Here is a 72089-nt window from a genome sequence, read left to right as displayed (position 1 = left end):
GTGTATATACCAATAGTACATACATCTAAAAGCTGTGTATTGTACGAGTACGAATACGGGTGCATACGAGTAGAATTGTTGATGAAACTGAACGAGGATGTAATTGTAAGCATTTTTGTTAAGTAGAAGTATTTTGATAAGTGTATTGAAGTCTTTCAAAAGTGTATAAATACATATTAAAACACTACATGTATATATATTTTAACTGAGTCGTTAACTCATCGTTAGTCGTTACATGTAAATGTTGTTTTGAAACCTTTAGGTTAACGATCTTGTTGAATGTTGGTAACCCATTGTTTATTATAACAAATGAGATGTTAAATTGTTATATTATCATGATATTATGATATATAATATATCTTAGTATGATGTATATACTGTTAAATGTCGTTACAACGATAATCGTTACATATATGTCTCGTTTCGAAATCATTAAGTTAGTAGTCTTATTTTTACATATGTAATTCATTGTTAATACACTTAATAATATATTTACTTATCATTTAACATAATTAACCAAGTGTATCAATATCTTAATATGATTCATATGTACCTAGTAAGACGTTGTTATAACGATAATCGTTATATATATCGTTTTCGAGTTTCTTAAATTAATAGTCTCATTTTTATGTATATAACTCATTGTTAAAATACCTAATGAGATACATACTTATAATAAAATCATGTTAACTATATATATAACCATATATATGTCATCGTATAGTTTTTACATGTTTTAACGTTCGTGAATCACCGGTCAACTTGGGTGGTCAATTGTCTATATGAAACATATTTCAATTAATCAAGTCTTAATAAGTTTGATTGCTTAACATGTTGAAAACATTTAATCATGTAAATATCAATCTCAATTAATATATATAAACATGGAAAAGTTCGGGTCACTACAGTACCTACCCGTTAAATAAATTTTGTCCCGAAATTTTAAGCTGTTGAAGGTGTTGACGAATCTTCTGGAAATAGATGCGGGTATTTCTTCTTCATCTGATCTTCACGCTCCCAGGTGAACTCGGGTCCTCTACGAGCATTCCATCGAACCTTAACAATTGGTATCTTGTTTTGCTTAAGTCTTTTAACCTCACGATCCATTATTTCGACGGGTTCTTCGATGAATTGAAGTTTTTCGTTGATTTGGATTTCATCTACCGGAATAGTGAGATCTTCTTTAGCAAAACATTTCTTCAAATTCGAGACGTGGAAAGTGTTATGTACAGCCGCGAGTTGTTGAGGTAACTCAAGTCGGTAAGCTACTGGTCCGACACGATCAATAATCTTGAATGGTCCAATATACCTTGGATTTAATTTCCCTCGTTTACCAAATCGAACAACGCCTTTCCAAGGTGCAACTTTAAGCATGACCATCTCTCCAATTTCAAATTCTATATCTTTTCTTTTAATGTCAGCGTAGCTCTTTTGTCGACTTTGGGCGGTTTTCAACCGTTGTTGAATTTGGATGATCTTCTCGGTAGTTTCTTGTATAATCTCTGGACCCGTAATCTGTCTATCCCCCACTTCACTCCAACAAATTGGAGACCTGCACTTTCTACCATAAAGTGCTTCAAACGGCGCCATCTCAATGCTTGAATGGTAGCTGTTGTTGTAGGAAAATTCTGCTAATGGTAGATGTCGATCCCAACTGTTTCCGAAATCAATAACACATGCTCGTAGCATGTCTTCAAGCGTTTGTATCATCCTTTCACTCTGCCCATCAGTTTGTGGATGATAGGCAGTACTCATGTCTAGACGAGTTCCTAATGCTTGCTGTAATGTCTGCCAGAGTCTTGAAATAAATCTGCCATCCCTATCAGAGATAATAGAGATTGGTATTCCATGTCTGGAGATGACTTCCTTCAAATACAGTCGTGCTAACTTCTCCATCTTGTCATCTTCTCTTATTGGCAGGAAGTGTGCTGATTTGGTGAGACGATCAACTATTACCCAAATAGTATCAAAACCACTTGCAGTCCTTGGCAATTTAGTGATGAAATCCATGGTAATGTTTTCCCATTTCCATTCCGGGATTTCGGGTTGTTGAAGTAGACCTGATGGTTTCTGATGCTCAGCTTTGACCTTAGAACACGTCAAACATTCTCCTACGTATTTAGCAACATTGGCTTTCATACCCGGCCACCAAAAATGTTTCTTGAGATCCTTGTACATCTTCCCTGTTCCAGGATGTATTGAGTATCTGGTTTTATGAGCTTCTCTAAGTACCATTTCTCTCATATCTCCAAATTTTGGTACCCAAATCCTTTCAGCCCTATACCGGGTTCCGTCTTCCCGAATATTAAGATGCTTCTCCGATCCTTTGGGTATTTCATCCTTTAAATTTCCCTCTTTTAAAACTCCTTGTTGCGCCTCCTTTATTTGAGTAGTAAGGTTATTGTGAATCATTATATTCATAGATTTTACTCGAATGGGTTCTCTGTCCTTCCTGCTCAAGGCGTCGGCTACCACATTTGCCTTCCCCGGGTGGTAACGAATCTCAAAGTCGTAATCATTCAACAATTCAATCCACCTACGCTGCCTCATATTCAGTTGTTTCTGATTAAATATGTGTTGAAGACTTTTGTGGTCGGTATATATAATACTTTTGACCCCATATAAGTAGTGCCTCCAAGTCTTTAATGCAAAAACAACCGCGCCTAATTCCAAATCATGCGTCGTATAATTTTGCTCGTGAATCTTCAATTGTCTAGACGCATAAGCAATCACCTTCGTTCGTTGCATTAATACACAACCGAGACCTTGCTTTGATGCATCACAATAAATCACAAAATCGTCATTCCCTTCAGGCAATGACAATATAGGTGCCGTAGTTAGCTTTTTCTTCAATAACTGAAACGCTTTCTCTTGTTCATCATTCCATTCAAATTTCTTCCCTTTATGCGTTAATGCAGTCAAGGGTTTTGCTATTCTGGAAAAGTCTTGGATGAACCTTCTGTAGTAACCAGCTAGTCCTAAAAACTGGCGTATGTGTTTCGGAGTTTTCGGGGTTTCCCACTTTTCAACAGTTTCTATCTTTGCCGGATCCACCTTAATACCTTCTTTGTTCACTATGTGACCGAGGAATTGAACTTCTTCCAACCAAAATGCACACTTTGAAAATTTAGCGTACAATTCTTCCTTCCTCAATACTTCTAACACCTTTCTCAAATGTTCACCGTGTTCTTGGTCATTCTTTGAGTAAATAAGTATGTCATCAATGAAAACAATGACAAACTTGTCAAGGTATGGTCCACACACTCGGTTCATAAGGTCCATGAACACAGCTGGTGCATTAGTTAAACCAAACGGCATGACCATAAACTCGTAATGACCGTAACGTGTTCTGAAAGCAGTCTTTGGAATATCATCTTCTTTCACCCGCATTTGATGATACCCGGAACGTAAGTCAATCTTTGAATAAACAGACGAGCCTTGTAGTTGATCAAATAAGTCGTCGATTCTCGGTAGTGGGTAGCGGTTCTTGATGGTAAGTTTGTTCAACTCTCGGTAGTCGATACACAACCTGAATGTACCATCTTTCTTCTTGACAAACAAAACAGGAGCTCCCCACGGTGATGTGCTTGGTCGAATGAAACCACGCTCTAAAAGTTCTTGTAATTGGCTTTGTAGTTCTTTCATCTCGCTGGGTGCGAGTCTGTAAGGAGCACGAGCTATTGGTGCAGCTCCTGGTACAAGATCTATTTGAAATTCAACGGATCGATGTGGGGGTAATCCCGGTAATTCTTTCGGAAATACATCGGGAAATTCTTTTACAATGGGAACATCATTGATGCTCTTTTCTTCAGTTTGTACTTTCTCGACGTGTGCTAGAACAGCATAGCAACCTTTTCTTATTAGTTTTTGTGCCTTCAAATTACTAATAATATGTAGCTTCGTGTTGCCCTTTTCTCCGTACACCATTAAGGGTTTTCCTTTTTCTCGTATAATGCGAATTGCATTTTTGTAACAAACGATCTCTGCTTTCACTTTTTTCAACCAGTCCATACCAATTATCACATCAAAACTCCCTAACTCTACTGGTATCAAATCAATCTTAAATGTTTCGCTAACCAGTTTAATTTCTCGATTCCGACATATATTATCTGCTGAAATTAATTTACCATTTGCTAATTCGAGTAAAAATTTACTATCCAAAGGCGTCAATGGACAACTTAATTTAGCACAAAAATCTCAACTCATATAGCTTCTATCCGCACCCGAATCAAATAAAACGTAAGCAGATTTATTGTCAATAAGAAACGTACCCGTAACAAGCTCCGGGTCTTCCTGTGCCTCTGCCGCATTAATATAGAAAACTCTTCCGCGGCCTTGTCCATTCGTGTTCTCCTGGTTCGGGCAATTTCTAATAATGTGGCCCGATTTTCCACATTTATAACAAACTACATTGGCATAACTTGCTCCGACACTACTTGCTCTGCCATTACTCGTTCCAACACCATTTGTTCCTTTCGTTCTATTAACCCCTGGTCCGTAGACCTCACACTTCGCCGCGCTATGACCATTTCTTTTACACTTGTTGCAAAATTTGGTGCAGAACCCCGAGTGATACTTTTCACACCTTTGGCATAGCTGCTTCTGATTGTTGTTGTTGTTGCGGTTATTATTGTTGTTGGGATGATTGTTGTAGTTGCTGTTGTTGTTGTTGTTGTTGTTGTTGGGCCGTTTGTTGTAGTTGCGATTGATGTTGCGATTGTTGGGATAATTGTTGCGATTATTGTTGTAATTGCTGTTGTTGTTGTATTGGTGATTCTTATCACCGTTTTCCTCCCACTTTCTTTTGACTTGCTTCACATTGGCCTCTTCAGCAGTCTGTTCTTTAATTCTTTCTTCAATCTGGTTCACTAGTTTGTGAGCCATTCTACATGCCTGTTGTATGGAGGCGGGCTCATGTGAACTTATATCTTCTTGGATTCTTTCCGGTAATCCTTTCACAAACGCGTCGATCTTCTCTTCCTCATCTTCGAATGCTCCCGGACACAATAGGCACAATTCTGTGAATCGTCTTTCGTACGTGGTAATATCAAATCCTTGGGTTCGTAACCCTCTAAGTTCTGTCTTGAGCTTATTGACCTCGGTTCTGGGACGGTACTTCTCGTTCATCAAGTGCTTGAATGCTGACCACGGTAGTGCGTACGCATCATCTTGTCCCACTTGCTCTAGATAGGTATTCCACCATGTTAACGCAGAACCTGTGAAGGTATGCGTAGCGTACTTCACTTTGTCCTCTTCAGTACACTTACTTATGGCAAACACCGATTCGACCTTCTCGGTCCACCGTTTCAATCCGATCGGTCCTTCGGTTCCATCAAATTCCAAAGGTTTGCAGGCAGTGAATTCTTTGTAGGTGCATCCTACACGATTTCTTGTACTGCTAGATCCAAGGTTATTGTTGGTATGTAGCGCAGCCTGTACTGCGGCTATGTGTGAAGCTAGAAAAGTACGGAATTCCTCTTCATTCATATTCACGGTGTGTCGAGTAGTCGGTGTCATTTCCTTCAAAATAATCAAATGGAACAAGTTAATCATACAGAATATTAAGAGTAGTTAATAGTATTTCGTAGCATAATATGAACTCATTTATAAAAGCTTTTTCTTCATATTAGCGTTTTATAAGTTTAAATTCGGGTAGTACCTACCCGTTAAGTTCATACTTAGTAGCTAATATACAATTCAACTACTACAATTCTATATGAAAAACTAATTATAATAATATTTCGCGTTCAAACTTTTATACAATATTTTACAAACTTACAATACCGCTTATTTTACATAAAGCATGAAATATAGCACACAATAACTTTGATACAATATAGTTGTGAAGATAATTCTAGCTAGTACACAAGTCGTTCAGCAAAGGCAATAAAGACACGTAATTCATACGTCCAGAAACAAGTCATGCATTCTGGTTTTACTAGGACTACTTCCCATCCTAGGTCTTGTGGAACATAATCGTTATGGCCGTTGATAAGACAGCGTGTTGTAACGTCGTCAAAGGGACGAGGGTTACGTAATGTCCAACAGTCCCGTAACAATCTAAAAACCTCATTTCTTACCCCAATTACCGACTCCGTCACTTGTGGGAACGTTTTGTTTAATAGTTGTAGCCCGATGTTCTTGTTCTCACTTTGGTGAGAAGCGAACATTACTAATCCGTAAGCATAACATGCTTCTTTATGTTGCATGTTAGCCGCTTTTTCTAAATCACAAAGTCCTATATTCGGATATAGTGAGTCAAAATAATTTCTTAACCCGTTGCGTAAAATAGCATTTGGGTTCCCCGCAATATATGCGTCAAAGTAAACACATCGTAACTTATGGATTTCCCAATGTGATATTCCCCATCTTCCGAACGAAAGCCTTTTATAAACCAAGGCATTCTTGGAACGTTCTTCGAATGTCTTACAAACTGATCTCGCCTTAAATAGTTGTGCCGAAGAATTCTGACCGACTCTAGACAAGATTTCATCAATCATGTCTCCGGGTAGGTCTCTTAAAATATTGGGTTGTCTATCCATTTTGTGTTTTTATACTGTAAAATAGACAAGAGTTAGATTCATAAAAAAAATAAATACTTATTAATACAAGCAATTTTTACATATATCATAAAGCATAAGCACACTATATTACATATATTACACCACACGAATACAACTATCTTATTCCGACTCGCTCGTTTCTTCTTGTTCGGTTTTGGTTCGTTTTGCCAAGTTTCTAGGGATATATGATGTTCCCCTAATACGAGCCATCGTTATCCACATTGGTTTAGAAAAACCTGGTGGTTTAGAGGTTCCCGGGTCATTGTTACAACTTAAGGACTTCGGGGGTTGACGATACATATAAAGTTCATCGGGGTTGGAATTAGATTTCTCTATTTTTATGCCCTTTCCCTTATTATTTTCTTTTGCCTTTTTAAATTCAGTTGGGGTAATTTCTATAACATCATCGGAATTCTCGTCGGAATCCGATTCATCGGAGAATTGGTAATCCTCCCAATATTTTGCTTCCTTGGCGGAAACACCATTGACCATAATTAACCTTGGTCGGTTGGTTGAGGATTCTCTTTTACTTAACCGTTTTATTATTTCCCCCACCGGTTCTATTTCTTCTTCCGGTTCCGATTCTTCTTCCGGTTCCGATTCTTCTTCCGGTTCCGACTCTTCTTCCGGTTCCTCTTCGGGAACTTGTGAATCAGTCCACGAATCATTCCAATTTACATTTGACTCTTCATTATTATTAGGTGAATCAATGGGACTTGTTCTAGAGGTAGACATCTATCACATAATATCAAACGCGTTAAGAGATTAATATATCACATAATATTCACATGTTAAAAATATATAGTTTCCAACAAAATTTGTTAAGCTATCATTTTTCAAGTAAACACGGTCGAAGTCCAGACTCACTAATGCATCCTAACAAACTCGATAAGACACACTAATGCAAATTTTCTGGTTCTCTAAGACCAACGCTCTGATACCAACTGAAATGTCTCGTTCTTATTGATTAAAAACGTTCCATATTAATTGATTTCGTTGCGAGGTTTTGACCTCTATATGAGACGTTTTTCAAAGAATGCATTCATTTTTAAAACAAACCATAACCTTTATTTCATAGATAAAGGTTTTAAAAAGCTTTACGTAGATTATCAAATAATGATAATCTAAAATATCCTGTTTACACACGACCATTACATAATGGTTTACAATACAAATATGTTACAACAAAATAAGTTTCTTGAATGCAGTTTTTACACAATATCATACAAGCATGGACTCCAAATCTCGTCCTTATTTAAGTATGCGACAGCGGAAGCTCTTAATAATCACCTGAGAATAAACATGCTTAAAACGTCAACAAAAATGTTGGTGAGTTATAGGTTTAACCTATATATATCAAATCATAATAATAGACCACAAGATTTCATATTTCAATACACATCCCATACATAGAGATAAAAATCATTCATATGGTGAACACCTGGTAACCGACATTAACAAGATGCATATATAAGAATATCCCCATCATTCCGGGACACCCTTCGGATATGATATAAATTTCGAAGTACTAAAGCATCCGGTACTTTGGATGGGGCTTGTTGGGCCCGATAGATCTATCTTTAGGATTCGCGTCAATTAGGGTGTCTGTTCCCTAATTCTTAGATTACCAGACTTAATAAAAAGGGGCATATTCGATTTTGATAATTCAACCATAGAATGTAGTTTCACGTACTTGTGTCTATTTTGTAAATCATTTATAAAACCTGCATATATTCTCATCCCAAAAATATTAGATTTTAAAAGTGGGACTATAACTCACTTTCACATATTTTTACTTCGTCGGGAAGTAAGACTTGGTCACTGGTTGATTCACGAACCTATAACAATATATACATATATATATCAAAGTATGTTCAAAATATATTTACAACACTTTTAATATATTTTGATATTTTAAGTTTATTAAGTCAGCTGTCCTCGTTAGTAACCTACAACTAGTTGTCCACAGTTAGATGTACAGAAATAAATCGATAAATATTATCTTGAATCAATCCATGACCCAGTGTATACGTATCTCAGTATTGATCACAACTCAAACTATATATATTTTGGAATCAACCTCAACCCTGTATAGCTAACTCCAACATTCACATATAGAGTGTCTATGGTTGTTCCGAAATATATATAGATGTGTCGACATGATAGGTCGAAACATTGTATACGTGTCTATGGTATCTCAAGATTATATAATATACAATACAAGTTGATTAAGTTATGGTTGGAATAGATTTGTTACCAATTTTCACGTAGCTAAAATGAGAAATATTATCCAATCTTGTTTTACCCATAACTTCTTCATTTTAAATCCGTTTTGAGTGAATCAAATTGCTATGGTTTCATATTGAACTCTATTTTATGAATCTAAACAGAAAAAGTATAGGTTTATAGTCGGAAAAATAAGTTACAAGTCGTTTTTGTAAAGGTAGTCATTTCAGTCGAAAGAACGACGTCTAGATGACCATTTTAGAAAACATACTTCCACTTTGAGTTTAACCATAATTTTTGGATATATTTTCATGTTCATAATAAAAATCATTTTCTCAGAATAACAACTTTTAAATCAAAGTTTATCATAGTTTTTAATTAACTAACCCAAAACATCCCGCGATGTTACTACGACGGCGTAAATCCGATTTTACGGTGTTTTTCGTGTCTCCAGGTTTTAAATCATTAAGTTAGCATATCATATAGATATAGAACATGTGTTTAGTTGATTTTAAAAGTCAAGTTAGAAGGATTAACTTTTGTTTGCGAACAAGTTTAGAATTAACTAAACTATGTTCTAGTGATTACAAGTTTAAACCTTCGAATAAGATAGCTTTATATGTATGAATTGAATAATGTTATGAACATCATTACTACCTTAAGTTCCTTGGATAAACCTACTGGAAAAGTGAAAAATGGATCTAGCTTCAACGGATCCTTGGATGGCTCGAAGTTCTTGAAGCAGAATCATGACACGAAAACAAGTTCAAGTAAGATCATCACTTGAAATAAGATTGTTATAGTTATAGAAATTGAACCAAAGTTTGAATATGATTATTACCTTGTATTAGAATGATAACCTACTGTAAGAAACAAAGATTTCTTGAGGTTGGATGATCACCTTACAAGATTGGAAGTGAGCTAGCAAACTTGAAAGTATTCTTGATTTTATGAAACTAGAACTTTTGGAATTTATGAAGAACACTTAGAACTTGAAGATAGAACTTGAGAGAGATCAATTAGATGAAGAAAATTGAAGAATGAAAGTGTTTATAGGTGGTTTTGGTCGTTGGTGTATGGATTAGATATAAAGGATATGTTATTTTGTTTTCATGTAAATAAGTCATGAATGATTACTCATATTTTTGTAATTTTATGAGATATTTCATGCTAGTTGCCAAATGATGGTTCCCACATGTGTTAGGTGACTCACATGGGCTGCTAAGAGCTGATCATTGGAGTGTATATACCAATAGTACATACATCTAAAAGCTGTGTATTGTACGAGTACGAATACGGGTGCATACGAGTAGAATTGTTGATGAAACTGAACGAGGATGTAATTGTAAGCATTTTTGTTAAGTAGAAGTATTTTGATAAGTGTATTGAAGTCTTTCAAAAGTGTATAAATACATATTAAAACACTACATGTATATATATTTTAACTGAGTCGTTAACTCATCGTTAGTCGTTACATGTAAATGTTGTTTTGAAACCTTTAGGTTAACGATCTTGTTGAATGTTGTTAACCCATTGTTTATTATAACAAATGAGATGTTAAATTGTTATATTATCATGATATTATGATATATAATATATCTTAGTATGATGTATATACTGTTAAATGTCGTTACAACGATAATCGTTACATATATGTCTCGTTTCGAAATCATTAAGTTAGTAGTCTTATTTTTACATATGTAATTCATTGTTAATACACTTAATAATATATTTACTTATCATTTAACATAATTAACCAAGTGTATCAATATCTTAATATGATTCATATGTACCTAGTAAGACGTTGTTATAACGATAATCGTTATATATATCGTTTTCGAGTTTCTTAAATTAATAGTCTCATTTTTATGTATATAACTCATTGTTAAAATACCTAATGAGATACATACTTATAATAAAATCATGTTAACTATATATATAACCATATATATGTCATCGTATAGTTTTTACATGTTTTAACGTTCGTGAATCACCGGTCAACTTGGGTGGTCAATTGTCTATATGAAACATATTTCAATTAATCAAGTCTTAATAAGTTTGATTGCTTAACATGTTGGAAACATTTAATCATGTAAATATCAATCTCAATTAATATATATAAACATGGAAAAGTTCGGGTCACTACAGTCAGCCCGATAGATCTATCAACAGGATTCGCGTTTACGCTCCTCACGTAATTAGCAGTTACCAAGTATAAAGAGATATGCCATGGTACAACTCAACGTAGAATTTAGTTTGATCACTTGTGTCCATAACGTAAAACATTTATAAAAACAGCGCATGTATTCTCAGCCCAAAATATTTAGAGTTTAAAAGGGATCTATATACTCACCATACTGTATTTTGTAGTAAAAATACATATAACATCATTGAACAAGTACAGGGTTGGCCTCGAATTCACGAACCTATATCAAGTATATGTATATATATATTAACACATAATCACATAATTCCTTCTATATAATAATCATGTATGTTAAGTGTTGTAGCTATATATATACTTTATTTATGTTTTATGTCTTCAGTTATATTTTATATATGGTTATTTTGTAAAATAATCAATATTCATACATATAGTTATATTAAAAAATATATATATATATATATATATATATATATATATATATATTTGTAATTGGTATTATATCAAAAATAAATAATTTGTTATAAAAACAATACTATTAATAATAATAATGATAATGATTCTTGTAACAATAAAAATGATAATAATAATAATAATAATAATAATAATAATAATAATGATAATAATTTTAATAATACTTATAATAATAATAATAATAATAATAATAATAATAATAATAATAATAATGATAAATAGATAAATAACTACCTCAAGGGAGTAGTCCTAAAAATAGTGCCCAAGCCCGAGTTAGAACCCGCGACGTCCCGCTAACCCGATAACATCCTTAATCATCTAACCATTTCTGTTTTTCTGAAACCTAATGTATTTAACCCGTAATGAGTTTGATTCCCTTTTCTTCTTAATTATTCGAACATATTCCATTAACATCATCATCCCTTACATCATTTATCATGATTATCTAAATCGAACTATATTCTCGTCATCACCAATATCATTTCATCGTAATCGACCTCAAATTATTTCATTAGTAAATCACTTATCATCACCTTGCGTATCATCAGTGTACCATAAATATTCTCCTAATCTAAATTGCATTTAGGTCCAACTCATCATGAACATACTCACTAGCCCACTTAACAAGATGCAAATTTTTAATGAAACCCATTACTCTCAAGCATTAAAATATTATGGTCCATCACCCACTTTAAAGACCCACGTCCGCCATCATTGTAATACATCAACCAAATCCTTAATTGTTTGCAATTTAGATATTGAATTCGGTATACAATTAGAAAGGAACCATTTGTGGTCCACTTGATTTGAATACTAGCTAGTGGAGGGTATATTAAATGAAATGTATTCGTGGATGTGTATAGTTTCGGGTTTGGCCAGACAACAACACGTCACCCCTTATCTTTAACATCTAATTGTCAATCACATTTATATATTAAGACAAATGGATTGGGTGGTCTGCCATTAGAAAAAGAATAGTCATGTGCAAGTATATTAATACAATAGCATCAACTTTTCATTCTTCAATCATTATATTATCATCATTTTCACTCTTGTCTTCTCAATATCTCCCTTGTTTATTGTATTAGAAACAGGAAACGTAAGTGAGAGAAAGAAGAAGAGAGGAGATATTGAAGAAAGGTGGCGGTGAAGGTGGGTTTTAGATGGTGTAGTTTGTGAAGGTTTAGAGGGTGATATTCTGGGTATCGACCGAATAGAAAACTGGAACATAGCAGTAATTTTTTTGTGATGGGTTTGGGATGGTTCACGAATGTAAACAAAAGAAAAAAAATAGCGATGCAGTAGTTGCATCTTCATGGATGTTTGAAAGTAATGGTTGTGGACGGTTGTACAAAACAGAAAATAGTAAGTTTCAGCAGACAGGAGCAATCAACCGTGATCAGAAACATAAGAAAAAGAGCATCGGTTTAAGCAGCGAAAACAGAAAGCTTGTGACAGTTTTGGTCGATCATAAAAATAAAGGAAAAGAGGAGAGTGAGATAGAAAAAGAGGTGGTGGAAGTTCGATGGTTTGGTCAACGGTTGTGGGTTTTATTTGATGGGAGTGATGTTGGTGTTCAACGAATCAGAAAACAGAATTTAGATGATAGCAGCTTGTGAGAGTTTAGTAGAGATGTTTGATTTGTATTCGGTAAAACAGAAAAGGAAAATAGCGAGATAGTTTGATGGTATTTGGGTCTTGACGGAGAAGTAATAGTGAAACAACAATAGGCAAAACGAATTTGAAGAGGTTGATTTAGCTTCGATGGTAGTTACAATTTACAGGTGGGTTGGACGGTTGTAATTAATAACGGATGGTGATGTATGTTTTTATTAAGAAAGGTGGTGAAGTGGCGGTTTGTGGATGGGTGGTGGTATGGAAATGAGAGGCGGAGGTAAACGGTGGTGGTGAGTGCCGGAGCTCATGGGTGGTGATGGGTGTCCTGGTATTCGATTGTGGTATTGGAGGTTAATGGTGTTCCATTTTCTCTATGTGTGTTTATATATGTAAAAGCATATCTTAGATATGAAATGGAATAGATGGATTATATAGACTAGTAAATTTAGAAACGTGCCCACTGAGAATATAATAAATAAATAATTAGTATCCTAAAGTTGATCACTCTGCCGACACTTTCTAATCACAGTAATATTATTGTTCACGGATCAATTTCTTATGTGGTGTAATTCAAAAGTGGGAAAGCGACAATATACAAGTTTAATATAATATATTATATATTTATAAAATTTTAAAATGTGTTTAAGCAACCGTAATCTATAAATATCTTCAAACAATTTCATTAAGGTATTTATTATTATTATTTTTTTTTATATACATATACACATATCTAATTACAATTAATTATTCGTGAATCGTCGGGAGTAGTCAAAAGGTATCTAGTTATCCGAATATAGATTTCAAACTTTTCTAGACTCAATATTAGGGTTTTTGCTTATCGTGTCGGAGACATATAGAAGATAAGGTTTAAATTTGGTCGGAAATTTCCGTGTCGTTACATAATCCACATGCGACGAATGCGTCATTCACATATATATACACCACGGTTGTCTAGGCTACCACAGAGGAACCCAACCCGCAGGTTGATCTCTCCTACCGAGGCTACCACACAATAGGGACGCACTGGGCTCCAGCAGACAAGCATCAACTAACATGAAGTCATCACAAAGTACTAACTAACCACAACAATAAGTATATCTAACATGCATGGCAATCATAATATAACATGCTTCTATATACTATATTCTCCAGTTAGTCCCACTCACCAAATACCAGCAACCAGCTCAGATAATCTACTACTGAGCGGCTTCCTTATCTTTTTCACCTGAACATAAGGCAAATCAAGTTAGTTATTGTCTATTAACACCAAATAACACAATATATAAATTTTTGTCAGAAAAAGTATCCGCTAAAATTTTTTTGCTTAACACTTGTGCACTTTCAAAATTTACATCAATATCATCAAAATACAAACGGGCAGCATAACGGCTAAAACTCAACACTTAGTAAAAATTTCTACTGCATAGACCATCGGTCGATCGTCAGAGACGACCGACCGATCGTCACTACACCATCGGCCGATCGACCACACTATCGACCGATCGGTAAAATTACAACCGTTGGTCGAAGGACTTCCAGCATCGATCGATAGTCTAGTCCATCGACCGATCGTCACACACCATCGGTCGGTGATCAGAGACCATCGGTCGATTGTGACGATCGCTCCAAATCCATATGGACGAACACGTCATTCATCGATTTCATGGCGATGTATTTGACCTCTATATGATACGTTTTGTAAACATTGCATTCTTTTGAAAAGGCACACCATAAATGAATATTTAAATCAAAGGTTTTCGATATCTGATGATTTCTACATATAGACAATCACCATAAATGATAGTTTACAATAGTACTTCCGTTGACAATGCAGTCAAAATAAGATACATGGTGATGATTTGGTGAATGCAACGTTTCCTTGAAAAAATATGCCATGTAAGACTCCATGCACATAGCTTTTGTAACATATAATCAAACAGCGGAAGACTTCTAGGGAACCTGAGAATAAACATGCTAATAAGTGTCAACACAAAGGTTGGTGAGTTCATAGTTTTAATGTTTCGTATAATCTGTATATAAAGGTGGATCACAAGATTTCAGTTGTTTCATCCAGAAACGTTTATCAAAATATTCTACGAAATTGAGCACTCTGGTAACTAAACTTTAACGTATATATAATTTGTACCCTTTGTATAATCATCTTAATAATACACGCAAACCAACGTGTAAGCTTCTCAAATAGCATACATCCGTTAAAAGGCTAGTGCTCTAGCTCGGACGGGGATATCAAGCCCTATGGATCCATATATAACTACTCGCGCCCACCAGTTCTTATAACCGGCAGTTACTAGTTACCAAAGCTAAGGGATTTTCGGTTCAAACTCGGTGTAGAATTTAGTATGTACTTGTATCCATTGCGTTTAAAATAAAGTGCATGTATTCTCAGCCCAAAAATGTATATTGCAAAAGCAATTAAAAAGGGAGCAAATGAAACTCACGCATATAAATCTAGTATTTTCAGTATTTATAAACAGTCGCATGTATTCTCAGCCCAAAAATATATTGAGCAAAAGGGATCATATGAAACTCACCTTAGCAGCATATAAAGTCGTTCACCAAAATGTGATCGAAACTCGGATTACCAAATAATCGTAGATCTCAACCTAGAGAACATATGTTGGTCAATAAACATCTATCAAGCTAGGTCAGGTCATAGTGTATCACAATCCTAATGCTCGAGATTGACATACAAAAGTTATCCAATGTCGTTTCAAAAAGTCAATTTTGACAGTTGTTTAACAAAACGAGACGTACCTTATATAAGGATTCATTTACTCGGTTGGTAATATTCAAAAATCCAAATTATCAATCTCGTAAACGAGTTGTTTAAATCTTAATTGTAGATTCAAAAGCAATTTCAATTAACGTCAATCATAATTCAGTTGATCATATCTTTTAATCCGTTCATCGAAATTATTCGATATCTAAATGAAAAGTTATTGATTTTTCGCCAGCTTTCCAAAAACATGTATATCATATACTTTTTACCAGTAATATATGTATTTAATTCGTGATTCATTATAACTGTTTAACGACGAAATTTAGCATACAAGCATATATAAATATATATATATACTCGAGCGCTAGACATGGATACACAATTAATATATAAAAGTTAAAATATGAGTGCTTACGTATAAATATTGAGATTCAATATTGTAGGAAAGTACGTAGACGTAACGGAAATGATAAACACTAGATTTGATTCACAAATATACCTCCGAACATTACCCATAACCTCCTTGGCAATAACCCATAATTTCCTTAGCTCTATCCCGCTCAAAAACCCATTTTGAAGGTGACACGCTCATAACCTCGTCGTAGTATTTTAGGTATATATACTACTAATAATAATATTATAATAAGATTAATAATAATAATAATATTAATCTTAATAATAATAATAATAATAATAATAATAATAATAATAATAATAATAATAATAATAATATAAAAAATAATAATTCGGAGGAATGAACCGAGCTTTTATAGTATGTGGCCTGCTACAGTACCTCATGCGATCGCATGAGTTTTCAGTGTTTTTGCCATGCGATCGCATGGCCGCCTTATCCGTTTTTGTTTGCTAGTTCGTCGACATCAAATAGTGTTTTACTGTAGCAAATAATGTTTCACTGTAGCAAATAGTGTTTTACTGTAGCAAATAGTGTTTACTGTAGCAAAGTCATTTTACTGTAACAAATAGTGTTTTACTGTAGGAAAGTCGTTTTTACTTGTACATATATATATATATATATATATATATATATATATATATATATATATACATACATATAATTGTTCATGAATCGTCGAGAGCAGTCAAATGTAATGAAACAGTTCTAAAATTTTGAGATTCAACTTCATAGACTTTGCTTATCGTGTCGGAAACGTTAAATCATTTAAAGATAAAGTTTAAATTTGGTCAAAAATTTTCGGGTTGTCACATCGGTGGTCAGAGACCATCGGTCGATGGTAGTTTATCTGCAGCAGCAGCTACCGAAGTGACGGGTTTCTCACCAAACTCACCAATTCTCGATCTAGAGCTCGTTTTTAACCTCAAAACTTACCAAATCGAAGACACTAAACATGTAGGAACATAAACCCACAAGATTTGGACTCAAACAACATCAAATCTAACTCTTTTGACCCAAAATACACACTTTGTAAAAATTAACACAAAAACTCCATTTTCTCAAAGATTAAAGCATGAAAACTTGTGATTCTTACCTTGATAGAATCAGTAAAACACAAGGAACAAGATAATGTGAATGATTTGAGCTCTAAAACAAGAATTAAAGATTAAGGTTAATTAGGTGAAAGAGATGAAGGTACGGGAGTGTGTGGAAGAGTCTGGAAAATAAGAAGAACACAGCTCACTAGTCATCTAAAGTGGGTTAAAATCCTACACTGTGCAACATACGGGTATTTATCAGTTATCTGATATCTTTCGTACATCATTTGGCAACCCAAACGAAGTCCAAATTAAATAAACAAGCATGTTCTGTGACCCTTGTCACAAACTAGTCCTAACCACATCATTATTTAATAATAAATATTAAATAAAAATAAAAGTATATAGTAACACAATACTAACTTAAGGGCAAATTAGTAATCTTACATCTAGGCCCAGTAGAGGATGTTACATATATATATCACCATCATCATTTCGTGAATCTTAAACTGAATTGAACTCAGGAAATGTTATCATGATCTCGATCCTAAACTTCATCATGTTTCCATTGTGATTTACAACCACAATTTCATCTCTGATTATATGTTCTTCATGAGGTCAACTCCAAAGTTAATCGAAATCTCTCTGGTTCGATCCATCCATTTGCATGTTAGTTCATTTATAAATTCATGTTCATAAATGTTTGTTTCAGCTATTTGAAACTTCGAACAGGTTCACAACATCAAATATTTCATGAATTTTTTTGGATCTTGGGTTTATGACCGTCTTTGTTCATCTTAATAAAAAAAAATACTGTTGTTGTTTTGCTTGATGATTCTTCACAAACAGGTTAATCGTTCCATTTAGATGATTATGAAATCGTTTTGGAGTTCAATTTCATTAAATTCGAATTTATGAATATTTGGTGCTCGTTGTTCTTGATTCAATTCACAGTTATACTTCATATTAGGTTATTGATTCGGTTGGTAATGGTTATGGTGTTGTGGTTTGATGGTGAAATGTTTTGCAGTTTAATCAGGAGCGAATAACGACTGTATTAGCTCAACAACAGCAGTTAGCATCGAATAGCAGTAGCAGAAGCTCTTGCACAGAAAAGAAATAATATAGAGGCTGTAGTGGTCTGAACAGGAAAGAAATAGACGTAAGTTTTTGTTTGGTTTGATGGAACTTATGGTGGTTGTTTTCGTTTGACAAAAACCGAAAGAAGCAGGAAGAGATAAGCAGCGAGTTTGAACAACAGTATTTTTGTAATATGAGACTGAACAGAAGACATAAAAGTGACAGGTTTTGGTGGATCAATAGAACATAAACTGAAAAGAAACCTGTGATAGTCGAGGTGTTGTAGTGGTGGTGACTCGCTGGTTTCACGATGGTGGTGATCAAGGTGGAAGTTCACGGTTTCCAAGTTTGAAGATGGTGAGAGTGTTGATAACTTAAAGAGATGATTCTCCGGTGATGGAATTTAGTGAAGGTTTTTAGTGGTTAAATGGAGATGGTGGATCGATGTTGGAGTGGCCGGATAAGGTGATTGTGGTGGCGGTATGGGTTATCGAAGAAGGAGAAGAAAGTTGATTTGTTTAAGTTTCTAACTATCTCCATATGTAATGTATGCATGCCTATATTTGCATCGTGTATATGTGCGTTTATTTGATTGTCAAATGATAACAAAAACAGTAAGATTTAGTGGCCAACAAGTGAAAGCTATATTTATATATTTAAATTGTAATGATGGTGATGTAGATATTAATAATGCATGATCATATATATATATATATATATATATATATATATATATATATATATATATATATATATATATATATATATATATATATATATATATATATATATATTATAAGATCATGAAGGATAAAACGTGCATAAACCTTTGCCGTCACCCATTATTGTTTTCGTTGTTTATATCCGTGATAAGTTGATGGGTGTGAGGTTCACTGACAAAACAAAAGGCAGAAATAGATAGATGGTGGGATGTGATATGATGATGTATATATAAAAGTAATACTAGTGAATGTCTTTGTTTTTGCATTACCAAATGCAAAGTTAAAGTTAAAAGGGGTTTGTTGTTGATTCACCTTCGAATATAGTGATGAATGATTTTCAATGAAGATGGCAGCGGTTGAGTTTTGAGCAAGAAGCAATAAACAAAACATGAAACTAAAGACATAAATATAATGTAATTGTGTGGTGGTTTTGTGGAGTTTCTTTGGTTCATTGAACAAGGAAAAAGTAAAAGAGAAAAAGAAAACTCATTGACATCGACATGCATATATGCTTGTATCTATATGTAATCAATCAGTATCATTCATTTATATTATATTTATAATAGTAAAGTAATAATAAACAATTCAAAGGATTTATATCATGGGAAAAATAGATGACAAGTAGTCATAAGTTTGTGATTATATAAGTTTGGTCTAGTAGCAGTTCAACGAAGGAAGTATCAAGAATTAGAAAACAGATATGCCTTGATGCATGTAAGTAAGTACATATAATAATAAGGATTATGAGGTTGATGATGGAAAAAAAATGGCGATGATCAACTAACAAGAAAGAAGAAAAGAAAATTTTTAAAGGTGATGGTGAAATGTTTTTGGTTATACACAGAAAATAAAAGAAGAATATAAAGGAGATAGTGATATGATTGCACAAGGAACGAAATCAGTGTACTAGTTAAAATGTCCATATGCATGTATGGAATTTATATGTGTAAAGATGATATATAAAGTTAAGATGTTAAGATCAAACCAGAAACACAGTAACATTTAAATAATTCTTCATTTTCAAAAGTAATAATATTTATATAAAGAGAAAAAAAAATGTGTAAGTTTCTTTCTATCGACATTTTTTTTATCGTATTTTATCTTAATAATTAGTTCTAACACCCAAATCATATAATATTTTATTTACGTATTTCAAGTTATTATATATATACATATATTTATATATACATATCTATTTACAAACAGTTGTTCGGGAATCAGTCAAAGGTTAAATGAATATATGAAACAGTTCAAAAATTCTAAGATTCAACTTTATAGACTTTGCTTGTCGTGTCAAAAATATTAAATCGTATCGAGAGTTTGGTTTAAAATTAGTCAAAATTTTCCGGGTCGTCACATTGATCTATTTTGTAAAAAAAATTATTTTTCGACATCTTTTGGTAGCATTGAAGGGTTGTTCCTTTTATAAAGTTGTTTCCTTTTTCGTTGAGGAAGGGAAAAAAAAAAGTTAGTTGATTTTTTTTTGTAAAAAAGAATTTTTTTCGACATTTTTTTCTAACATTAAAGGGTTGGTTCTTTTACGAAAGTTACTTCTTTTATCGTTGGGACAAAAAAAAATACTATAGCGCATATAGTACTATTCAATCTGTGAAAAAAAAAAACTGTAGCGCGAATAATACTATTGATAACAGAAAAGACAAATTTTGTCTATTAATTACTAGTAATATGTAAATTAGTAAAATTGGATACGATTTTCAATTTCGGATTAGGGAGTTGATCCGTACACCACTTGTTTTTTTGCCATACACCACCAAACTACAATCTTTGACTATTTTACCCTTTCTAACTCAAGGCTCTTTTCCCTAAATTAATTATGAGAAAGGGTAAAATGGTCCAAAATTAAATTTTGGTGGTGTATGACAAAAAGCAAGTGGTGTACGTATGAGCTCCCTTTGGATTATTTGTAGCCAAGGACTAAAGATGTTAATTTTCAAAGTTTGAGGGTAGCTGACGTGTCCGTAACTTCGTAATTGCAATAGATAGGATTTCGGATGATGATAACCAACGAGACCCGCCAAAACCTGCAACAATTTGTCCATGGCGTTCTCGTCGTCATTTTCTGCAATAATCTCCCCTAAGTTCTCAACTAATGTCTCAATTAGTCCCTCTGTTTCCAGACGTTATTGTATATCAACACGCTCCCTGTTCCTGCTCAACAGAAGTCCACCCAAATCTCTTCAACCTAAGCTTATTAGCTGCATTTTTTCGAAATCGAACCAATCGGCGGTTAGTATCAGCTATATTATTTCACCTATGTTTATATATCCGTTACAGCTGCATATAATAACATGCATTTATTAGTATATGAATATGAATTTGAGTTTCATTTTAGTGATTTGGATCAGTAATTGGGGAAAATTTAGTTTCAGTTTTGCAAATTCGATCAGCAATTAGGGAAAATATTGTTAGTCATAATCCTATTGTGATTTAATAGTAAATGTTTTCTTCAGTAGTAAATGTATGCAACTGTATGCATAATTTGCCCCTCTGTAGTCATAATCCTATTTTGAAGTGGATTCACTCCACCATACAGATACTTGTCTCTTGTTGTGCTTAGGTGTTTGAGTCCGTTACAAGGAGGGTTCGATGAGTTGAGTGAAGTATATCAAGGGATGTTTGTTGCATTGGTGCTAAAGGCTGATTTTAATTTCTCTGGGGTTATCTTTGATTTGATGATGGACAATGTCACGAGCAAGTTGTTTCTAGTTTATCCATGATTCTTGCAGATAATGATCAACCGTCAAACCATGGACTTGCCTAGAGTGAAAAAGGATATTATTGAGCTGAAGCATATGACAGATCTTACCTTCAATAGGCTAAACCAAAAGAAGTGTGCAAGTGACGACAAGCTTGTGTGTCATCTTGCGAGAGAAGATTATTAGTGTCCTACAGGGAAAAAGTGGAGAAATGAGAACAGTGCTTCTGATAGAGAACCTGATTTTGAAGTGGCTAACAGTGATGACGAAGTTGATCAACCGGTAAATCCTCAAGCTGCTGGTGGATCCGGTACTGGTGTTTTAGTTGATGAGTTAGGAGGTGTTCATCCAGATGTTGGTGATGATGATGCTTCTAGAGGTTTGAAGAGGCAAATGGTTGAAGATGAGAGTTCTCAAGTGTCAACAAAGTTTAAGCCAAAAAGGAGGTTCCGACTTGTTTATAAAGATGGCGGTGGTTCATCTGCTGGAACTCCACGGGGAACACAACCACCACCAACTCAAGGACAACAATCACAACAACAACCGCAATCAACACATCAATCTCCGACTGTGGTTCAACAAGTTTCTCAGGAGACTGTGTCTACTCCTACTCCTGAAGCTCCTCCACATGCCGGAACTGAGGGAGGTGTTGGATCTTCAACTCTCCGTACGTTAAATGATTTGTATGTGCAAGCTATGGCTGATAATCTGAGGATGCGAAAGGAGATGGATGAGAAGTATGAGAAGCTGCAAGAGGAGAACAAGGTTAAGTCTGAAGATGTTGAACGGTTAACTATGCAGGTTGACCTGTTACAGAAAAAGGTTGGTGATCAATCCTTTCTGCTGACAGATGCTAAGAGAGAGGCAGCAGAGGCTAAAGAGTTGGCTACATCAGCTATTAAGAGGCTGAATGCTTGGGATGAAAAATTTGAGCTTATTGAGATGACAGAGGACGAGCCTGATAACAGAGTGGTGGAGGCTCCTGGTTCTTCACACGCTACTGCACTGTCAGTAATTCCTCTAAATATTGATTACAATTTTAGTGAATTCTTTTCTAAACAGGATGAGCTCAAGCATTCTGTTGTTTATGATGATCTAGAAGAGGGAGAAATCCCTCATAACCTCTCTAGAGAAGAGCTGGACGAACTGGTGCGTCTAGAGCAAGAAGAGGCTAAAGCAGCTGACGCACAGTCCGACGATCCTTCATCTGAGGATGATTCTTTTGGCCCAGAGATTACCGAGAATTTTTGTGATAAGGATGTGGATGATCTAGTTGAGGATGTGACTCATGAAGAGTTTCCTACGTATCAAAATGATAAGAATGAAGATCTTCCTGGTTTTGATGAGTTATTTAGAACTGATGATGAGATTTTGGATCGAAGGTGTAAAGAGAAAGAACGAACTGAAGTTTTGCCTGAAGGTTTCTTGCCGGTTAAGTATAATAAAGAAAAGGTTGAAAAGTTGGAAGCTGATTGGAGGGATATTTTGAGAATTCGGAAATATTGTGAAAAGCCGAAGCTTGAGCCAAAGTATTTGAAGATGATAAATTTGAGAAAGAATGCGAAGGGAAGAATTCTAGCCTGGGCTTATATTGAAGAATTCAACATGTACGTAGTTAAAAGAGAATTTGGTGTTGATTATTTCAAACATGGTCATGAATTCAAGTCATTACCGTACTTTGAGCTAATGCAAATTGCCCGGTTGAGAATGTTATATTGTGGTATGAATGATTTATCTTCGCTGTTAGTAAAGAAGATTCGAAATGCCTTCAGATCACCAAATTGGAAGGGGTTTCGATCGCAGTTTCCTAGGATTAGCTACAGAGTTGATCCGCGAACCGGTGAATCTAAGAAGATTGTAAAGTACAAGCGCGCAAAGACAATGAAGAAAGTACCTTTGAGAAAATTGCCGCATAATTGGATTCAAAGATTCAGATTGTGGTTCTATATGATCGTTCAGAGGAAGTTGTGATTGTTTTGGATAAGAAGAACGAGAATGACATAGATTGCATTCGTGTGTTGGATCCAATTTGGCTGAGAAACTGTACCGAAGCTGATATTTTTACGTTGTACTACAATCGTATGCTCTATCGATGAGAGAATAAGGTGCAGGTTGAACAGTATGTGAAGGTGGCTAAGCTGTGTTATTTGAACAACATGGTGATTGATCCATACGAATGAATCTGATGCCGACTGAAGACTTTTGATATAGAACTAGGTCTTAGGGGGAGTTTGTTGGTGCATAATCCCGAGTTCTATATTGTAATAAGTTCTATTTGTATTGACGTTTACATTTCAGTCGTGTATGAACATTGTCATTGATAATTTGTGTTTGATATTGATTAAGCAATGACGTTAAATGGTTTAGAGCTGATTGGTTGGCAGCTCAGACCATCGACCGATGGTAGGGACCATCGGTCGAGGGACAAACACCATCGGCCGAAGGTCAGAGACCATCGACCGATGGACACTGTAAGTATATATAAATAGGGAAGTCGGGTTTCATTCATAGGTTACAAACCCTACACCCTTTAGCCGACGTTTTTCGTTCTTGCAGTTGTCCTAGACCAAACCCCAACCGAATACACATTCCTAGGCGTCGATTCCATCAACATTAGTTGGTATTATTGATCCCAAAGAGTCTAAGTATTCGTTAACATTATAGATCAGTGATTTCCGCCTCTAATCTTGTTAGTACGATTAATCTAAGATCCTATTACGTCTACACCCTTTATGCAAAATGGCCATTTATACGAAATTGTGGTTAAATTGATACTGCATCAGAGTCTACTTGTTTAATTAATTTGTCAATTTTATACGCTTGAAAAGTATATAATCATCTCGAAGGTGATCGTTAAAATGTTAAAAATTTGGTGTGAAAGTGTTGAGCTAGGTAATTATCCCTCTCTTGCTTGATAGTTTATTCATATATTTTTTCATGTTTTAGGGAATTATATGCAGTTTTAATAAAATATGCATTTGTTTGCTTCTGGTAGTCCAAGTTTTACAAATGGAGTTTGTCGTGTAGGGATGTTCAGACCACCTAAAAACTGTCACAGAAGTATACATCCCAGTTTTGGAGCGTGCAATTATGAGAGTTGGGGCTACATTATCTGTTATTCTTGTTATCATTCAACTCACATCTCCACCTGCAGAAGCAGTTCTATACTCACCAGACACAAAGGTTCCTAGAACCGGAGAATTAGCCTTGCGAAAAGCCATCCCTGCAAATACAAACATGAAAAGTATACAGGTCCATCAAACACTTCATCATTTATCTATTTTCGCCCTTTTTATATATATTTTACGTTGACATTTCTTTTTATGTTTTGTAGAATTCGTTGGAGGAACTGTCGTATCTACTAAGGATTCCTCAGAGAAAACCTTATGGAACTATGGAGAGTAATGTAAAGAAAGCCCTAAAGGTAAATAATCACGTTTAGTCACCTTGTTGGTGCATAAATGTTAATCCCAAGTTCTATATGTTTCGTTCGTTTATTTCAGTCATTGGTTATCAAACGTTGTTGTAATTGTAACGTACTGTGATGTTTGTTTATTGGTGTTTTTTCGTTAACGTTTATTCAATAAGTTGGCGGACCATCAGCTGAATGGTTGGACCATCATCCGATGGTGGAAGACCATCGATCGAGGGTCCAAGACCATCGACCAATGGTCACTGCAGTTTACTATACATATGGGTTACGGGTTTCTTTGTGAGGTTACACCCTACACATACCCTAGCCGTGTTTTGTCGTTCAGAAGTCGACCAAAACCATACCCAACCAAATAACAACTCTAGGTGTCGATCTAATCTCTTAGAGGTTTGATTCATCGATCCCGAAAGTCTAGGTTTATTCGATTAAGCTTGTTCTAGTGATTTCCGCCTCTAGATCGAGTTATACGTTTGTTCTAAGATCCGTTCTAGCATCTACACACCTCAATTGTTAAAGTGCATTACGTATTTTACCTCACTAGTTAACGTACCTTGGTCAGATTGCAGTGGATGAAAAGGAATCTATTTTGGAAAGCCTACCAGCAGATCAGAAGGAAAAAGGGTTGGAACTTTATGCATCTCTTACTGATGACAAGGTACTTTGCAAGAGTGTTATAAACTTCATCTAATGTATTGCAGACTTTACATATAGGGTGATACTATTCCTGTTTGTCAATCTATACACGAGTAAGATAAAATCTTACCTTTTTGAACGTATTGCTTATAGAAGTAAAATTAGTCTGGTAGATGGGTTAATGTTGCCACAGATTCAAAAATGCTTTTTTTGGGCTTGTAGGGGGGATTGCAGAAACTTCTTGGATATATAAAGGACAAGGATCCAGATAGAGTGTCAATAGCTCTTGCATCTTCACTGGATTCTATAGCTCAGTTAGAGCTGCTACAGGTATATCGTGACGTATACAAACTGTATTGTATACCAAAGCATTAAAAAAGTGCAAGAGTTGGGTCTACTAATTTCTTGTACTTTGAATGTCTATTAAACTTAGAATTTGGAGATGCATATATAGCTAATTATTTCTTTGCTATGAACCACGTGTAAGTATAATTCTTTTACACGATAGAAATTTTTTTTTTTTATTTATTTATTTATTTATTTATGGTGAGCATGCCAGATTGCCAGTGCATACCCACTGGACCGCATGTTGTGCTGTGTTGAAACTTTAAAATAATGATGAAAGTGTCTTAGTAGATCAAATTAAAGTTTGTGTATATAATTGAAGTCCTTTGTTTTTGACAGGCTCCTGGGCTATCTTTCTTGCTGCCTGCGCAATATACAAACTATCCTAAGTAAGCTTTCACCTAGATCTTTGAATTTTGTGAATATGTGTGCTTTAACTGGAATTAATATATCTTGGCTCTATAAGAAAATCCATATCAGAAAACATTGTCATACAATTAATTAAAAATAAAAACGTTCAGATTATTCTGGATGATGACGGTGGTTTTTCTGAATTTGTAGGCTCGCAGGGAGAGCAGTTGTTGAATTAGTGATTGAAAAAGGAGATGGTTCAATGTTTACACCACAAGCTGGCGGTGTACCAAGAAAAGCTGCTACAATTCAGGTATGCTAAGTCTTGGTATGTGTATGATGCATGCCAAACATAAATATAAAATTATAATAATGATAATTAATATATTAATTATTACTATTACTATTGATCTTTGATTCTGAATATATACTCTCAACCATGTGTCATAAACATATACACAGGTTGTGCTGGACGGATATTCGGCACCACTGACAGCAGGAAATGTTGCAAAACTGGTAAGGTAGTGAGTTTTATATCATACTTGGATCAAAAGAACATTTTAATATGGACAAAAATCATTATTCAGAATTTCAGAACAAAAGGGTAAATGAACTGCCAGGTAGTTGACGGGGCGTATGATGGGATGACACTCAAATGCACTGACCAAGCAATTCTCTCGGACTCTGGGATTAACAAAAGCGTAGGCAATAAAGTTCCTCTAGAGATAATGCCATCGGGACAGTTTGAGCCACTCTATAAAACAACTTTAAGCATACAGGTTGGTTCATTTGTGGCCAATTGTTCAATGCTTCTTTTTGTACATGTTTTTCTATGAATACTAGCATCCGAACAGTTTGAGCCACTTTATAAACAACTTTTTGTACTTGTTTTTCTAGGACGGAGAGCTACCTGTGCTCCCGTTATCTGTTTATGGTGCAGTTGCTATGGCTCATGATGATGTCTCTGAGGAATACTCCTCCCCAAATCAGTTCTTCTTCTATCTTTATGATAAAAGCTATGTGAGTAGTATCTATCACACTTTCTTTAGTGACCATTATTTTGGAACATTGTAGATAATCGTTGAGACGAAAGAGTGTCAGTTTTGTGCTTACATTATATCATTTTGCTACCGGGAAAGAAAAAAAGTAATATTGATCAAGCATATTTTCACGGGTTAGGGTAAAGACATACTTGAATGCAATAACTAGGGTTGAAGGACAAAACTGGATTCGAACCTCTGACTGAGTCGTGGATAACCCACACCAGAATCGTAAAGATTCAGGCACGGTGGCCGATTGTTAAGTCCACCAACGATCTAACACACAGGATCTAGTGGCCCGGGGGCATGAAGGATTCGTAGTTCATGGAACATGCCTGAAAGCCTTGAAGATTGCAAATGTCGAGAAAATGCTTATTTGTTCGACGTGTGTGCTTGTTACGTATCAACGTATCCTGTTTAGGGTTTTTAGGTACTTGTATTTATAAGCTATCAATTGGAATTGTACTAGGATACAAACTCTAGATAGTTGCAATGATTATTATAACTAACTTACGTTAATTAAGGAAACCAAATCGGGATTGATCTTATCCTTGAGCTGCAAGTAAAACACAAGACCTGTTTAGAGATCCCATCCAATTGTATAGGCACACCCCTAAGTGCGCGACTATACCCTTGTTCTTAGTTAGATACGTGGTGGGGACGCTGATATGCGACTTGATATATTCATATTGTGCGCTGATTCAGGGTTTCATGCACATAATATGTGGATGCGTAACTATGCGCATGATTAAATATAAGTTTATGTACACAACTACAAGTAGACTAATACATGGTTATGTATCAACAGTCTGGCTTAGGAGGATTATCATTTGACGAGGGCCAATTTTCTGTATTTGGGTATGTCTTCTAAACCTTTTGCACTGTTTTGTATATAGTTAAACTTTTGAAGATGGTACTTTCAACATATATTTTTGGATGGTTTGATTCTGGGTATGTTTTTATCTCTAAGCTCGAGCAGATATGAAAATAGGTTCAACGAAAATGGGTCAAACAGGTGGAAAGTCAGGGTGTATCTAAATGCAGAAAATGTCCAAAATCATTTTAGTCCTGAATATGTAATATTACTTGGACAATATGATTTTGCTAATCATATATGGCACGCTAGCTTCTTTATTTTATTTTAATATAAATTTTCTGGAAATATAGTGTATAAAATAGCTTGAACCGAAATGGGTCAAACATGTGGAAAGTCGAGGTGTGTTTTGAATGCAGAAAATCTCCTAAATCATTTTATTCCCAAAGTTTTAGTATTAATTTGAACTAGATAGTTTTGGGAATCATTTATGGCACACTATATGTAATATAGATTATCTGGACGTGAAATGCTTTGGGTCAAACAATAAAGATTACCTCTGAATCTGCTATATATTCGTGGATTGATATAATGAAACGTATTGACCCCCTCCCCGAAAAATGCATAGATACACAACTGTCGGAAGAGATATTCTCCCTCAGATCAAGACTGGCGATCTGGTCCGTTCTGCAAAGCTCGTGGAAGGTCAAGATAACCTTGTTTTACCGGCTGAAAAGTAATGTACTTTTTTCTAATACGCCTAATCATTTTTACCCCTTTCATTTATATTCAAGTTTTTTTACTCGATCTTTATTTATGCAGGTTATAAGTTCAAGTTTCAAGACCGTTGCATGCAAAATTTATTGGAACTTAGTCACACCGTGTAAATTTGATCTGAGTTATAAATCCAACCAATTGACAAAAGAATTTTTTTACATGGATTATAGAGTTAATGTTCAATTATTCGTGTATGTATTATTTTCAGTGGTCGCCATGGGGCAACAACAGTTTTTACAACTTTTAATGACTTTCTGTTTTATGGTACGTAAATTATCAAGCTTGTATTATGGGTATGTTATATCCGTATACACTGTTGTAAACGGCGTCCGTTGCGTCCGTTGCGACGCCCGTTGCGGCGTTTTGGTGACTAAACCGTTTCGACCCCGTCCCGTTTTCTTATAAGTGAGTCAACGGTCAAAAGTCAGGTCAAATGCAGGAAAAATTGGGTCAACGCCGGTCAAAAGTCAGAAATTCTGTTAAAATCAATCATAAGTCGGTCAAATCAATCAAAATTGACTTAATTTAGTATTCCATTTTGTATTATATTAAGGCTAATAGCAAATATAGGTACAAATTTGTCAACAAAGGTTTTTTAGCTCTAAAATATGTGTAAATATATATTTATATATATAAAAGTCAACATTAGTCAACGTCCGTTTCGACCCCGTCTCCGCCCCGTTTTTTCCGTTGCGACGTTTTGAGGTCGCTACCGTTTCGGCCCCGTCTCGTGTCTTTTTCAACCTTGCATATACATGTACTTCTACTGATATTGATATATTCTGAAAGAAAAGATGCTGTAGGAAAGCATAAGAAAGTCAAAAAATTGATATTAAGGGTATGTCAATGAAAGTACTCACCTCAAAACATGTCGTTAGAAAAAAAGTACTTATAAAAAATTGAGTTTTTTTAGCGACAACCTCAGAGGACTATCGTTAACACGTTTAGATGATTTATACATAACGGTTAATTTGTGAGGCTGCCGGAATTCATACGTTTGTTTTTTAGATCTCATCAGTGACCTTGGGTTCAAGGTGTTTGGTTGGTGTGGTTCAATGGTTGTTCAATGACTTGGTTCAATTTTGTTTTGGTCCAAAGGCTATTCGCTAGTTTTCAGTTGGGTTGTATGTTAGTATTGGTGAAATGTTATTAGGATTTAGATTCAATTGTATGTGTTGGGGTATTATATTGTTGCAAGCTGACCTTTTGAGGCTGCATCTATAGCAGGGTTACAAACGGCGTCCGCTAAGTTCGTTGCGACGGCCGTTGCGACGTATTGGTGAATAGCTCTTCTCGACCCTGTTTCAGCGTCTAATAAGTCAGTCAACGGTCAAAAGTTGGTTCAAAGCCGGGAAAGGTTGAGTCAACGCCGGTCAAATTTCAAAAAATCGGTTATAATCGATCAAAATTGAAGTAGTTTAATGTTAGTTTTAGTTTTTTGTATTACATTAGCAGGAATAGCGATTATAGGTACAAACTGGTCAACGAAAGTTTTTTGACTTATAAATATGTGTGTGTATACATATATAATATAATATATATGTATTTAAAAGTGAACGTCAATCAACGTCCGTCTCGACTTCCGTCTCGACCTTTTAAGATCTTGACCATTTCGACCTCGTCTCGCATCTTTTACAACCTTGACCAATAGTAAGCTTTTGATTTTGAAATCTACTTAATTAGTTTATACCGGAAGAAAAACTTATTATATTTAGTTGTGAGCTCTAGTTTGGATGTTTGGTAGTTCTTTTAGTTGAGCTTGGTGGTTCGAGTGTTTGTAAGTTTATTTGGGTTCATTCTTCTGATGAATTTATATTCGTATTTTTCGTTGAAAAAAAAAAAACTTATTATATCAAAAATATTATACTCCACATACGCGTGGCCAAACGATAACCTTAAAATAATCTAATTATTGGTTGCGGGCTTGCGGCTTGCATTTTAATCCATTGCACCACACTCATCAAACACCTAAAGTCAAACATTTCCACATAATTCTCGTAAACACATTAAACACTTCGCCGGAATTATCATTTTTCGTCGGGAAATCAAGAATCACTTATCTCCGACCGGCCATGGCTGCCGGTTCAGTTAACCCCACCTTTATTTCTCAGTGTACACCGGTTAAAAATGTTAAATTTCTAATACCCATATCACATGCACCTCAAATTTTCACCAAAAGAAACCATGTCGCCGGTACTGTTAGGGCGGTGGCTAAGGAGCAGAATGTGATGCCCATAAAGAACAATGATTGTACGGATCATGAAAGTGGTGTTTTTGTTAGTGAAATTGAGAGGGACGTTGCAGGAGGGCAAAAAGGTCATTTGATTGGTGGTAATGATGATGGAAGGTTGTTGTCATTTGATAAGCTGATTGATAGAGGTATTAATGCATCTATTGTTCTTGCTGCTGGTACTTTTGCTATCACCAAATTGCTCACAATTGATCATGATTATTGGCATGTAAGTTTCATCAATTTCTATGATTCTTTTTATATGTATATAGTTGTAATTATAGTGATAGTTATATAGTACTCCGTATTTGAACATATAATCAAATATATATATATATATATATATATATATATATATATATATATATATATATATATATATATATATATATATATATATATATATTTTTTTTTTTTTTTTTGACATTCAATTTCATGAAAATTGCTAAAGGGTTTCTTTTGATTGAGGTCAGAATTAGTATAGACTTTGGAAATGTGTTTTCTTGCTTGTGTGTATTGATATATCTCTAATTGCTATTTTGCTATTAAGATTAGGGACTTCATCTTTCTAAAAAGTTGTTGCATTTTTTTTTCATTTCCTATGTACAGAGCTTTAAAACAGGTCAGTTTATATGCCTCCTTGATAACTTATAATTTTTTAAAAGCAAAAGACTTCAAGAAAAATGCAAGTTAACTATTTTTTTAAAAGGTAAAGGAGTTTTATTAAACTAAAAGCAAAAATACAATCAAATGAAACAAAAGCCTAAACCTTCAGCAACAACCAGAGGCTAAAACAGAGAATTTTAAGCAAGAACTAAACCAGCAACCCAAACAGCAGGGCATTCAAACACCAATCAAAAGAAGTTGAGATGCGTAGTCCCATCTTTCCTGAATCGCCACATTCGAGCTTCAAATAATTATATTGAAGTTGCATATTGACCCATTTAAAATTCAATATCTCAGCAGCTTTTAAAACTGCTTTTGATCTTTTGACTCTTAAGCTAGCCAGTTTAAGCTTCTCATTCTCCATTGATGAAGTTAGGCCATTACCAAGAACATAAAAAACATCAGGTTTTACTTTATTTCTAAGCTCTAAAAGCTTCTTCCAACCCCTTACAAGCATCAATCTCCCAGATGCTTCCGACCTTTAGATTGACTGCATTGACCCATTTGATCCATAGGGTGTCTTTTTGGGCAATTATCTTCCATGACTATTTTATAAGTAGCACTTCATTTCAGATTTTATTGGGTTTAATACCTAACCCACTTTGATCCTTAGGCTAACAAAAATGTTTCCATGAGATCTTAGCCATACCTTTTGATTTCTTACCTTGACTCCATAGGAATCCTTTAAACAACTTTTCAATTTCACCTTAACCATGTAATGCAAATTAAATTTCCAAATATGAAATAATGTAATTATATTTAGGGTTCTTTTTCTTGCGTGTCTACCAGAAGATCCCTTTTAGTTTCATGATAAAGTTATAGTTTTTGGTTTTTTGTAGCCTATTCTCTTAAATAGTTTGAAATTGAAGGATCATTATAAATATTGAAGTTGAAGGATCATTAGTAGACCAAAATCGGTTTTAAAATACACTCTTCTACTCGTTTTGATAATAGTTTGAAAGACCCAATAGTTAACATAATCGTTGATGAATGCAACTATATTGGTATTCGAGTTCTAGTAGATCTTACCAAAAAGTTTGGTGCAACTATTCACAGAAGAAGGATATATAAAAGATGGTAACTGTTATTAGTGTAGCATTTGTTATGTTGTTACAAGTTTTGTGGCTTTCTTTTATAGGGTTGGACGATATACGAGATACTGAAATATGCACCCCTACATAATTGGAGTGCATATGAAGAAGCTCTAAAAGAAAACCCTGTTTTGGCAAAAATGATGATAAGTGGTGTTGTATATTCAATAGGTGATTGGATTGCACAGGTTAGTCGATTTCAAACTTTTGACGAACAATTCATATCTTATATACATGGAAATGGTTTGTATTATAATAGCAACATTTACATAATTGATTTTAAAAAATGAACCCCCTAAGTCATATGATACGTTTTGTAACTCACTAATTCGATATATTTCTCTTTTGACTACTTCGGAATTACATTAGTGCTGTGAAGGAAAACCGCTCTTGGAGTTTGACCGAACACGCATGTTTAGGTCTGGTCTAGTTGGCTTTGCTCTACACGGATCACTGTCTCATTACTATTACTACATATGCGAGGTGATTATCGACATGTTTTAATTGATAGTTACTTTTTTAATTAATATGTAGAAATTGAATTCAAATTGTTGTCCGATCAGGCCCTTTTCCCATTCGAAGACTGGTGGGCTGTTCCTGTGAAAGTCGCCTTTGATCAAACAGTATGGGCTGCAGTGTGGAATAGCATTTACTATGTCGTTTTGGGACTTATGCGTTTTGAATCCCCAATTACTATTTTTAGTGAACTGAAGACCACGTTTTGGCCTATGTTAATGGTATATAAACTTTCTTTTTATTAACTGTGCATAGATCCCAAAATAGATTGTATATTTTTAAAGTCTTGTTTATTTTAACTTTAATGACTTATTTGAAAGTATGAATGTTCGTTGATTATTTTATGTATCATGTTGGCATGTATTAAAGTTTATAGACTTATGTTTGTTTAAACTTGTTATTAGGCGGGTTGGAAGCTTTGGCCATTTGCTCATGTTATTACATATGGTGTGATACCTGTTGAACAAAGGCTTTTATGGGTTGATTGCATAGAGCTGATATGGGTCACAATACTCTCAACGTACGTATCTCCTCTTCTACATAAATTATAATGAATGGGTCGGTTTAGGTTATGCTTTATTGGTATTATATGTCAAATAATTAGTAAAAAATTGGCTAAAAGGAATTTGGTCAGATACTCAGACTTGTAAACAGGTCAAATGGTAATGCTATGTAGTGAGATACTATTGTCATCCTATGATATATTTTTTTCAGAAGCTGTTATTGTGAGATTTAGATGAAATTCGTAATATATTTTATGTAGTTTGTCGAACGAGAAATCAGAAGCAAGGATTTTCGAGACACCTACAAACCCGGATTTGAGTTCATCACTAGGCCCACCCAAGGTATGCTATAATTTTCAAGTAGCTTCAATTTGTGCCATGTTGTGATGTCGAATCTTATAAACAATATTTTCTTGTTTTTCAGGAGTGAATAATTAAGCATAAACGAAGTAGAGAATTCCAGGACCAGATTGATCTAAATCGCGAGTCTATAACTAAATATGAAAAGAGGTTGTAATACTACACAGGAAAACTTAACTGATGTAAGCTAGGCCTTTCATATGTATCTAATGTAGTGGTGAACATACGTGATTTAGGGAGGGCAAATACTTTTGTGGGCCTTGTGGCTAAGAACCAGTCGCAAGGTAAACCGCGAATATATTATATAAGCAACTATTTATAGTATTTCAACAGTAATTATTAAAACGTAAACAGATAAGGTTTTCTTTGTTAATGTTAATCGGAGATGGATGATACTTTTTACCTAAATGTACGTGGCTTAACTGGATTATTTAGTGGGCATTTGAGCTTAAACCCTTAAATATAACTCTTATTATAAACAGATAGATATATATGCAAAAAGACCATATATATATTCATTCAAACTACACCTAGTAGAAAGAATAATAGTAGTAAACGCCCCTTAGTTACGGTTGTGTCCCGTGGCTCGCCTTTAGGTTAGTTTGTTCTTTGCGGTAGATTTGTTTTGTCTGCTTTTAGTTGCGAGACGGTCATGGGGATGTTGTTTGTTTCTTGAAAGGCTCTTTCGCTTTTGGTGAAAGACTAGGTTCAATATAAGTTTTTCCATTTTTTGTAAAAGAAAAAAAAAAAAGGGAAATTGTTCAAAATACAATTTTTTTTATGGCTTCAAACAAAATACACTTTTTAAAAAAAAATTGTCTTTTTACACCATTCGGTAGACGGAATTTCTGTCTACCACCTTTATCTGTCGTCTACTACCATTTTTACAAAGTTTTAGACAGTAACAACAAGGTAGTAGACAGTGAGAACAAAGCAGTAGACAGCCAATTACAAGGTAGCTGACCGTCTAATGCCTTGTTATTATTGTCTACTACTTTGTTGTAGGTGTCGACACCAATAATACATATCAGTCGACACCTACAACAAGGTAGTAGACAGTAATAACAAGGCACTAGACGGTCAGCTACCTTGTAATTGGCTGTCTACTGCTTTGTTCTCACTGTCTACTACCTTGTTGTTACTGTCTACTACTTTATAAAAATGGTAGTAGACGACAGATAAAGGTGGTAGACAGAAATCCCGTCTACCGAATGGTGTAAAAAGGCAATTTAAAAAAAAAATGTATTTTGTTTGAAGCCTTAATAAAAAAGTGTATTTTCATCAATTTCCAAAAAAAAAAAAAAAAAAAAGGTGTATAGTCATTATCAGTTCATAAAATGGGCTCTTCATAATGGGCTGCATTATGCGTGTTTGGGCTTTGGGCCCTTTGCTACGTTACTCCGAACTATGGTACCTTTTCTATTATCTTGCAAAAGTTATCATAAACATGTGCGTGATTCAAATTTTGATATGCAAACTCATAGTTTCTAAAACTACCCCATATATGTATTTACGTGTATGTTCATGCTTGCATTAAACGCGTACATAAGTAAGCACTTATATCTCTTCTATACGACTTTATTTATATATACGTATAATGCAATATACACGCTTGCACATACATAAATATACACATACCATATACATGAACACACTCAAATGCCACTCCAAACCATAAATATATGCATGTTACGTATTCATTTTGTACAGAAATGCTTCAACTTTATATTAAGATTATTCTTTTGATCCGTAGATTCGGGCAAAAAGAGAGACATTATGCATAATTGCCTGAATTATGCCAGTGATCCCGGACCAAAAGTATCGAAAAGAAATTGTACATGACCATCCATGTTAATACTTATTGACTTATCGTTTTGAAACGAATAATACTTTTAATTTATCGGATTCATTTCTCCTATACAACTTAATTCCATGTTCGCAAACCAGATTAGTTTTCATATTCCAAAGTAATTACAAGACCATCATCTTGAATTCTTGATAGACTTCAGCCCTAAAAAAGATTAAACACAATAAATAAGCTTTAAACCTTTTTTAAGAAATATAGAGTAGTCATTTTCTCTTTTACAGTAGTTTTTAGTAGCTTTTAATTAGAGCATCTTAATCACATTCCATAAAAGGAATGAGGTGAATGGTCACGTTTTGTTAATTATTGATCATTTATATATTATGATAACGATAACGATAATTATATTAATTAGTGCGTATTTACTTAGTTTTAAGTACTTATATACGTATACGTGTGTAATATTTGGATTTTCGAACACGTATTATACCAAAATATACACTCATATTTATAACTGATTATGAAAATTTCTTATTCACGAGAAAAATGAAAATAAGATAATGCATGTAAGAGCTGTCTCTATAATATTTCTAAATCAAGTAATTAATTATTTCAAAGATTAGTAAAGTCGATTTGAACCCATACTTAAAATGGAATTACATACAACGAATGTGTATTAATTTGTGTGGTTATAAGATATTGATTCCATCGTTTGGATGACAACCCATGGTCCCAGAAGTCACTCAATTGATTAGCATAAACAAACACAAATTAATTTGAATTTAATTAAAATTAATTTTATTAGACACTTATATTATGTATGAATATTTACTTGTATATCTACATTATCCCTTTTTTAAAAACTACGGAGTATATAAAAATAAATCAAGATATATGTACTTTTATAATTAATATAACGAAAATCAAAATACGATCATTTAAGTAAATCTAATTTAACTTTGAATGATAGATTATCTGATTTACATACATACATACATACATACATACATACATACATGCTCATTATAAGAAATATTTTAATAATCGTATAAAACATCTTTATATAAAGATGCTATACAAAATGAGTGTGACAATTCAAGTTGTGAAAATATGTAAGATAAAAAACTATAAGTTGATTGAACCAACTAAAATATCACACTACAACAAATGAGCCTTTCCAGACGACATTTTGCGACGACATGTCGTCTGGAAAGCCCTATCCCGACGACATGTCGTCGCTTATGTGTCGTCCCTAAAGCCTCGTCGCGAAAAGATTTTCCCGACGCCTATTTTACGTCTATCCCGACGACGATGGGACCCACTTTGACTGACATAGTCAAAGATCAAGTGGCTCCTTTCGCGACGACATGTCGTCATACATGAAAAAGTCAATTGTTGACTGATTTTGACATTTTTGGTCAAAATCACCTTTCGCGACGACGCTTTTGCGACGACATGTCGTCTGGAAAGCCTGTATTAATTTTTTTTACAGCAGCTTCAAAAAAGCTGCTGTCCAGCCGAATTCGTCACACAAAATACAATTTCTGCCCAGATGTTCAAAACAAAAAACATACCATATATAATAAATATAAATAAATGTAAATGATAAACATTTAAAATAAAATCACAAATTTTCTGCGATTACCACGATGGCTATTCATTACACACATAATTTACATGATCATCATCATGTTTGGGAGTTACAAAATACGATAGCGGCAGAATTAGCAAAAGCTATACACAAAAACTATACTCAAAAACTATAAGGTTGTTATAATTGAGTGCCTTTAACTACATAGCAAAAAATATACACTCAACCGGTTGTAAGTTGCTAGCAGCTATAGCTAACCTCGCTTCCTCTTTGTTCATGTACCTCCTTTGGCGGAATCCTGGGGAAGTGGTCAAAGTACAATATGTATGTTCAATAATATAACATAAGAATAAAATATATTGTTGTACAAAACGAAAACATAACCAAATTCAATGATTTCATAAGATAAGGAAATTGTTACAAATGAAATAAGGATGAACTCATTACCATATCTGCCTCCTATGCTCGAATGTCTTTTTATCAGTTAACAAAGCTACACAATGAGGCACAAAAAAAGAAACTACTAATCGTACACAACGAATGAATATGAAGAAATCACACAATCAGCTGTAAAAAAATTGATTAACAACTTTGTGCTTCTCAACGTTATCAGTTAAACGCTTTAAAGGGCTGCAATTATTTTATCATAAAAATAAAACAAAATGTTTCAGTTTGAAGCAAGGTTGCAAAAGAAGTGAGACGGGGCCGAGACGGTCGGGTCCTAAAAAGGTCGAGACGTTCGAGAAGGGGTCGAGACGGGAGTCGAGACGGACGTTGACCAAAGTTGACTTTTAAATATATAAGTATATAAATGCATATATGTATACATATTTTAAAGCTAAAAACATCAATTGATTAATTTGTTGCTATCATTGTTAATTTAATACAAAAAATTCAAACTAAAATACAATATATTTCACCGATTCTACCGATTTTCTGGCTTTTCTGAATCTTGACCGACTTTGACCCGATTTTTTTCATATTTGACCCGAATTTTGACCTTTGACTGTCATATTAGACGGTTTTCTTCGAGACGGGACAGGCTAGTCACAAAACTGTCGAGACGGGCGTCGAGACGGCTCGAGACGGGGTGTTTTGCAACAGAGGTTTGAAGTAAAAACTTACTTTGAATGGTAGCAGGCCGAAGATAGTCTGTTTTATCGTCATCTTTATCATAAAAATAAAATCTATCCATTAAACCAATAAACAAAATGAATCTTAAAATCTGAAACAACAATCTTCAACAAAAAAAAGGTGGACAATATATCATAAGTAAAATCTTTGTAAAATATCAAAATTACCTTTTCTTTCAATGGCATGCTTCCGTTCATTACATTACACCGTTACATTCCACTGTTATATTACACCGTCATATTCCACTATTACATTCCACCGTTATACTACACCATAACTTCTACCGTTACATTACACCGTAACATTCTACCATTACATTACACCATTACATTACACAGTCACATTGTACCATTACGTTACACATTCACATTCTACCATTACATTACATTGTTACATTCTACCATTACATTACACCGTTAATTTAATAACCATTACATTACACATTATACCGTAATATTATACCATTATATTACACTCCTACATTGATACTCTATCATTACATTACATTGGGTTTAAGATTAGGGTTCATTGTTACATTACACCATCACATACCACCATTACATTACAATGTGAAGATTTTGACCATTACATTACACCGCAACTTCCTACCATTGCATTACACCTTCATTTTCTACCATTACATTACACCCTTACATTCCACTGTTATATTGCACTGTCACATTGTACCATTACAATACGCTGTCATATTCTACCATTACATTACAGTGTTACATTACATCGTTAAATTCCACATGTAACTTCTATCATTACATTACACGATTACATTTTGTCATTACCTTTCGTCGAGATTAGTATCCTTTTGGCGGGTAACTTTTCGTTGAAAATCTTTGGTTGAATATTCTTGGCGCGAATATTTTTGGAGGGAAACAAATGGCTAGATTTTTTGGTGCCAAAATCCAACAAATTCGATCTATTTATACAACTGCAACCCTCACCATTTACATTTACTCAATTTGTAATGGTAGGATGAAAAATAATTTTCCTTTTCTTAATTCATAATGATGAACTACTGTGGATGTGGCGAACATGCAATTATCCGAACATCTTGTGTCCCGTAACCAAATTTCTTTTTTCTAAATGTTGTTTTAAATTAATTTATCTTCATTAAAAAGGAAAAAAAAATGAATTGGATCAATGCCGACGACATGTCGTCGGTAAGTTGGGCGGGAATTATTTTCCTGGTAAGCGCCAAAACATAAAAAGGAAAAATAAAAAATGGTTGGCATTCCCGACGACATGTCGTCTGGAATGGTTGGCGGGAATTTTTTTTTTATGTTTGCCGCCAAGACATAAAATTGAAAAAGAAATCGGTATATTAATAGCGACGACTTTTCGACGACATGTCGTCGGAATAGGTCGGTCAACAAAAAACTACGAAAAGTCTGACAAAGAAGTGAATTTTTTGTCGTTTTGCGGTATTAATCCCGACGACACATGTCGTCGGGAAAAGTGTCGTCGGGAATGTTCACTTTTCTTGTAGTGTCAGTGCACGTTATTTTTAAAACTTTGGTGTAACAACTTACACACTTAATGATAACAATAATTACGTTTAATGACAACTTACACAAGAATCAGGCTAGGTTTACCAGTTATATGTCTAGTTTTTGCATGTTACTTTTAGTTTCAAGTATATGCATGGAGTATATTAGTATACGGTAATTGTGATCGTTAGGATCATAAAGGCACATGTGATCACCTACACATTGAGAAAATAGGTTTTAAATTTTTTGGTTTTTAAGGTGTGGTAATAATTCACTATCTATTTTGATAAATATATATATTTTTATTTATTTCTACGAGTTTTTAACTATTTTTATGAGCTGACTAATTCTAAGATGATTAGTTACTTTGCGAGCAGTTCAAAATTATCGTGGATAAATATGTATGGTCATGGGGAATTTTTTTGTTACTTAGCATGTCCAACTACTCCCATTGTTGATTAATATACTTGCTGTATGAATCAATAGATTATGTAATATGATTACATTTAATGACTCTACACTAATAATTAGTCATATGAAAACAAATAAGAGAAATGCATTAAGAAAACCATGTAAATAAAGCTAACATCAGTTTCATGTTTTGCAGCTATAATAGAATGTATATATGACTAAATTAACCTCTATTTTGAATACCAAATGAAAAGGTAAATAATTATTTCAAATAAAAATGATAGATTCATACATCATTAATTTTTTTTAATCATACATTACTAAATGTAATTTAAAGTATTATCATGTACAAATTTAATGTAAAGTAAGGTTGATGATGTAACTATGCACGTATGCTTACATTCATGGACGGTTTTATGAAGGACAAGCGGGGGCAGCCGCTCCCAGTGGATTTGTAATTTTCAGTGTAAAAATTTTAGATTTTTCGACTTTGTCCCCCGGTGGATTTTTTTTTTTGCTCAAAACATATATATTTTGCCCCAAAACCTTCAAATTTTGCCAAAAAATCTCCAAATTTTGCCTCAAAACCTTCAAATTTTGCTGCAAACCTTCAAATTTTGTCCCAAAACCTCCATAATTTGACTAAAAACTTCCATTTTTTGCCCAAAAAATTGCTACGGTTTTAATTTTTTTTTTTTGTCCCCGGTGAAAAAAATTCTGGTACCGCCACTGCTTACATTCATAATAAAAATGTAACAAACTTATGATTTTAATAATTTTAACACACAAATCTTATCTAGTATAGAGAATGCAATACATGCAGCATTAATACGATATGTACAACCATTTATATGTCGTTGAAAAAAAGCCATTTATACAATTGTCACTAAAAGGTTTCATATCTAGCTAGTTTAGCAATATATGTCAACAAGAACCTTTTTGTATAACTAATGTATCCCATATAGTCCATAGTCCATATAATAAAAATATTATATAAAATCTATAAGATAAATATATAGAGTATAAATGTAAACCAAAAAAAGTTATAGTACGTTTTTCACTTAATAATTATTTGCCTCTCTCAACATAGTTATCTTCTATATGTAGACTAGCTAAATTAATCAATGTTTAAGCAAATATATCATCATCCATGGCTTCTTACCTAAATTTGGTACCAAACCGGCTACACTTCACACCAACTGTAGACCAATTTGTCTTACCAAAGTTAACAAAAATTTCAACTTATCATATGTAACTTCAACTTCAAATTCCATTCATAACCACTCCCCAAATTAATTTAATCTAGGAGTACCAATTCATGTCGGGCAATTGGTACGACTGCCTGAACATGTTTTCTCCAGGAGCCACCATCATTGTTTGTTGTTGCAGTTGCGGCATCCCACTCAATAAACTACCCATCGACGCGTTGTTTTCCTCTTTGGTGGCCACCGTATGTTGTGCAGCCATTGGACTTCCATCGCCGTTGTTGTTGTTGTTACTATCTGTTATAAACATCTTTGTGTACCCTGTGGACGACGATGAAGTCCCCATCGTAGCATCATCGTTCCAGAGTAAACCTAATACAGTTCACAAATTGTACATTATAAATCACATGTCACATATAGTATTTTAAAATTGATAACAATGATAACCCTAAAGAATCTATTAAAATGTGAATTTTATGAACACCTATAATTATTGCACTACATATGGTTAAAGACTTCTATACTTTAATTAAATTTTGCATGTATCAAAAACAATTTAACTATAGACTTAAAAGATAGACGACACTTAAAGTTTTCCCGAAAATAGTATTTTCAACTCAGATGTACGCCGCCTATTCAAGTACCACGTGACCATTTCCCGACCCTTTTCCCTAGTCCCCTAAGATATGATGATATATAATTTTTTTTTTTTTTTTTTTTTTTTTTTACAAGGAACCCCACTATGGGCCAGAGCACATTGGCCCCCCCACCGCAGGTAAACCCCGGGTAAACGGCAAGCCAGCCCTCCACCGCTACCAGGTAAGGCATTCTCCAGTTTGGTCATTAAATGCGGGCACCCCTTAGGATTGAACCCGAGACCTCCCCTTCACTGAAAGTGCTGGTGGCCACCCAGGCTAGGCCTGGATGGTTAAAGATGATATATAATTTATGATAATGTATACCGTATTTAATTTGTTGATTACCTGGTAAAGCTGAGCGTTTCGATGGAAAGAGATTCGAGGTGGAAACGATGTTGCTATGGTTGTGATCATCAGTGTTGGAATTGAACATGTTGTCAAACAAGATACTATGGTTATTGTTGTGGCTGTGTTCATTATCTTCCATCATAGTATTATTATTATACCCTGTGCAGCCTCTCATACCAATTCCATGGTTAAATAGCGACCTAGACACGGGCGGTGAAGATCCTAGAATTCTGTTCATCGTCAGATCACCACCACCATCACTACCACCACCACCACCGTCACCATCATTGTCCATTGGTCTCTGCATATTAGTCTTTTTATAGATTCGACATAGAACCCAATCATCTAACTGCAAATTCAACCACATCAGATAGTACACAGTACGATTGTTATAGTACCAAAACTATATAATGAATTAATTTATACTATACAAATGGTTGATCCCGCCCTAGCTATAGAAAAAAAGATACACTTTTAATGATATATCCAATTTCAATTCAATATTATTTTATGTATTAATATGTATGTACACATATATAACAGAAATGTTAATTTAAAACTATTAACTTAACTAAGATTCTTTTAATATGGCCAACTAATATATGTATCAAGCACACACGTGCAAACACACAAGTAAACTTATGTATTATATTTAAAAATATAATACATATTGTTGATCAGTTATACCGAGTGTTACATATAGATAATATTTAAAAATCGAATAAATAAAGATAAACGTACATATCATGATTATTACGTACCCTCAAAGATCCTTTATTTTTGGAAGGATCAAAACCATGAGGCTTGTAGATATTATTATCAGTGAGTCGATACTCATGCATGATCCAATTTGTCTTGATACCTTTTGGTGGTTTACCTCCATAGAATACTAAAGCTTTTTTAACACCAACTTTTTGTGTACCACCCGCCGTTAACACCGGTTTATCGGTTCCGGTCGCTTTCCAGTACCCTGATGTCGCTGCCCTGTTAGGCCTAGCTCCGTTAGGATACTTCCTGTCTCTTGGACTAAAAAAATACCACTCTTGTTCACCAAACGCCGCCTTAGCTACATAAACAATTTAAAAAATACTAATAAAAAAAATTAGAAAACTTAATATTCATATTGAACTATAAAACAATTCTATAACCGCCAGTTTAAATTAAATAAATAACCATTACGTACAATACCTTTTTACACTTTAACGCGGCTGTTGTTAGAAAAATCTTATATTAATGTCTAAATTATTATGAGATGTACCTGGGAGCTCCCATGGATCAAACTTATAGAGATCGACTTCAGCGATGATCGAGACGGGTAAAGGGACGGAAGCAGTTTTTTTCTTGAGGTAGTGAACGACGAGTTCTTCATCGGTAGGATGAAACCGGAAACCAGGAGGAAGTTGCGGATGTTGTGATGACGTGGACGAATCAGTACTCTCCATGCTTAAATTATACATACGGTGATTATATATGTTACTAATCGGTAAATATTGCCCACCGGCGCCGGAGAATTTAGAGAGAGAAATGTAAGAATTATATTACGGTGATTGTGTAATTACGGAGTATGGTATTTAAGATGGGGTGAAATGTATACGATCGAGTGTATTAAAGCGTTGATACATTTGTGTTATGGGTTTAGCAATAAAATTATGCCACGTAATATAAGAGGGGGGTAGATTAGTCATTTAGTAACGGGGATGTAGAGTTTAGAAAGGGGTTACGGATGTAGAGATTTTGATGACGAATGTAAGAATTTTGGGAGTGGAAGATAGCGAATGGTGTGTTGACACGAGTAGGATGGATGGCACGTGGCAAATTGAAAAGGGTTGACAGCGTGTAACGGTGTGGGACCAGGGGATAAGATCTTTTTATCTGTGGGCGAGATATTTTGAACGGAGTTTAGGACCATTTTTAACCCTCCATGTACGTTTTAATGACGATGTGATAATGCGAAGAAGTGAAGTTTTTTAATAGAAAATGTTAAATTTGAGTTTTAAATTTGTGATTGATGATGTGATAAAATATTATTGATAATTGAGTATAAAATATATTAATTAATAATATATAAATATAAATGCTGAAATCTGATTGGTCCATACATATGTGACACCTACCTGTCAATTTTTTAACTGACGCTCCCAAAGGCGTCAAACCACATGACACATCAGTTTTTTTGGGCGTCAGGTTTTAATTTTGACGCTGCGTAAGAATTGGTCTTAAAAAGGTTTACGTCAATGTTGAGATATTTTGATGCAAATGGGAACTTTAAGTGGAAAAGATTCTTATTGTTAATTCGATGATGAAAATATGAAATAACTCGGTATTTTAATTTAATGTTTTTTATTGAGTAGCAACGCACACAAACTAATAAAATAAGCTTTTTAAATAATACCGTAATAATAATAATAATAATAATAATAATAATAATAATAATAATAATAATAATAATAACTAGAAAAAGTAGCCCGCGCGATGCCGCGGGGTTTTTTGGATTGAATATTTATATTTAACGTCGTTATGTATTTACATAATTAGAAACGTATTACTACGAGTATATTTTGATAAGCGTGGTTAGTACCTAGTGTACATAATGGTCTGCGCGTTTTTGACGGCAGGAAGATTGCCTAAAAAAAGGAACGGAATAGTCGATATGATGTAGCTAGTTTGATTTGTTTATTTTACGTGTACGTATATGTAAGAAAATTAGCCCGAAATATTTAACTTTTTTTAAGTACGTCCGTTTCGCGTATAGTTAGTTGCGTTGTGTTTGTAAAATTATTTCGAGTTGAACAGTGATGTCGAATAAATTTAACGTATAGGGAGCGAGAAGATAATTCTTGTTAAACATTTAGGTGGAGTTTGTTTAAGATTTTCTATTAAAATTATAAATTTACATTTTACCCCTTATTTGGGGGGTTAAAAGTGTAAGTTGGGAAAACTTTGGTGTTTTTTTTTTTTTTTTTTTTTTTTTTTTTTGGTGTCGTTTTTCTTTGAGGGGTACGACCATTTTTTGCATCCCCATTAGTGTATAGGCCCTTATTTGGGGGGTTAAAAGTGTAAGTTGGGAAAACTTTGGTTTTTTTTTTTTTTTTTTTTTTTTTTTTTTTTTTTGGTGTCGTTTTTCTTTGAGGGGTGCGACCATTTTTTGCATCCCCATTAGTATGTAGGATTAGTAATTAATTTTAATAACAATAATAATAATAATAATAATAATAATAATAATAATAATAATAATAATAACTTTTTCAATATGGTGAAAATTCAAGGATCATTTCTAACTGTGTCTGTAATATTACAGGTAGCGGGTGCACTTTTTAAATGATGTGACAAAGTTATAGAGTGAAGAGAGATAAAGAGGTGTCACTTTTTTAGTTTTAAATTTATGGTGGGTCATGTGACAAAATGTGACTGTAAGTTGGGAATAAAATAAATAAATTAATGATATATAAAATAATTTAGTGAAATCTGAATGGTCAAACAAATACTGACCTTTTTTTCGTCAGTCCCTCGATTAACGCTCCATTTCCGTTACAACTTAAACCTCATTAACGGCGTCAGGGGGCGTCAGTTTGTGCCAACTCGACTAATGCCCCATTTCTGACGCCCCGTTAGAATTGGTCTCAAAGTAACAAATAGTGATATTAGACCACTCCATATCGTAACATCCTTTAACAGAACTTCTCTCTTTTACACTAGCGACACATCAGTACAAAAACCTTTAACAGCCACTTACTAATCCCTCCGTATCTTACACTCTACCATCTAATTTTAACCCATTTAAATTATTATCTAAATACAAAATAAAAATAAAAATAAAAATAACATTTTACATAATAAAAATAACATTTTACTAAATAAAAATCAAACATTACATTAATAGAATGCGTTTTGATTTTGGTTCGTTTTAGTGAAATCTAGTTTGACTTGGAGAAGAATTACTAGCTTGATTCAATGACGAATTGTTTGGTGACGAGATTGGATTATTGATCATATGGTTGAAAAAAACGTTAGTGTTTGGTTGTGACATTTTTTGAATGAAATGAAAGAAGAGATTGTATGAAATAGTTGTGATTATATGAAACGGTAGAATAATTTGAGCGACAAAAATGATTATAACAGTATGTATATTTATTAGATAAAATAAATGATTTAAAAATAAAAAATAAAAATTCAAACGGCTCAATTTATATATGTTACTCATTCAATTTAGCTACAAAACAAAACATTTAAAAGACTTTCCATAAATGCGGGACCCACAAAAATTCGTGAAGGGTCAGTTGCGAACCAACTGGCGAGATCAGTGGCGATTTGTTGCTTATTGATGTCACTCGCTGGCGACCTTTGAAGGGTAAATGATCCTTCAAGGGTGCAAGTGGGGGACCATATGTTATGGTCTTAAATACTCCCCAATCCTTACGTCCCATAATTCTCCCGTTGAACACTGGCCATTTTTTTTATATATAACACAGCAGAAGACAACAATTAACATAAATATCCATATTAACATTTCCAAAAGGACACAGTTCAACATTAATCCATAATTATTACAAAACTATTATCAACTCAAACATTACACAAAACTGTGTTACTTGACACTAGTAACTGACTCTGATCACAGTCAGTTTTAAAACGAAGTAATAAAACATCAGAGTTGGGTCTTGTCAAACATGTCTTCAAAACCACCCGTGTCACCCATCCAGCTAGCAGTATCTAGACCTGCAAGGGGAGTAAATGTGGGGGGTTAGCGCACCGGTAAGTGAATGGATACTATCTGACAGACATAGTTTAAGCATCACACAAGCTATACATTATACATCATACACATGCTAACCACCAACTAGCATACATATAAAGACAGTACAAGGATGGACGGCTTGTACGAGCACACGACTCCTAGCTGATCGGGCTAGAGTCTACCGATAGTCCTTGCTACACGATTCACAACATAGTTATCCGGACGTAAGGGATGCGTCATTCAAAACTATACTCCACAATCAGTAGCCCCTGGACCCAACCTCCTCAGGCTCGATTGAACTCATACGAACTCTGACCTCTACAGGCCCGATTATGAGTCCCTAGCCTCCTCAGGCCCGACTGGTGCCAAATATAGTGCACACCTAATACCACATAGTGACAGTAAACATGCAATAAACTCACTAGCATGACAACCATTATATAAACATGGCAATAACACTGTATCAAAGTGTGGCAAAAGAGTTAATCACAGTAGCATGTCATGCTACTTAAACTCTATCCGAAGATAGACTCACTTACCAATCACCAGCTTCAGCTCAGTTATCTAACTTTGAGCTTCCTCCTTGTTCTTATCTCCTGAACACAATATAAACCAAGTCAGTAAGTGTTTTAATCAAAATTAGACACATGGACATCATAACAGCTAGTATACAACACTTAGTAAAAATTTCACTGCCAAAGTCCATCGGCTGACTAAGAAAGACAATCGTCCGACCGTTGTCACACCATCAGACGATGGTCTCACCCACCGGCCGAACGTCTAATTTAAAACTCACTATCCGAAGGACTTCCACCATCGGTCGATGGTCATCGACCATCGTCCGGTTATCAGTTACCATCAGTCGATGGTCAACGACCATCGACTGAAGGTAGTTCATCAGCTGCAACAGCAGCAAAGTGACGGGTTTCGAGCAAAAATCGCCAAATCTCGATCTTAGACCTATTTTTGACCTCAAAACCGACTAGATCTTATACAAAAACATTTAGGGACATAAACCCACAACATTTTCACTCAAACAACATCAAATTGAACACTTTTGACACCAAAATCACTTCTAACAAAAACCTAACTTCAAACCTAAATAAAATACTGATTTGGACATGATATTCAACAAATCTTACATTGATAGATTCACAATGACACAAGGAATCGATTTCTTATCACAATTCAAGATCAAATCGAGATTCAATGATTTAGGGATTAAGAGAGAAAAGAGTTAGGTGCATGACTGAAGAAATGAAGTTTCTGGAAAATGAGAAAGGAAAGAAGCTGGTATACACTTATTTGTGCATTCACACAATACCGCACGACACACAGGTATTTACCAGTTGTCTGATATCTTTTGTACCTCGTCATACGGTCATAACGGAGTCCAAATTAAATAAACGAACATGTTATATGACCCTTGTCACAAACTGGTCTTAAAAAAATTATAAAAATAACACTAAACATATAATTAAATGAAAGCATACATAACCACACAATTATGCCTAAGCGCAAAAAAGGTCATCTTACATCTAGCCCTGATTTCTGTATGTTACAAATCCACTCCCTTAAAGAGATTCTATCTTAAGAATCTGGTATAGGTTAAACAAATGAGGGTAACGAGTCTTTATCAACTATTTGGCCTCCCATGTAAGGTCTGATCCCAAATTATGCTTCCACTCTATCAACACCATTGGAATCCGTTTCTTTCTCAACTTAGTTATTTTACAATCAACTATACGAATCGGCTCTTCCACTAACTTCTTATTCAAATCAACCCCTAAATATTTCAACGGTAAAAGTTATGTCTCATCCTCTACTTTACACTTATGTAGCTAACATACATTAAAAGTGTTATGAAGACCGGCTAATTCTGGTGGAAGATCCAAAACCATTGTCTGATCATTCAAAATCTCACTGATTGGAAACGGCCCAATAAACCTCGGTGCAAGCTTGCCCATTTACCGAATCTGGTACTCCTTTCCACGATGAAACTTTCAGATGCACATGATTACCTACATTAAAGGTTATCGAACGTCTATGCGGATCATCATACATTTTCTGCCTATCTCTAGCGGCTTTCAACTTTTCTCGCGCAATAACAACTTTTGCGACTGTTATTTGAACAATTTCAGGACCTGCAGAGTCTTTCTCCCCGACTTCTAACCAACAAGTCAGAGTTCTGCAATGACGACCGTACAACATTTCATAAGGCGACATCCCTATACTCAAATGATATGAATTGTTATACACGTATTCAACCAATGGAAGATGTGAATCCCACGACCCACCTTATTTTAGCACGCAAGCCCTTAACATATCTTATAAGGTTTGTATCTTTCTCACACTCTAACCGTCTGTCTGGGGATGATAAATTGTACTCAAATTCACACGTGTACTCAAATTCTGTTGTAGACCATTCCAGAAGTTTGACACAAATCTAGAATCTCTGTCTGACACAATCGATAACGGCAAACCATTTCGGCTGATTATTTATTTCACATACAACTCGGCGAGTTCACTTAATGATGTTGTTTCACGAGTAGCTCGAAAATGAGCACTTTTAGTCAAACGGTCAACTATTACCCAAATCATGTCGTGTCTTTTCTGAGTTTTAGGTAGTTTGGTCACAAAATTCATCGTGATGTGCTCCCATTTCCACTCAAAAATTTCTAACTAACGTAACAAACCATACGGTTTCTGATGTTCTGCTTTGTAAAGACCTGACTTTTACGACTTGCTTTTGTGCTTTGTGTTTTCATGAAACTGCGTATTTGTGCGTACTGTGCTATATTATACTCTGGGATCTTACTACGTGTGGATTACTTTCGTTTATATGTTAAACGTGCCTGTAAGTACGTAGGTTACTTAACTTGAACCCCGGAAGCCTTTATGACCATTAGTGTCACTTGACGTTTAGAACGAACTGCGTACTGTGTACACGTTTAACTTTTGTCGTAATCGGAATATTATGACTACGAAATACTAATTGTTATTTTATAATAACAATTACTTGGGTTTTTGGATGCTTAATTACGCTTAGTAATTTACTAGAGCACTCGCCAGGTGTACTTTTAGGGGGTATTATTATTACGTTAAGTTAGTTACAGGGTGCCCACGGATAAGCATATACTTTTCATACTATTTTGAATACGATAACTCGTGGTCTACATTACATTACTGTTAACAAACAAACTATAGCTTACCAACATTCGTGTTGACCTTTTTAAGCGTGTATTTCTCAGGTGCTTAGATGTTGTTGCTTCTGCTGTTAGACTTGCTGTCTTGGTGTTATAGACTTGCTGTTATGGACCTGCTATGTTAGATTTCCGCTGCATTACTTAGAGATGTCTCAATCATGGAACTTTTATTTTGCATTCATAACTTATGTTATTTTCAAACTATGGCTTTGTAATGACTTTTGGGTCACACACTTATGTTAATGCTTCTATTCATAGGAAGCATGTTATCTTTTGTAAAACGCTATCTTTTTATGAATGCAAAACTGTTTTTCAAACAGCATATAGTGTTTGACCTTGTAATGATCCTGTTGTTGATGAACCGTACATGATGGTTTTGTACGGGGCGTCACATTTGGTATCAGAGCATTGATTGTAGGGAATTAGGTTGCATTAGTGAGTCTAGACCAGGCCAAGTAGGATTCACTAATAGGACTAATCTACAACTTGCTCGTTTACTTGCTACTACTTACTACTGCTGCATGTTACTGCTTACTTATACTGCCGTATGATCTTGCTGCATGCTACTGCTTACCCTTACTGCTATGTGAACTTACTGTATGCTATTGCTTATCATCATTACTGCATGCTATTATCTGCTTTCGATTGCATGTTACAATTGCCATGCTATCTAGGATGCTGTTGTGCCTGATTACGTGCTTGCTATATGTCTTACTGACATGGAAAAAGTTATTTTTCCTTGTTCAGATGTCGAACATGTCGCCCATGACCTTTGACTTCGAGAGTGACTCAGATACGTCTGCTACCTTACCTACGATTGTTGCTGATTCACCGCTACCCTCCGACGACTCTGGCGATTCTTCATCCGGAGATAGTGGACACGCGCTTGACCTGATGGACATCTCAGACGGAGACGAGGATCCAGAGAAGATTCCAGCTCCACCCAGCCCTGGACTCCCGGGAGCACAGCACCATTCCGGTGATGCTGTGATTCCTGGGGGAAATGGGGATGGTCCTTTCCGTAATGAGCGTGGACATTGGGTTAGACGCACCGCTGATGGACGTGTCGTGCCGATTCTACCTTTCAGATATTGACTTATGACCACCGGCCAGGCACATCCACCCAAAGACGAAGAACCTGCATTACCTTCCGACGATTCAGACGATTCATCATTCGACGACTCCAGCGAGGAGGATCCTGAGGAGGATTCTGAGGAGGACCCTGAGAAGGAGCCCGTGCAGCCACCCTCTACCCCACCGAAGAAGCGGTACTGTTTCTATGGTACTGTTATTCCATGGATTAACGGAGGAAGACCGTTCGTGGACGCGCATGGACAGTTGGTTAGGGTCACAGCCCGTAAGCGGGTGGTACCGTTTCTTGCCGATCCATTCGTGCGTAAGACCACCCGCACTATGCCGCCTACGTCCGCATTATCTGGACCATCTGCACCACCTGCCCCACCAGCATTCCCCGTCGTCGAGGAACTGACGAGGGAAGTGCATGCCCTCCATGCTCGGGTAACTGAGCTCGAGGATCAGATGTCCCACCTTATGGACATCATTTACCTACCTTCGCCCTAGGACTATTGTATTAGATTTCTTTATGTATTCCGTTTGTAGTTTCCTGTTTTTCATTAATGTAATGTACGAACTTCATGCCATTGTACGTAACTTTCTTATTATGAATGGAATTACCGTTGCTTAATTGCTGTACGGCATTTACTTTAAGTTATCACATGTTGACTTTTGTGCTACCTGCTGCTGTTCGCCATGTTTAGTTATTGTGTACTGTGTTGCTTCTATGTTGTTCACCTTGTGCTATGATGTTACCGATTATTGGATTTTGACTTAAGTCAAAATTTTGTTTGGAAGATCGATGGCTAACGGAAGAGGTCCGTGAAAAATCCCCACCGCAGCTCAGATCGAGGAGATGATAGCTACGCGAGTAGCCGCGGCTATGGCGAATGCCAACCCTGCTCCTGCTCCAGCTCCACCGGCTAACCCAGCTGTTCAAAAAGGGTGTACTTTCAAGGAGTTCCAGAGCTACAAGCCCCACAATCTCAGTGGTACTGAAGGACCAGTTGGGCTGACGAGATGGTTCGAGAAGTTGGAATCCGTGTTCCATGTGAGTAACTACTCCGAAGGAAATAAGACTAAGTTCGCATCCTGCACTTTGTCGGATGACGCTTTGACTTGGTGGAATACGCCCGCCCAGGCGCAAGGTATTGATGAAGCTTACGCTACGCCATGGGAGGAGTTTAAGAAGGTTATGATCGAGGAATACTGCCCCCGAATCAAAATTCAGAAGATGGAAGCGGAGTTCTGGGAACTGAAGGTTGTCAGAACTGATCTTGATGGCTATAACCAAAGGTACTTGGAGTTAGCATTGATGTGCCCCACAATGGTTACGCCTGAGTTCAAGCGGATGGAGAGGTATCTGTGGGGACTCCCCAAGGACATTCAAGGAAATGTCACTTCATCGAAACCAGCAAATGTCCTGGAAGCTATGCGCATGGCGTACACCCTGATGAATCAAATTACCCGCCAAGAGCCAGAGAAGGCGAAATCAGAATCGGGAGCTAGTAATGGGAAACGTAAGTGGGACGGAAATAAGGAAAAATGTTTTGACCAGAACCCAGCTAAGAGGTATGAGAATTTCAAAGGGAACAACTACTGGAGGAACCCGAACCCGAACCCTAGCTCCAACCCTAACTACAAAGGCACCTTTCCTCAGTGTAAGAGATGCTACAAGCATCACACTGGATACTGTAATGTAGTGTGTGAGAAGTCCAAAAGGACTGGACATGTCGGCAGAGACTGTAAGAGCACCGCCCCAGCTGTGAGGACAAACCCGAATAGGCCGAGGAAGTGTTTTGAATGTGGCCAGCAGGGCCACTTCAAGAATGAATGTCCAAACAAGAAGAAGGATGGTGGGCCAGCACGTGTAAGAGTCTTCAACGTGAATGCCAGAGATGCCCGTGAAAATCCTGACTTGGTCACATGTACATTCACTATCAACAATCTACTAGCTTCTATCTTGTTTGATACTGGTGCCGATAGAAGTTATGTAGATAGATACTTTTGCTCTAAGATATATTGGTTGTTAGTTCCTTTGGACTAGAGTATTCTTGTCGAGGTCGTCAATGGAAAACTTGAGAAGGTTGACCAGATTGCCCGAGGAGGTATTATTAACCTAACTGGAGTGGATTTTGAGATTGATTTGATACCCATCAAGTTGGGAAGCTTTGATGTGATTGTCGGTATGGACTGGTTATCCAAGGTAAGAGCCGAAGTAATATGCGGAGAGAAGATTCTTCGGATACCTCACGAAGGAGGAAAGCCACTGATTGTTTACGGAGAAAGATGTAGCCCGAAGCTAAACCTTATTAATTGCATGAAGGCACAAAATGTTATGAAGAAGGGGCGTTTTGCTATTTTAGCACACGTGAAGAAGCTAGAAACTGAGGAGAAGAGCGTGGATGATGTGCGAATTGTGAACGAATTTCCCGACGTCTTTCCAGAAGAGTTACCTGGATTACCGCCACCGAGAGCAGTGGAGTTCCAGATCGATTTAGTGCTGGGAGCTGCCCCCCAGCTCACGCAGCTTATCGACTAGCACCTTCCGAACTGCAAGAGTTACAGAGTCAATTGCAGGAATTGCTAGACCGTGGATTTATCCAACCGAGTTCATCGCCTCGGGGCGCACCTGTTTTGTTTGTGAAGAAGAAGGACGGATCTTTCCGCATGTGTATCGATTATCGTGAACTGAACAAGTTGACGATTAAGAATCGGTATCCCCTTCCCAGGATCGACGATCTTCTCGATCCAGCGTTTACTCCAAGATTGATTTACGATCAGGTTATCACCAGTTGAGGGTGAAGGAAAGCGATGTGATGAACACTGCGTTCAGAACCCGTTATGGTCACTATGAGTTTTTGGTGATACCATTCGGTTTAACCAACGCACCTATCGTGTCTATGGATGTCATGAATCGTGTATGCAAGCCATACCTAGACAAGTGCATTATCCTCTTCATAGATGATATCCTCATCTATTCCAGAAGTGAAGAAGAACATGAGCAACATCTTCGACTCATGCTTGAACTTTTGAGACAAGAGCTACTCTATGCCAAATTCACCAAGTACGAATTTTGGTTGAAGGAAGTTCAATTTCTTGTTCATATCGTGAGCTATCAGGGTATCAAAGTCGATCCCGCGAAGATCTAAGCTATCAGCAAGTGGGAAACCCCACTACTCCTACTCATATCCGCCAATTTTTAGGCCTCGCTGGTTATTACTAAAGATTCATCAAAGGTTTCTCTTTGATTGCGCGTCCTTTGACTGCGTTAACTCACAAGGGAAAGAAGTTCATTTGGGAAACCGAGCAAGAGTCGGCATTCCAAACCCGGAAGCAGAAGTTAACCACCGCTCCTATCCTGTCCCTTCCCGAAGGCAACAATGACTTCGTTGTGTATTGCGATGCCCCCCGACAAGGCTTTGGGTGTGTATTGATGCAACAGAAGAAGGTTATTGCTTACGCCTCCCGACAACTGAAGATACACGAGCGAAACTACACTACACACGATCTCGAGCTTAGAGCTATCGTCTTTGCACTCAAACTGTGGAGACACTATCTGTATAGAACTAAGAGTACTATCTTCACCGACCACAAAAGCCTCCAACACATATTCGACCAGAAGCAGTTGAACATGAGACAGCGTCGATGGATTGAGATGTTGAACGACTATGATTGTGAACTTCGTTACCGTCCTGGCAAGGCAAATGTAGTAGCTGATGCCTTGAGCCGAAAGGAGAGAATGGTACATCTTCATGTTCGCTCCTTGAACATCACCATTCAGACGAATCTCAATAGTCAAATCCGCGTAGTTCAAGATGAGGCTCTCAAGGAGGAGAATATTTCTCATGAGCACTTGAACATTCTCGTTTCTCGATTTGAGGTTAAGGAGACTGGACTTTGATACTTTGCCAGGAGAATTTGGGTACCTAAATATGGAGATTTACGGAGCCTAATTCTAGACGAAGCCCATAAGTCAAGGTATTCGATTCATCCAGGAGCTGGTAAGATGTACCACGACCTTAAGGTTCAGTATTGGTGGTCGAAACTTAAGAAGGATGTTGCGACTTACGTTGAAAAGTATTTAACTTGTTCCAAGATCAAAGCCGAACATCAGAAGCCTTCCGGATTACTTCAGCAACCTGAAATCCCGTAATGGAAGTGGGAAGGAATAACTATGGACTTCATCACGAAGCTACCGAAGACAGTAGGAGGTTATGATACCATCTGGGTTATCGTTGATCATCTTACCAAATCTGCACACTTCTTAGCTAAGAAGGAAACTGATACGATGGAGAAACTGGCGCATCTATACATAAAGGAAGTTGTATCTTGCCACGGTGTACCCATGATGATTATTTCAGACCGAGACGCTCGTTTCGCTTCAAGATTTTGGCGTTCCTTGCAAGAAGCGTTGGGAACACGTTTAGATATGAGTACGACGTATCACCCGCAAACCGACGGACAAAGCGAGTACACGATTCAAACCCTGGAGGACATGTTGCGTGCTTGTGTAATTGATTTCAGAAAGGCTTGGGAGAAGCACTTGCCGTTAGCTGAATTCTCTTACAACAACAGCTATCACGCAAGCATTAAGGCCGCACCATTTGAAGCATTGTATGGCCGTAAATGTCGTTCTCCTATCTGTTGGTCCTAAGTAGGTGAAAAGCAACTCACCGGTCCCGAACTCGTCCATGAAACAACCGAGAAGATTGTCCAAATTCAAGCAAGGCTCAAGACAGCCCGTGATCGTCAAAAGAGTTATGCCGACCTTAAACGTGGAGATAGTGAATTCCAAATCGGCGACCGCTTTATGTTGAAAGTCACACCTTGGAAAGGTGTAATCCGTTTCAGAAAGCGTGGGAAGCTCAAACCGCGATATATTAGTCCTTTTGAAGTTTTAGAGCGTGTTGGACCCGTTGTTTACTGTTTGGATCTCCTGACTCAGTTGAGCGCAGTTCACCCCACTTTCCACGTGTCAAATCTGAAGAAATGTCTTGCTGAACCGGAACTCATCATACCTCTCGAGGAGCTTACGATTGATGACAAACTTCATTTCTTGGAAGAACCTATCGAAATTATGGACCGTGAGGTCAAGACCTTAAAACGCACCAAGATTCTGATCGTCCGAGTCCGATGGAATGCCAAACGAGGACCTGAGTTTACTTGGGAGTGAGAGGATCAGATGAAACAGAAGTATCCTCACCTCTTCACAACTCTACCGCCTACCTCAGCTTAAAATTTCGGGACAAAATTTTCATTAACAGGTGGGTAATGTAACGACCCGACTTTTACGACTTGCTTTTGTTCTTTGTGTTTTCACGAAACTGCGTATTTATGCGTACTGTGCTATATTATAATCTGGGATCTTACTACGTGTGGATTACTTTCATTTATATGTTAAAACGTGCCTTTAAGTACGTAGGTTACTTAACTTGAACCCCGGAAGCCTTTATGACCGTTAGTGTAACTTGACGTTTAGAACGAACTGCGTACTGTGTACACGTTTAACTTTTGTCATAATCGGAATATTATGACTGCGAAATAGTAATTCTTATTTTATAATAACAATTACTTGGGTGTTTGGATGCTTAATTACGCTTAGTAATTTACTAGAGCACACTAGTTAGTCTTGTTGGACTTTCTACCTTGTTGGACTTTAGCCCACCCTACACTAGCTAGTGGAATATTTAATTAGCCCAATTTTAATAAGTTAGTGACCCAATAATAAGTAAGACAAATGCCCATTTATTAGAGGGAACATACTAGCATTTTTGTTTACCATTATCCTTAATGTTGCATGAGATCCTAACATAAGCACCAACTTTAGACAACCATTAACCAAAAATCAAAAAGGTGTCCCCCCTTGTCCCCCACCAAAACCCACGGCCAACACCACCCTCTCATCACCTCACCACCTATAAATACAAGCCTTATTTCACCCATTTTACACTTGATCTCATTTGCAATTTACACAAACTTACTCTCTTATCTTCTCTCTAGTCTTTCTCACTCTAAAAAGTGTAAGTTTTTGATTTTTCTTCTTCTTCTTCCTTCATCATTCACGACTTCATCATCATCATCAAAAGGATCAAGCTTTTTAGCTTTTGATCTTGATTACATCTTGTAGATTCAAACATAGATTTGAATCCTTCAAGAACATGGAAGATTCAAGCTTTCTAGCTTTGAATCTTCACTTATTTTGTAGATCTAAATCTTTTTAGCTTTAATCTTGTTATTTTGTTGTAAAGATTCAAACTTGTGTTTGTAATCTTCATGTAACTTAAAGATCCAAGCTTTATGCTTCAAGATCTTCAAGAACAACCAAGATTCAAGCTTTCTAGCTTTGAATCTTCATTTCTTTTGTTGGATCTAAGTTCTCTAACTTATGATCTCATTATTTTGTTATAAAGATCAAAACTTGTGTTTGTGGTCTTCATGTAACTTGAAGATCTAAGCTTTATACTTCAAGATCTTCAAGAACACCAAAGATTCAAGCTTTCTAGCTTTATAATCTCATAACTTGTGTAAAAAGGATCCAAGCTCTCTAGCTTAGGGTTCCATTACTTTTTTTGATCAAGTTTGTGTTCATACTTGTTTGATTGAATGAAAGTTTGTAGCTTTAGTTGTAAATATGACTTGTATTTGTGTTAAGACTAAGAATATGATGTAACCTTGGTTCATCATCCTTCCAAAACTCTTAAGTGAGTTGTATTCTTACTTGGTCTTAACATATTGTGTGTTGATGGTTGAATCTTGGTCAAAGTGATGCTAACACATCAAAGAGTTGTACACTTGAAGCTTACAAGCATCAAGGATGAGAACCGTGATGAGCATCAAGCACCAAGAACCCCACCGGAACACTTGTTTACTGTTTTTCGGGATATGATCAGATTCCTGGACTTCTGTAAAATTGATTTTCAGTTAGTTCGTTTCAATTAGATGACTTTTCGTTTAGGCCTTTCCTAAATCCAATATACGATTTAGGATTTATAGCCTTCCGAAAGTCACTACGCCTTTGTAACATTGTGCTGAAATTTTTGACCTACTCGCACTTAAACCATCGCCACGGTCAAAAGAAGACAAGTTAGGTTCCGAAAACTGGTCAGAGGTTAGAGGACTCACATACGGAGCCATAGCCACTGACTATGCGTCTTTTTGATTTGTATAGAGGTAGTAGCAGCTGACCAAAGTCAGCGTATTGTTTCGAGCTCTACTTTTATCAAACTTACTTTATCTTTTACGAACGATGATTATGACGATGATGACACTTAAACTTAATTTTTGCACTTTTAAACCTTTTGGGACAACATACTGACTTAGTGACCTTTGACTTAGGTTGACGATCTTTCGGACCGACTTACTACTTGCATACTTTCATTATCGACTTTACCGCATTTATCACTGTGAGTTATAGGATCTCTTTTTACTTTTACTATTTTTGGGACTGAGAATACATGTGCTTTTTATGTTTTACTTACTTGACACGAGTACTTAAACTTTACATATGTGTAGGTTATACAACGACATAAACTTTCCCCTTAGCACGGTAACGTTTAACTATTGGTTTTTGAACCGGTAGACGCGAATCTTAGATATGGATCCATAGGGTTTGACATCCCTACTCGGGCTAGTCGCGCTAGCATTTAATGGGTGTTTAATACTTCGAGAACATACGCACTCGCCAAGTGTACTTTTAGGGGGTATTATTATTACGTTAAGTTAGTTACCGGGTGGCAATGGATAAACATATACTTTTCATACTGTTTTGAATACGATAACTCGTGGTCTACATTACATTACTGTTAACAAACAAACTATAGCTCACCAACATTCGTGTTGACCTTTTTAAGCGTGTATTTCTCAGGTGCTTAGACGTTGTTGCTTCTACTGTTAGACTTGCTGTCTTGGTGTTATAGACTTGATGTTATGTGTAATGACCCGGAAATTTCCGTCCAAATTTAAACTTAATCTCTATATGATTCCGACGCAATAAGCAGAGTCTGTAATGTTGAGTCTCGGAAAATTTTAAACTATCATCATATACTCAAATACCCTTAGACTGTGCTCGACGATTCACGAACAATTGTTTGTAAATAAATATATATATACAACTAAATGTAAGTATATATAATAATTGGAAATAATATAAATTAAACAGTAGAATTAAATATGTAAACGAAATACGAAATAATTATGTTAAGATAAATCTATGTATAAATAGATATGATTCTATGTGTAATGGAATGTATATCATAATATATAATGTATAAATATTCAATTATATATATAAGTAGTAAATATTGCATAAATAATAAATCGTAATATTAATATATTAAATGTAATTACAAGTTAATTATAGTTGTTATATTACATTCATTATCATTAATATCACTAGTATTATTAGTATTATTAATAAGGTAATATGAAAATTTGTTATATATAATTTGTTATATTAATATTATTAGGATTAATATAACTATCAATATTGTTATTAACAACATTATCAAATCATTAATAATATTCTCAATATTTTTATCATTATTATCTTTATTAAAATGATTAAATAAAAAAATTTATCATTTTTATTATTATCATTGTCACTTTTAATGTTAATATTAGTATTATCAATTATTATTTTTATTCTATGATATTCCTATTATTAAAAATCTGTATTTTTATTATTATTGATACCAGTTTTATTATTATGTGTATTATTATTAATTAATTATTATTATTAATATAATTATTATTACTAATATATTTATTAGTTATCAATGTTAAATATATGAAATATAAAATCAAGAAAATGGTACGATCTTGTTACCAGTAGCAATCAACTGTTTTAAATTATAGATTCTATCTACCAATTGATTTACCTAGCAAGAATCCATTCAACTAGCAAACAATTTCGGTTATAAATCAATATTAGTGTTATTTTTATTTTCTTTTCTTTTTCATCTCTGTCTGATTGACTAAGTCTGCCGAATTCTTTACTACAAAACAATCCATGCCAGTTGATAAATTGGTACCATACAACTTCACTTATCAATTACCAACTACAGAAACCATTAACATTTTCTTTATTTCAAATGAAACAGATTTTTTTTATATAAAGCATAACACCTCTGTTCGTGTTACTTTTTGCGCAAAAGCTCGACTTCGTATCCATTTAAAAATCTAAAAATGTGAAAGTGTTAGGAACCATCCAAACGAACTTCCTGCAAAATTACAGCTTTCAATTCTTGAAAATGAATGAGAATTTGCGAGTCAAACGTTAAACTTAAAAAGTCAAAATATTTGTTCTTTACAAAAATTCGGGTTTATTTTAAATCTTCTGTTGAAATTGATAAATGAGAAAGTTTTTAGGAGTGATTTGGAACATAAACCGTTTTGTAATTTTTATCTAAAACAGTCTTGAATCCGAAATTAGAATCTGAGTTCTTCATTTTTTTCTCGCGAACAGGTATCTGTTTTCAGTAATATTTTTTTTGGATGTGTTTGATAAATTGAAATCACAATTACGAGTCTTTGGGTATTGTTATTAAATCCTAAAAACGATTTCATATTTTTGTTATGAATAAATTTGGTGTCTGATGGTTGGATAACATGAAAAGGAAGATGAAACAGAAATAACCGATTAAATATAAATTATCGTGGGTTCTTATCAGAAAAGCAGAAACGGTCAGATGGTTAAGTGTGTGTGTCGGGGAGCGAGAGGTCTCGGGTTCAAGTCCCGTTTGGTGCATCTTTTTATAAAAAGCTTGGAAAAAGGGTATACAATTTTTTTTTAATTCAATCATTATTATTAATTATTGTTATGTTATTATTATTATTATTGTTATTATTGTGATTATTATTATTATTGTTGTTATTATTATTACTAATACTTAAGATTATAGTTATTATTATTATTATTATTATTACTAATAGGTATTAGTATCATTTATCCTTAATATTATTATGACTATAGTTATAAATAAGAATATCGTTATTATTATTATTATTAATAATAATAATAATATTATTATTATTAATTATATTTAACTACTAATAGATGTATTATCATTATCATTATTATGATAACATAAATACTATGATTAACATTATTATCATTAAGTAACATCATTAAGTATTATTAGTGTTGTTATTAAGTATTATTAATATAAATATAAGTTATTACGATTAGGATTATTATTAGTATTGTTATTATTAAAAATTAATATAATTATTACTAAAAGTACCAATAATATTAATCTAATATTTTTTTATAAAAACTATCATTTTATCCTATCATTATTATTATTATTATTATTATTATTATTATTATTATTATTATTATTATTATTATTATTATTATTATTATTATTAAGATTATCATTATCAGTGCTATCATTATTAAAACCTATTATCATTACTACAATTTATTTAAAGTTATCATTAAAACAAAAAGCATTATGATTATTATTAATATGAATATTGTTATTATTAAAAGTACTATGAATATAATAAATAATGAAAGTTTTAAAAATATTATTATTAGAATTATAAGTATATATTAACTATATCAATAAATCATTTAGCAAATAGTCATATATATATATATATATATATATATATATATATATATATATATATATATATATATATATATATATATATAAGAAATTAGGTATTTTTGACATAACACTAAACATATATTCATATATATTAATATAACTATAAAACTATTAATTATTTTGAATATAAAAACAAATTAAAAAGTATATGTTATTAATATAAAAATGGTGTAATTAATAAACTTATATATATATATATATATATATATATATATATATATATATATATATATATATATATATATATATATATATATATATATATTCGACTATGATTATATGTATTAATGAATAAACAAATGATCTAGGTTCGTGAATCCGAGGCCAACCCTGCATTTGTTCAGTTGTTTAATGTCGTTATATGTATTTTTACTACAAAATACATTAGGTGAGTTTCATTATTCCTTTTTTAAATGCTTTCGCAATATATATTTTGGGACTGAGAATACATGCGCTGTTTTTATAACTGTTTTACGAAATAGACACAAGTAATTGAAACTACATTATATGGTTGAATTATCGAAATCGAATATGCCCCTTTTTATTAAGTCTGGTAATCTAAGAATTAGGGAATAGACACCCTAATTGATGCGAACTCTAAAGATAGATCTATCGAGCCCAACAAGCCCCATCCAAAGTACCAGATGCTTTAGTACTTCGAAATTTATATCATGTCCGAAGGAGGATCCCGAAATGATGGGGATATTCTTATATGCATATTGTGAATGTCGGTTACCAGGTGTTCAATCCATATGAATGATTATTTTTGTCTCTATGTATGGGACGTATATTTATGAGAACTGAAAATGAAATCTTGTGGTCTATTAAATTGATGAAAATGATTATATATGTTAAACTAATGAACTCACCAACCTTTTGGTTGACACTTTAAAGCATGTTTATTCTCAGGTACGAAAGAAATCTTCCGCTGTGCATTTGCTCATCTTAGAGATATTACTTGGAGTCATTTATGACATATTTCAAAAGACGTTGCATTCGAGTCGTTGAGTTCATCAAGATTATTATTAAGTCAATTATAGTTAGATATATTATGAAATGGTATGCATGCCGTCAACTTTCATTGTAAAGAAAGTTTATCTTTTAAAAAACGAATGCAATGTTTGTAAAATGTATCATATAGAGGTCAAGTACCTCGCGATGTAATCAACTGTTGTGAATCGTTTATAATCGATAAGGACTTCGTCCGGATGGATTAGGACGGGTCCTTACAGTTGGTATCAGAGCGGTGGTCTTAGCGAACCATGCCTGCATTAGTGTGTCTAACTGATAAGTTGTTAGGATGCATTAGTGAGTCTGAATTTCGACCGTGTCTGCATGTCAAAAGTTTTGCTTATCATTTGGTGTCAAAAATTACCTGCTTATCATTCTTAGAGAATCACTTGCTTATCATTCTTAGTCTAGACACGTTTTACTGCATTGACTGCATGAATAGAGTATAGACAAAATTCATATCTTAGCGTATCTGCTACTTCATATCTTAGCGTATCTGTTACTGTAACTTTGCCTGACAACTTCCGTAGATACCTCCGTAACTTATGGGATTTTAGTATTATATATGCATATGTAAATTATGTATTGCAGGGTACTAATCTACATCCTATAATCTATTTCTTATCGAAAATCCTTCATCTGATCGTACGAGATGAATACTACAACCAGTTCGAGTCCCCCAGATTCCAATAGCTATTCCGATAGTTATTCCGACAGCTATTCCGACATAGATGTTCACCTAAGCTCCGAAAACAGTGTCATCGGCATGAATCAACCAATCAGCCATTATCAATTCATCTGATGGGTTCGTTGTTGACTTAATTAATGGACACGTGCAGAAGGCAATCCCTTCCACCAACCGAATTCACCTCTTGACAATGAACCTGAAGCGTTTACCGGCGAACCTGTTCGAGACACCATTTTCAGTCTCATTTCCGGGGTAACTCGACAAGATTATATTCTATCCACAATTCTGAACCTTATTCATCCGCTCGTTCCGACCGACAATCATCCTGGAGTAATAAGTCAACGAACTTCGCGCTCGAATAATCAATTCGGAGAATATGGTGCAAAATGTACCAGCTTCAACAACATCACCGGCACCAATAGTACAATCAATAACAGCATCAGTACCATCAACAATCCATGCTTCAATATCATCATATGTACTTTGAGTATGATCTTCGTTCGACATGTCGAATATGTAATCTCTAAAGTTTTAGAGATTATTCTAGTTCCAACCAAAAAGCAAATGAGTTTAATATCATATTAACTCATTAAATCCATGAATACATCTGAATAAAATATATATGTATTTATGTTTTCATAAAGATTGTAATTAAAAATTCTCTTGTACAAACTGTTAATGGTGAAAATATTTTAACGGGTAGGTAATACCCGAGGACTATTTAAATTTCACATTAATAAGTTACATTGTACGTTCTTCGAATCTGTTTCAACAGTCATATACTATCCTACTTACATCCACCGATATATAAATCCGTTCACCACAGAATAACCATATTCATCCAATTACATATTTGGATTTTGACCTATCAGAATCCAACAAGAGGCATAATGAAGAAATAATGGACACAATAAAAATTGATTAGAAACAGATTAATTAACAATATGAAATTCTATTAAGAATCCACGCTAACAAAATCCTAGCTATCTGTTCCTAGCTAACTGTTAATTCCATATTACATTTTATTTATCGCAATTTAATTATCGCATTTTATTTTATCGCAATTTTAATTCTCGCAATTTTATTTAACGTCATTTAATTTTTGTTATTTACTTTACGCACTTTATTTATCGTCATTTATTTTCTGTTATTTATTTTACGCACTTTAAATATCAGGACACGTATACAAGGTTTTGACATATCATATCGACGCATCTATATATATTATTTGGAATCACCATAGACACTCTATATGCAGTAATGATCGAGTTCTCTATACAGGGTTGAGATTGATTCTACAATAATATATATACTTTGAGTTGTGATCGAGTCTGAGACATGTACACGGGTCACGATATTTATTAATTAATTCGAATATTATATATTAAACTATATATAAATTATTAGACTGTTAACTGTGGACTATCGACTGTGGACTAATAACATTGGACAATTAAAATGAATTAAAATATTGATTATAATATATGAAACTAAACAATTCTTCAAGTTTGCCACTTGATTTCATCTAAATCTCATTTGTATCTTGACGATTACAATCTGCGTTCAAACCTTTCATGATTCTTGAAAACACCTCAATCAAGAGGATGAATCAACCGCACTTTATCTACGGGAGAAAAGATTGATGCATATAGTTATGCACCTGAAAACACTTGGAACCTGAGTAAATGCTTAAAACGTATCTATGCTAGCTCCTTTGGCGTTGTTATTACCGAAAATAACTTTGCAATCTCTTTCCAAATTAGTCAATTTTATCACAGCTTCAGCAAGTCAACTTTGACTTTTCATTCAAAGTAGCCTTACTATAATCCTGATATATACGATTACTTTTTTTTTTTTTTACCGGGGAACCTTTTATATTCCACCATATTACCCTCAGCGTTTAATCATCTAAAAACACAATTTTCTTGAAACCACCTCGGATTGATAATCGATGACTCAGATATGGTAGCATTAAACGCAGAGGAAACAGAAAAATTATAGATGGTCTAAACGGCAAAAAGTTTGATGATAAAGAAGGGAGTGTTAGGAACGCTCGATAGAAAGTTTGGTACTGAAAAACAGATTGAGCAAACCACAAAGGAGTCTCTGAACGAATCACAAGGACTAAACTTGTACATTAAGAATCCTGATGATTCTGTTTCTGATGAAATCTTTAGCGAATACCTTGCTTCCGACTCCAAACTCTTGCGAACAAATTTTCTTCACCATCCTTCGATATTAGAAATTCCAAGATATCATCGTATTTTTCATTATAAATATCTTTCATATTTCTGAAGATATTTTTATAACTATTCTTATCTGAAATCATTAATCTCTTCGTGCTATCGGTATTACATCATATAGAAACTGTTAATTTCTATATTCTGTAAACTTCGAGCTTAAAATATGAATGTTATTGAAGTAATGTTGGGAACTGATGCATGAGTTAGTATAATATAATGACACTTGATCAACGTGATTATATTACATTAAGTCATGCTGAGTTTCTAAATGGGACATGATGATTCACAGATTATAACGTCATCATGTGCCATGTTACATGACTCTTACATTTTATCTGATATATAAACATATCAAGAACATATTTTCTTGATAGTTCTATCTTTCCCGGATATTCTGGTAATTTGACGAATCAAGATCGTGCTATTACCATTTCTTTCTTAGAACATTAACTATGTTCATTTCGAAATTCATATCTATGAATTCCGGACCGTTGCTCGCTTTACTAGAAGTCGTGAGGATAATAAAAAGGCAAAGAGATCCAAAATATAAGAGAGAATATAAAGCCCAATGACAACACCGAAATTACAAACCGTGCATATCAATACGTATTGCCAAGTAAAGGCACGGGAAAAATTAACAACAATATAACCCAAGGGTATAGTAGAAGTAAATAGATTCTTCCGGTGGCAGATGAAAAGAAAGAATTACAGATATGAAAGTTAAGAGGATATTAAGGATCAGAATGCGATGGAGCATATTAACGGATGTTTTAAAGTATGAGTTGAGGAGAAAGAATAGAAGAAGTGAGATATGGAAAATAAGGAAAAGAAGGGGGTGGATTTATAGTGAAATATCCGACAGAGCAATCGAAACAGATTATTGCATTTAATCAAAGAAGATCCTGATTTTCTAAATCGCCAAAGAACCAAATCTTATTACGAAGATTTTCTTTAAATCCCTTAAATTCCGGAAATCAATCGCAACTACATCATCGGTTAAAACGAATATACATTTACTCATTTCACTCTTTTGCGATAGCCTCACTTATACTCTTCGCGTAATCGAATTGTTTTATCCATATTACTCGATGATGATAAAACTCTAATTTCTAGCTCGTATTCGTCATAAAAACATTTTTATTGTTAGCCATGACAACCTCACACAAATTTCGGGACGAAATTTCTTTAACGGGTAGGTACTGTAATGACCCAGAAATTTCCGACCAAATTTAAACTTAATCTCTATATGATTCCGATGCAATAAGCAGAGTCTGTAATGTTGAGTCTCGGAAAATTTTAAACTATCATCATATACTCAAATACCCTTAGACTGTGCTCGACGATTCACGAACAATTGTTTGTAAATAAATATATATACACCTAAATGTAAGTATATATAATAATTGAAAATAATATAAATTAAACAGTAGAATTAAATATGTAAACGAAATACAAAATAATTATGTTAAGATAAATCTATGTATAAATAGATATGATACTATGTGTAATGGAATGTATATCATAATATATAATGTATAAATATTCAATTATATATATAAGTAGTAAATATTGCATAAATAATAAATCGTAATATTAATATATTAAATGTAATTACAAGTTAATTATAGTTGTTATATTACATTCATTATCATTAATATCACTAGTATTATTAGTATTATTAATAAGGTAATATGAAAATTTGTTATATAGAATTTGTTATATTAATATTATTAGGATTAATATAACTATCAATATTGTTATTAACAACATTATCAAATCATTAATAATATTCTCAATATTTTTATCATTATTATCTTTATTAAAATGATTAAATAAAAAAATTATCATTTTTATTATTATCATTGTCACTTTTAATGTTAATATTAGTATTATCAATTATTATTTTTATTCTATGATATTCCTATTATTAAAAATCAGTATTTTTATTATTATTGATACCAGTTTTATTATTATGAGTATTATTATTAATTATTATTATTATTATTAATATAATTATTATTACTAATATATTTATTAGTTATCAATGTTAAATATATGAAATATAAAATCAAGAAAATGGTACGATCTTGTTACCAGTAGCAATCAACTGTTTTAAATTATAGATTCTGTCTCCCAATTGATATACCTAGCAAGAATCCATTCAACTAGCAAACTATTTCGGTTATAAATCAATATCAGTGTTATTTTTATTTTTATTTTCTTTTCTTTTTCATCTCTGTCTGATTGACTAAGTCTGCCGAATTCTTTACTACAAAACAATCCATGCCAGTTGATAAATTGGTACCATACAACTTCACTTATCAATTACCAACTACAGAAACCATTAACATTTTCTTTATTTCAAATGAAACAGATTTTTTATATATAAAGCATAACACCTCTGTTCGTGTTACTTTTTGCCCAAAAGCTCGACTTCGTATCCATTTAAAAATCTAAAAATGTGAAAGTGTTAGGAACCATCCAAACGAACTTCCTGCAAAATTACAGCTTTCAATTCTTGAAAATGAATGAGAATTTGCGAGTCAAACGTTAAACTTAAAAAGTCAAAATATTTGTTCTTTACAAAAATTCGAGTTTATTTTAAATCTTCTGTTGAAATTGATAAATAAGAAAGTTTTTAGGAGTGATTTGGAACATAAACCGTTTTGTAATTTTTATCTAAAACAGTCTTGAATCCGAAATTAGAATCTGAGTTCTTCATTTTTTTCTCGCGAACAGGTTTCTGTTTTCAGTAATATTTTTTTTGGATGTGTTTGATAAATTGAAATCACAATTACGAGTCTTTAGGTATTGTTATTAAATCCTAAAAACGATTTCATATTTTTGTTATGAATAAATTTGGTGTCTGATGGTTGGATAACATGAAAAGGAAGATGAAACAGAAATAACCGATTAAATATAAATTATCGTGGGTTCTTATCAGAAAAGCAGAAATGGTCAGATGGTTAAGTGTGTGTGTCGGGGAGCGAGAGGTCTCGGGTTCAAGTCCCGTTTGGTGCATCTTTTTATAAAAAGCTTGGAAAAAGGGTATACAATTTTTTTTTATTTCAATCATTATTATTAATTATTGTTATGTTATTATTATTATTATTGTGATTATTATTATTATTGTTGTTATTATTATTACTAATACTTAAGATTTTAGTTATTATTATTATTATTATTATTATTATTATTATTATTATTATTATTATTATTATTATTATTATTATTACTACTACTACTAATAGGTATTAGTATCATTTATCCTTAATATTATTATGACTATAGTTATAAATAAGAATATCGTTATTATTATTATTAATATTATTATTAATTATATTTAACTAGTAATAGATGTATTATCATTATCATTATTATGATAACATAAATACTATGATTAACATTATTATCATTAAGTAACATCATTAAGTATTATTAGTGTTGTTATTAAGTATTATTAATATAAATATAAGTTATTACGATTAGGATTATTTTTAGTATTGTTATTATTAAAAATTAATATAATTATTACTAAAAGTACCAATAATATTAATCTAATATTTTTTTTTATAAAAACTATCATTTTATCCTATCATTATTATTATTATTATTAAGATTATCATTATCAGTGCTATCATTATTAAAACCTATTATCATTACTATAATTTATTTAAAGTTATCATTAAAACAAAAAGCATTATGATTATTATTAATATGAATATTGTTATTATTAAAAGTACTATGAATATAATAAATAATGAAAGTTTTAAAAATATTATTATTAGAATTATAAGTATATATTAACTATATCAATAAATCATTTAGCAAATAGTCATATATATATAAGAAATTAGGTATTTTTGACATAACACTAAACATATATTCATATATATTAATATAACTATAAAACTATTAATCATTTTGAATATAAAAACAAATTAAAAAGTATATGTTATTAATATAAAAATGGTGTAATTAATAAACTTATATATATATATATATATATATATATATATATATATATATATATATATATATATATATTCGACTATGGTTATATGTATTAATGAATAAACAAATGATCTAGGTTCGTGAATACGAGGCCAACCCTGCATTTGTTCAGTTGTTTAATGTCGTTATATGTATTTTTACTACAAAATACATTAGGTGAGTTTCATTATTCCCTTTTTAAATGCTTTCGCAATAGACACAAGTAATTGAAACTACATTATATGGTTGAATTATCGAAATCGAATATGCCCCTTTTTATTAAGTCTGGTAATCTAAGAATTAGGGAATAGACACCCTAATTGACGCGAACTCTAAAGATAGATCTATCGGGCCCAACAAGCCCCATCCAAAGTACCGGATGCTTTAGTACTTCGAAATTTATATCATGTCCGAAGGAGGATCCCAGAATGATGGGGATATTCTTATATGCATATTGTGAATGTCGGTTACCAGGTGTTCAATCCATATGAATGATTATTTTTGTCTCTATGTATGGGACGTATATTTATGAGAACTGAAAATGAAATCTTGTGGTCTATTAAAATGATGGAAATGATTATATATGTTAAACTAATGAACTCACCAACCTTTTGGTTGACACTTTAAAGCATGTTTATTCTCAGGTACGAAAGAAATCTTTCGCTGTGCATTTGCTCATCTTAGAGATATTATTTGGAGTCATTTATGACATATTTCAAAAGACGTTGCATTCGAGTCGTTGAGTTCATCAAGATTATTATTAAGTCAATTATAGTTAGATATATTATGAAATGATATGCATGCCGTCAACTTTCATTGTAAAGAAAGTTTATCTTTTAAAAACGAATGCAATGTTTGTAAAATGTATCATATAGAGGTCAAGTACCTCGCGATGTAATCAACTGTTGTGAATCGTTTATAATCAATATGGACTTCGTCCGGATGGATTAGGACGGGTCCTTACATTATGGACCTGCTGTGTTAGATTTTCGCTGCATTACTTAGAGATGTCTCAATCATGGAACTTTTATTTTGCATTCATAACTTATATTATTTTCAAACTATGGCTTTGTAATGACTTTTGGGTCACATACTTATGTTAATGCTTCTATTCATAGGAAGCACGTTATCTTTTGTAAAACGATATCTTTTTATGAATACAAAACTGGTTTTCAAACAGCATATAGTGTTTGACCTTGTAATGATCCTGTTGTTGATGAACCGTACATGATGGGTTTGTACGGGGCGTCACATGCTTTTACTTGTGCACAAATATGACATTTTTCAACATAACGAGCGATGTCTGATTTCATAGCAGGCCACCAATACACAGATTTCAAGTCATGATACATTTTATTGTTGTCTGGATGAAC

The 72089-nt window shown here is 34.2% G+C and overlaps 3 protein-coding genes across 3 annotated transcripts; 2 read left to right on the top strand and 1 right to left on the bottom strand.

The window, feature by feature from the left end:
* Positions 1-21054: 21054 nt before the first annotated feature.
* Positions 21055-29453, top strand: LOC139891130 (peptidyl-prolyl cis-trans isomerase CYP37, chloroplastic-like). The gene is made up of 13 exons (XM_071874065.1): positions 21055-21285; positions 24783-25007; positions 25090-25179; positions 25748-25843; positions 26044-26151; positions 26506-26555; positions 26728-26830; positions 26980-27033; positions 27138-27296; positions 27415-27537; positions 28366-28415; positions 29000-29107; positions 29194-29453. Exons 1-13 carry the CDS (start codon positions 21097-21099, stop codon positions 29198-29200), a joined length of 1362 nt encoding a protein of 453 aa, XP_071730166.1. The 5' UTR covers positions 21055-21096; the 3' UTR covers positions 29201-29453.
* Positions 29454-31081: 1628 nt separating this feature from the next.
* On the top strand, positions 31082-34916 carry LOC139891129 (protein SYM1-like). The gene is made up of 7 exons (XM_071874064.1): positions 31082-31607; positions 33183-33323; positions 33505-33618; positions 33699-33872; positions 34056-34171; positions 34415-34496; positions 34579-34916. Exons 1-7 carry the CDS (start codon positions 31221-31223, stop codon positions 34582-34584), a joined length of 1020 nt encoding a protein of 339 aa, XP_071730165.1. The 5' UTR covers positions 31082-31220; the 3' UTR covers positions 34585-34916.
* A 7094-nt stretch (positions 34917-42010) lies between these two features.
* LOC139891128 (uncharacterized) lies at positions 42011-44636 on the bottom strand. The gene is made up of 4 exons (XM_071874063.1): positions 44406-44636; positions 43909-44213; positions 43145-43496; positions 42011-42533 (listed from the first exon to the last, which is right to left on the bottom strand). The coding sequence occupies exons 1-4, from the start codon at positions 44602-44604 to the stop codon at positions 42259-42261; spliced, it is 1131 nt and encodes a 376-aa protein (XP_071730164.1). The 5' UTR covers positions 44605-44636; the 3' UTR covers positions 42011-42258.
* Between the last annotated feature and the right edge of the window lie 27453 nt (positions 44637-72089).

Source organism: Rutidosis leptorrhynchoides, chromosome 2 (assembly GCF_046630445.1).
Source record: "Rutidosis leptorrhynchoides isolate AG116_Rl617_1_P2 chromosome 2, CSIRO_AGI_Rlap_v1, whole genome shotgun sequence".
NCBI lineage: Eukaryota > Viridiplantae > Streptophyta > Magnoliopsida > Asterales > Asteraceae > Rutidosis > Rutidosis leptorrhynchoides.
This window is presented reverse-complemented; position numbering and strand designations above follow the sequence as displayed.

Excerpts from the sequence above, each read along its gene's own strand:
- LOC139891128 (XM_071874063.1), bottom strand. The coding sequence starts at position 44,604 with ATGTATAATTTAAGCATGGAGAGTACTGATTCGTCCACGTCATCACAA. Across the intron at positions 43,497-43,908 it reads AAAATAAAGGATCTTTGAGG|TTAGATGATTGGGTTCTATG; the intron begins GTACGTAATAAT and ends TTGAATTTGCAG. Across the intron at positions 42,534-43,144 it reads GAAACGCTCAGCTTTACCAG|GTTTACTCTGGAACGATGAT; the intron begins GTAATCAACAAA and ends GAACTGTATTAG.
- LOC139891129 (XM_071874064.1), top strand. The coding sequence starts at position 31,221 with ATGGCTGCCGGTTCAGTTAACCCCACCTTTATTTCTCAGTGTACACCG. Across the intron at positions 31,608-33,182 it reads TTGATCATGATTATTGGCAT|GGTTGGACGATATACGAGAT; the intron begins GTAAGTTTCATC and ends TTTCTTTTATAG. Across the intron at positions 33,619-33,698 it reads ACTATTACTACATATGCGAG|GCCCTTTTCCCATTCGAAGA; the intron begins GTGATTATCGAC and ends TTGTCCGATCAG.
- LOC139891130 (XM_071874065.1), top strand. The coding sequence starts at position 21,097 with ATGGCGTTCTCGTCGTCATTTTCTGCAATAATCTCCCCTAAGTTCTCA. Across the intron at positions 21,286-24,782 it reads CGAAATCGAACCAATCGGCG|GGATGTTCAGACCACCTAAA; the intron begins GTTAGTATCAGC and ends TTTGTCGTGTAG. Across the intron at positions 25,008-25,089 it reads CAAACATGAAAAGTATACAG|AATTCGTTGGAGGAACTGTC; the intron begins GTCCATCAAACA and ends TATGTTTTGTAG.